We start from the raw sequence: 72,089 nt of genomic DNA, 5'->3' as shown, positions 1-72,089 counted from the left end.
AAATTAAAGTAAATTTTAATCATTATGTTTTAATAATCTTGGACGTGCTTTTAAGATATATTTTGATGTGTTGACTAACCTATTAAAGCACATGTAAAGTACTTAATTATAATTAATGACAGTACAGTGTTATTTGATATTACATTCTATGTTTAAATATACAAAAATGCAACTTCATCATTACAAATGTGTAAATACAAATATATTTCATTTTAATTCAGATTTTACAAAAAGCCCATTAAGTTAATGATATAAAATTCTTTCTAAACCAAAATTGTGTTTTTGTGCTTTCTCCTCAAAATATAAACCCAAGCACAAAATGTATTATTATAAGTGTCACTTTGTTCTTAAACGTTCAAAGGCTGAATTTCAAGATGCTTTTTGTAATGAGAAAAACATTTTGCTTTAATGTTTTTAATGAGTTCTTGCAGGCGGCATTGACAACATACTTAGGACAAGAACACAAAAACCTGACAACATAGACGTGATCAGAGGAGGAATATTTAGCCCTCATTCAGCTTGATAATTGTGCTCATTAGTGAGGAACTTCCTCATACGAGCACGTCTGGCGACCTTGGCCTCTGAAATGTAGAACAGAGCCCTCTTATGAACAACCGGCCTCTCTGTCAGGAAACATGCGCTAGTGCGTATCTCTACGTAAATATGCATACGAGTAGGCTCATCGATACTCCATCTGACGTCAAACCAAACAATTACTAAGTGTCCACCTCAACACTCCCCTAAAAGTGTAAAATCTCAGGTCATCATCGGGCCTGAGCAATCTGACACGCAGCCTGCTGTTTTAAGATCTAAAGTGCTTGAAGTTCAAGTACAGCAGGCATCAAGTCAAATGAAAATGGCAGCGTCCTGACAGCAGCTGCTGTTAAAAAGATTCAGGGTGGCCTGATTCCTCCTCCTGCCGCTGCTGCTGAGATCTCCAGCTGTCTGTGGCTGTCTGTTCATTTGCTTTAGATTACAGGCTTGCCTGACGGACAAAAACAGAGTCGCAACTTTGACCCTTCATTCTGACCTGCCACATAATGTTTTCTAAAATATAATCATTTTTACATTATTATATTATATTCCAAACTCTCTCACCTGCCACTTATGTTTACATAATTATTATTATATGTGATAGTCTGATAGATCTGATAGTCTGTCAATATTATGTTTTGCAACTAAATTTTCATATAAAATGTAATACTTTTTATATTATATTATATTAAATATTATTATATTATAATATATATATATATATATATCTACACACACACACATATATGTATGTATGTATATATATATATATATATATATATATATATATATATATATATATATATATATATAGCATTATATTAGGTATAATATATTATCTGACAGTCTATACATTTTTTGGCAAATGTTTTGCCACTTAATAATAATATATCAAATGTAATATTTTATTTTATTTTATTTTATTTTATTTTATTTTATTTTATTTTATTTTATTTTATTTTATTTTCCTAAGCTCTCTCACCTGCCACTTAGTCATATTTTATAAAATAAAGTAATGTTTACATAATTATTATTATCTGACAGTCTATCAATGTTATATGTTTTGACAATTAATAGTTATATAAAATGTAATACTTTTTAATATTATATTATATTTATTATATTATATTATATTAAAAGATATATATATATATATATATATATATATATATATATTGCATTATATTAGGTACAATATATTATCTGACAGTCTATACATTTTTTGCAAATGTTTTGCCACTTAATAATAATTTGTTAAATGTAATACTTTATATTATATTATATTATATTATATTATATTTTTAATTATATTTAATATTTAAACTATAATTAATTATTTTAATCTATAGTTATTAATTTAGCAGATACTTTTGTCTAATTACAAATGAGGAAATTCTTATGCAATTTAACATAAATAAGCCAACAAAATATTAGCTGTGAAATTATATTAAAAGTAAAATACTATGTAAATTTAAATGCATTAAATGTAATAAAAAAAAGAAAAAAGATGGGCAAGTCAAAATTATTGCTTAAGAAATTTCAAAAACAAAAAAAAAGTTCTATATGAAGATGGCGGTGGATTGCAAAATTGCTTCATAACTTGCATGCCACAGCCTGAGACGCAGCCTCAACAAATCTAAACCCTGTGTTATTTCAATGTAGTTGCATAACAGATCATGAGCCTCTACATGCACATAATGAAGTTATGAACTTTGATACACCCAATATTATGTTTGCAAAACCTTTTGGAAGACATTTGACATCTTAATCATTCTTGAGGCTTGGCCGTTCTGCAGTGTTCTGGTCTTGTGTCCCAAGTGTAATTTGGTAGACATTTTGCCCGGTGACTGAGTATATACAATACTTGAGCAGATGCCAGGGCCTACCTATATTTAAACCTCTTTTCTTTCTTTTGAAATGGCTGTATCTATGTGCTGAAATAGCTTATCCAACAATAGAGGCTCTTGTGAGACACCACTGTACATTTTACAGGTTATATTTAATAATCTACCTCTCTGTTGTCTGTATGGATTCATTCAATACTAGTACTGAGCCATTCTAATGCCATAGTTTTTCTATAGGCTACAATTAAACAATAACCACCTTTAGTGATTTTTACCATGGTAAAGAAGATAAAATCACTGTAATGCATGGGCCCACATGGTGCAATCAGTGCTTGAAAAATACTCATTTGAAAAAAACGTCATTTGAATTCTGCTTAAATAAATTACAGTCAATTGCAAGTCAGATACCAGTTGGAAGTGACTGACAAAATGGCTCAGAAAAGTGAAGCAGCCTACATGCCACTTGGTTTGATATTTTTATGTGTGACATAAGTGTCTGAATATTTTTGTGACCACTGTAAGTGGCGTGCAAACATTTACAGGTAAAAATGAAAGGATCTGCAGTTGACCCTTAAATAGGCACAAATGTAGCCCAGACAGATGTATAGACTCCACACACAAATATAGAAACGTAAAAACAAAACAAGGCACTGGAGATAGAAAATCTTGCCGACAGTCACAAATATCACAAATCACTCACACTACACCCCAAATTTAGATGCTCAGACATCCATAGAAATAACTGCACTCTTTCTTTCACGCTGTCTTTAAATGTCTCTGCCTCATAGGAACACACAACCCTAACCTAAGCCAAGCCACTAATATCCCTGCCACTGTGTACAAGCACTTTTACAGTTCATTTGAGGCTTATAAGCTATTCCACTTAACAAACAAAATGTTCAACGGACAAACCATGCAATGATCTAACTGGAAAACAGCATGTACTTCTCAAATAATAAAGAGATTGCTCGCTTGTAAAACATTGCTAAAGAAGATAGTAAACAAAACTCAGTGTCCTTTAAATCACCCCAAAAAAATCATCATTCATCATTTACTCACTCTCATGTATAAACACAAACAGAGATATTAGGAAGAATGTCCAATGTGCTCTTTTCAGCGAAAGCATATAGTGACCCTTCCAAGCTCCAAAAAAGACACAAAAGATAAATAAGTAAGTATAAAATAAGTAGTCAGTATGTCTTATACACTATATTTGAAGTCTTCTGAAGCCATACAATACATTTCTGTGATAAACAGACTAAAGTCTTTTTCACCAAAGAAGGGTATTGATTTTTATAGCGCCACCATGTGGCTGATTCTCACAAAATGTGGTACAGTGTTTCATCTAGATATTCTGTATGTATTTGCCAGATTTCATAATGATCGGACATTCACAATTTAAGTTATTACCTGATGAAATTTGGGTAACACTTTATTTTGATGGTCCCCTTTAGACATACTGCACTTTGCATCTTCAAGTCAACCAACTCTCGTTAGAGTATTAGTAGAGACTGTCTACTTAATATCTGCTAACACTTTATTTTGATGGTCCCTCAACAGACATTCTACTTAGTATGAGTAACTTTGCAAGTACATGTCAACTTACTCTACTAACACTAACCCCTTATTCTACTAACCCTACCCTTACCCCTAAGAGTCTACTAATACTCAATACTCCGAAAAGAGTTAGCTGACATGTAGGTAACTTTACTTATAGTCAACAGAATGTCTAAAGGAGGCAATCCGATTGGCTGCTGACAGCCATATTTGCTGATTTGTCTGATTGATATTTAAAGGGTATGTAAGCACTTCTACCAAAGTAAATACATGTATTTTTTCATTTTCTTGATCAAATGTTTGCAGAGTTGATGGGTTTTTAGTTGTCACACCCCCTGTGGGCAAAATGTGATGCCATTTGTCATGTGTCCATTGAATGCCTTATAATTAATTGCCTTAATTTGATTAATCAAAATTCTTTTGACAACTTTTTTTGTCATGAGGGTCTCTTGATTCAAAATGGCAGAAACATTTAGATGAAGACTTAAATCTCTTAAATTCATTCCTCTCAAGACCTGATGTCTTACTCTTCTCCACAACTTCTCCTCTACTAATAGCCGAGACTTTTCCAGACAGGACAGCACTGTACAGAATGGAGCAGATGTGACTTTATGACCCCTTGACTCATGGGCCCCATCGGCTGCCAGCTGAGGAGTGACATCATTCAGGGATCTAGGCCCTGTTGATGGAAACCCCCTTTTCCTTGGACACTTTGTCGAGCTTGAGATTTGGGGGAAGGGAAGCTTCATAACTCTTGGCCACTGAAACAGATACATGCCATAAAGACAATCTGTCAAGCCTTGTGATAAATATCTGTCCCAGAATCAGTCCACAACACTTTGAAGCTCTAGCTGTGTGGAAAGTGGAAGGTGGAAGAGGGTAGTGAAAGGGCGGGATATGGGATTAGTTTCGACAGAAGGCTCTTCATCAGCTGATAGCCTTGACTTTGCCCCATCAGACTGCTAAACAATCAGTTGGCTTCAAAGAGCAACAGCACCATTCTTTATGGCCCGTTGTGGAAGTGTAGGCCTTGGACTTCCATCATCCTGATTGCAGGAGGCCTTTGCAGTGCAGTGTAGTGTGGTTTCGATTGTATTGTTTGGGTTCCAGCGAAAAGAGGTTGTGCACAATCCCAGCAAGTTAAGTTACAAAGAAGTTTCTCCCTCCGTTCACATTTTATTGTGCTATTTAGAGTTATTTCATTACAACTCCAAGGAACAAAGACTTGCAAGGGGAGTTCCACTGAAAAATAACATGTGAATTATGATTTGTGTCATTTCCGGTCACACTCAGTTGAACAGGTCGAATTTGGCTTCAGACTACCACATGCAAATCTCTTAAACATAAGAAAGATGAGTGTGTGGTCGAGAAGTGTGAAGGTGTGGTGGTGGGAAAAGAGGTGTGAGGTGCTACAAAACTAGTGTGAGCATAAACATTGCACTTCAACACTTGTTCTGTCGGCGGGAGACCGAGATCGTTTTTTCACAGCAGAGTTGTTACTATTATTAGTGGTGTTTGCTAAGGCTATTTCTAAACTCCTAACTCAAAGTGTTTAAACTCAGCGTGCACAGATTGTGCTGCGGATATGAATGTTACATCAATCTGAAGGACTTGCTTAGGAGATTTTTGACTGAAAGTTCATAAAAAGTCCAATAGGCTTACACTGATGGAAGGACCTGAGCAATATTTAGGAACAAGAATATCATAGAGGTTTGGGAATGAACTCTTTTGAACCACCTAAAACCCCCAAGGACACCCTTGCAACCATATAAACCATTCAATAAATAGATAGCAAGTATGATTCCCTGATCTGTTAGGAGAAAAAATGCGCCCAATTACTTGATTGACCAAAACAGTATCCTCAGTAACAACAACCAAGGAAGCAGCTTCTCTGATCTGAGGTCAGTGTTGTTTTTGGCACATCACTGAAGCTCTCAGATTTCAGTAGGACATCTGCTGCAGTACACACCATTAGAGACCCGTTGACCTCCTGTACAGTAAACCCTCCTGAAGTCTCCTTCTGAGATTAGCTGAAGTTGCCCTGCAACCAGTTTCACACTTTGTTTTAGTATATGTCTGATCATGCAGAGACATCTTGGATATGATCTCTGATAACCACAGATTGTTGAGCTTGTAAAACATGAAAGTGGCCTTTTCAGAAGTAGTTCAAATAATAGCAGAGATTACATCCACCAGGTAAACAGACCGGAACAATCGTAGTATGTTATGAATTCCTTACTTCTTCCTCTTTATGTTGTCAGCTCTTGGCTGCATAGATGGGGACAACAATCAACACTGATGTATATATAACTCAAATAGTAGAGCATAGTTCTAACAATGAAAAGGTCATGGGTTCAAATCCCAGGGAATGCATAAAGTGATACAGAATGAGGTTCTTTCCCAACCCTGTCATCCTCTCTCTCCTCTGCCAATGCTTCATATCTAACCTTGTACTGTCCTATCAAAATACAGGCAAAACAACTAATACAATGTACACCCTGAATGCAATGTTGCTTTAGATAAAAGTGTCTGCAAGTTAACTCAAAGGTAGAGACAGGGAATATCTTTAGTGGTGCTTGCTAAGGATTTAAAACATAACCCTAACGTTAAGTGCTAAACTTCAGAGCATAACTAATCCTACAGCTTATTCACCACACAAATATAAATTATATCTCAGATTGTGCAGCTTATGGGGACCAAGCCATATCCGGAATATCATAGAGGTCTGGAGGGGCTCTTATGACTTGGAAGCACCTAGCAAAGCAATTTTAACCACTCACAACCCCCATTGTAGTAGCACAATGATAAAATACCCAAATCTATTTTTAGTATGCAAAAAACTGAATATAATCAAGTGTCTATCCACTTAGTACCCTGGGTAAGACATAGAGTCTCACACTAGGGTTGTCTATAGTCAGAAGCCTTCCCCCTCTCACTTCACTCCCATGTCAATTAATCAACAGCTTTCCGCTGTAGGCACACACGTACAGGCACAAAAGCTTGCATGCACACACACACACACACACTAATTCCTGGGTTTCTATGAATGGTACACATTGAACCTGCTGTCTTTCCCTCTCTCTTTGAAGTGTTTGTGTTGAACTGAGCAGGTAAGTGGGGCCGGGTAACCCGATCTCCTCTCCTCTCTCTCAGGGGCTTTTTTTACCGCACCCACACACGGCTTCCATTGTTCGACAGCACGGATATTTCCACATCCCACTGTTTCCTGGGCCCCTCCGCTACCTGCCGGCACATTCCTGCATCCTGCCGTCAGCGTTCCCAGGCATCTCAGCATCTGATGAGACCACAAACATGGGACTGCCTCTATTGTTCACTAGCAGACACATATCTAAACATGTTTGGGCAACTTTATTTTAGGAGGCCTTAATAACAATGATATGTTGCGAATGGGACATCAGATTCATCCAAAGCAACTTACATTGCATTGAAGGTATATATTTTAACCAGTTCTTGCACTCCCTGGGAATCAAACCAATGACTTTGGTGTTGCAAGCACAATGCTTTACTGTTTGAGCTAAGGGATTAGGGGCTTCACTAAAGATCTGCTTTTACTAATTATTGGACATGTCTAATGGAAATGAACCAATGTCTAATCATGCAAGTAATTTGGAGTACCATGAAATATTAGCAGCACAATAGTATTAAATGTACCATCTGATACCATAACTGTACCATAGTACTGTTTTTGAATGATCTCTGTTAAAGAGTTAAAGAGTGTGTAAATTTCCTTTTATAAACAGTAAAACCTACCATGGGAACTAATTTGTGCACCTGTAACTACATAGCCCTAGAAGTTATGGCTTTCAGCTGAAGTGGAAGTCTCAGGTAATGGAGATTAACTGGCAGAAAGCATGGAGTGAAATCTGGCAGCTTTATTAGGGCACTTGTCGTGCTGTGAGAAACCCCTTAGAGCATTATATGGCAGGTGATAAAGAGAGATGGTGGACAGCTGAGATTTACACATCTCAATCCATCTCCTTCCTTCCAACAAACACACTCCAAAACACACAGCATAAATGCTAAGCTATGAATATGTAAATCATAAAGTTATGTTGCCACTATTTTTAACACAGTAAAACTAAGATCACATGGTATCCGCCAGCAGCAAGGTTGCCAGTTATTGGCTTTTGGTATGCTCGATTGTACCTGGTCGGAACACAATGCAGTGGCTCTATTTGATTTCCACTTCTAGTAACATTTACTTTCCACTGAATGAATTATAGGTGCTGGATGCTGAAAGTTTAGATCACCCCACTCTGACACACTGAACCTGATCTGCCCACAGTCGGGCCCCTTTGTAAGGGAAGTAGGGACAGATGTCAGCATTTAGAGTCTGACTGCTTCTCCAACAGCACTTCATGAAGCCGGTGAGATCAATTACTCAGTGTAAGCAAGCAGACATCGTGTCAGCCCAAAGTCTTGCTCACATCCACCGCTCCCACAACACTGACAACCCCCTGAAATAGGTCTATTCAGCCATGAGCACTGCACTGCTGATCAAGTCCCTCCTGAGGCTGGAGGAGGGGTGAAGCCCCCAAGGGGTGCTCCCTTAAGCCCGACAGGGTGGTCCTGTTTCGCCTAACCTCTTTGGGGCTTTAAGGTCAAAGGTTTTGGCAGTGCTGTGTGGGAAACGTGCAGCAAAGGTAGTTGTGGGAGGGGAGCTGGCCACTCGACTTCCCTCATGCAACCCTGTAGTATGTTAGATTGAATGATTGCTCGAGTTTTTAGAAGAGACAGACTGAGACGTTCAATGGTTAGTGCTGTGGTTAGTGGTTTGGCAGACCAGCATAAAGATGCTATTCCCCAGCAAAACATAGTTTGTGAAAATGGTAAACTAGCATGGCCTTTTTCAAGAAGGTCATTGGCCAAAGAAGTCTTGCTGGTTAAGGTTTCTGTTTGTCATCTCCTTGGTTGAAATCCAAGGCCTTGAATCATCAGGAAAGTGTTCAAGTCTAGCACTACTTTTTCTGTATAGCTCAAACAGTAGAGCTTTGCATTAGTGACGCCAAAGTCATAGGTTTGATTCCCGGGCACTGCACCAATACATAACTTGAATGCAATGTAAGTTATTTTGGACAAAAGTGTCTGCAAAATTCATAAATTTGAACTAGAGATCCCCAAAAACTACTTGCATTCAAAATAAATGCTAATGACTTTTATTTTTGACCCTATGCATAAAACTTGTGCTTATTACCTGCAACTTTCATTTGAAAAGTTGCAGGTACGATCCACCTTAGAAAAGCATGGTGGTCTTCTGGAACTTAAATTTAGTGATCTTTGACCACTATGCCAGTGTTTCTCAACTCCAGTCCTCGGGACCCACTGCTCTGCACATTTTGTATGTATCCCTTATTTAACACACCTGATTTAGATCATCAGCTCATTAGGAGAGTCTGCATGAACTGAATTGAGTGTGTCATATAAGAGAGACATACAAAATGTGCAGAGCAGTGGGTCCCGAGGACTGGAGTTGAGAACCACTGCACTATGCCACAACACTTGTTTAGTTTGGACAAGTCCTCTGATGCTGGCAGGTGAGGTTGATTTTGCAAAGTATCTTTTGTAACATGTACAGCTGCCAGTAGGGCCCAATTTGAGGCTTGAATAATCAAAGGCCGTGTCCCAAATGCCATAATTGATGTGGACTTGTGGTTTCTGTACTGTGGACTCATTAGCATGTGTCTGTAAAGTCCTCCAAATGCTGGGTGTCCCATTTGCTATCATGAGCAGACACCTTTGCACACTCCAGTGGATTTCTACCCATTAGTTTATGTGGCATTATGTCACATGGTCTCTAGTGTGGACTCAAAAGTTGAAGGAGGGTTTTGGGACTACATAGAGGTCTCAGGTCATCAATGGCCTTTCAAGTGAAAGGGAATCTTCTAATGCTTCAGTGTCGGTCCAGTCTTCTCATTAATGCGTCATCTTACTGGTTTCAGAAAAGTGCTAGATGAAAGTCTTTCCATATGCTTACAGTATGGGGAAAAAATGTCAGAACACAATGTATCTGTGCTTTGAGTGTTGGCAGCCATCAATGTTGTTTTGTTTTGGGTTGGAGGAGACAGAGGAACAGGTGAGTAAGCTCTTTGTTCTTGGGCTGTTAAAAATTTCAGCACATGTTGTAGTACTCCTCTTCTGCCTTTGGCAAGAAGTTTATGTACTGAAAATTAAGGCACAGCAGATGTTTCAATCCTCCCTTGCTCTCCATAGTTTGACTTGATCTGTTTATTTCAAACAAATCTATTGAATTATCCATGTGCTATGTTCCCATCCACCTATTTTTATGCAAACGTCAAGATGCACATACATTCTAAAAATGCGCATAAAAAAGTATGCGCTCAACTGAGTCGGATACATTTTTTTATGCAATACAAAAACATGCATAAACTATGATGGAAACACTTTTACCGAATAAATTCCTTGATATGCATCAAAAAAGTTATGTGACTTTGCAATGGGACAGCGTAGCTGGATCAACCAGTGGACCGATCTCTTTGCACAGCATCTGAAATGCTGTTTTGGTCATTCTGTAATGCCTGAGTACAGTCTGTCGTATAGTGGTTCGGTATGCAGAAGCTTCCATTTTCTTAGTGATATTTAGCGCCAGTTTATCAGGAAGTGCCGATTTTGTTCTCTTTGACTCAATGGATGGAAACAGTTCTTTATTTGCAAACATTTTATGTGATATTCAAAATTTGCATACAAGTTAAACTCGCAGATTTGGATGGAAACATAGCTATTGACAGGACTTTAGAATTTCAGAGCAGGTTTCAAGTAATAACCATAACATGACAGAGCTTTGTTCTTTTGGCATATGGGTGCAAATAAATGGGTCACATTTTATTTTACATTGTCCTTGTTACACATGTACTTACTGTAGTAATATCAGTAACTTATGCATAATTACATGCAACTAACCCTAAAACACTTAAATGTACAATTACGCTGTAACAAGGACACCTTAAAATAAAGTGTAACCAAATAATGTTTCATATTTCTGCTTTTAAATGCTCTAGAATGCCGTGGTCCATGGCTTCCACTGTGTGTGCATCGCATAAAAGAAGTTTTTTGTTTTTTATTTTGAATTATTTTCTGTGGTAAGCAACAGCATGACATGTTGTAGGTGTTATTGATTTGCATTTAATCCAAAAAGTCCTTTAAGAGAGAGTTTCATTCCTCTTCCATATTCCAGTTAAGCCTAGCCAACCTTTCATGGTGGGGCCAATGTAGGCACAAAATGGGGTTTGAGGTATAGGATTTACATGGGTTTGTTCACGTTTTCCATATCAGACCCTATTTGAAGCTTGACAATTCGTCACCAACTTCTTGCATTGTCCAAGTAACCATAATGTTCCAAATGCACCATTGTAGCATTGAGTAAAAATGTTTTTATTATAAAACAATTAAACAGAATAAACTCACAACTTGAGCACACATGTTGGAGTTACAGTTGGGGGGAGAAGAAAGAGTCTCATTTGACTCTGAAAGGATTTGCTTCACTTCCAAATAACTTAAGACCTAGGACAAACAGATTATCCCAAAACACACACAGAGCAACAACAAAAGAGAGGCAATGCATGGCACGTGATGACACGGGAACACGCTTTTATTGCCTTGTTTTCAAGGAAAATTTATTGCTCCCTGTGCAAACAAACTTCCATGACCTCCCACTTTGATCTATATGATGGAAAAAAAGCAGTTTGGCGTAGGACTGAGTTTTCCAGTGCTGATATTTATTTTGTTGCTCACCAGGTGGAGGGGGATGAAGAAGGTACATGATAAAAAAGGGAACATTGTGTGCATGTGATCAATTGTCAGTTGTTTAAATGGGTAAAGTCAAAGAAAGGATAGTTATAAAAAATGAAGATGATTGCTGGGTTAGGCTCTCATGCACACCCTCGGGGTGTGGTGTGTTTCTGTGAATGGAGGAGAATGAAACAGCAAAGCTCAAGTAGAGGAAACTACAAACTGAGAAAAAAACTCAGAACTTCCTCAAAACGACAGCTTGCTCATCTGATAATACCTCATAAACACTTGTAAATTCCAGCTAGCTTTCAACAACGTTCAAGACAACTGCTAGTCAATTTTTGAACTAGTTGAAAACCAGGCTCACCTCATCTTGGAATTTTATATGGCATCTTTGGTGGTCCATCTTTGCCATGTTCCAAACAAAAAAACCTGAAAAATATCCTAGGTGCTGTACTTTCCAAAATATCAAAGTTAGGAATCAGATTTATTACTGTGAAAAAGGGCCTCTATGGCCTGAGGGATAAGCACCATCTGAGATGTATGCATTTAGACATTCCACTGGTAAGACTCAATCTGCTGTGGTCCAGACATGCTGGGGAGGCAACACTTATAACGTGGTGTCAAAATTAATGGATAACTCCATTCAAGTGGGTAGGATACACATGATACACACCACAGAACATGTTGTGCTGAATACAACATGTTCAGTTCAGTTCAGACTTCTGGAGGAAGCAAACTTGTGGAGGTTATATTTGTCTCTTAGCCAGGCTAATGTGTAGCTAATACTTCGGATCGACCTGGCACCTTTGCACCCTTAAGGGGTAGTTATAGTCTAAATACGTCTGTGGTTTAACACATCTAGCAGGATATTTGCACCAAGTCTGAATGTTTAGCTAAAAACATAATTGATACATTTTTAAAATGAAGCAATGAAGCGTCTGTCTGAACTTGTGAAATAGACCTATTTTGTGTTTGCAAACAGCGATGACATTTTTGTGGGCGGAGCCTAATTGGTGGCAGAAAATGACAGTTCTATAGTAGCAGTCTTTGGAAGCCACATAATAAAAGAATATTTTAAGAATATTTCTTTTATACTCATTTCGAGTTTATATCTCACAATTCTTAGAAGGAAAAACAGAATTGTGAAATATACCAAAGACTATAGAATAACACAAGACGTGTCACTCGTATTGTTTTGAATGGGAGAAAGTGTAACGCGCAATATGGCGGAATAAGTCCCGCCTTCTAAATAAGAGCCAAACGCCGACTGGTAAAGTCATCGCGTCACTTCAGCAGCCGTTACAATCACCGGTTTCTATAGAAACAGTCAGACGCGCGCCTCCGAAGAGACGCGCATTTAGGTCTGCACATGCGCATTAGCTTGATCCAGCATGAAAAATAGTTTTTTTGTCATTATTCGAGAGTTTAGAAACTAAATTTATGAGCCGGTTGTTGTTAGATTTCATTGGTGATTTCAAATATGAAATTTAATCGTAAGGTTGGCGAACAGTTTTGGAGAATTTGATGTTTCCCCATTCAAAGACATTGCATGATGCCCAGGATGCCTGAGAGGCGTTTCAAAGATGGCCGCCGAGTGAAATGACTTGTCTTAAAGGGACTTTGAATATACTCATCTTTTTCCCTCAGAATTGCAAATCCAAGAAAAAAGTCAGAATTGTGAGATAAAAATGTTACATGTGTAAAAGTTATCTATGTAAAATGTTATAGGTTTAAATATTATTTCATGCTGAAACTGTATGGCTATGTATGTATATCCCCTATGAACTGCATATGTGAATATTATGTAGACTTATTGTTTACATCAAATTCATGCTTCAATAATAGATTAATCATTGGCGGTTTCATCAGTCCAGTCTGTGACTTGCAACATAAACGTCTGCGTTTAGCCCGGAACACACCAAGCCGACGGCGCCGAACTAGTGGCGACGAAAGAAGATTGCGGGGTTGGCTCACGTCGGCAGCGTCTGGGTCCAAAGTTGCCCTGACACACCAAACCGACGCTCGACAGCCCACGGCCAAGTAGCACGTCCGTTCTGCGCCTGCATAAGATGAAATGCCTTTCTGTACCAGCAGGTGGCAGTAGCTTAACAGCCAATCAGAATGATCAGATGGCCCGACTGACCGACGAGCATGTCGAATCGGCTGAAAAAAGCCATCGAGGACCAACTTCAGCCGACGGTGCGGAAACTTAGTTGGCCGACGAACAAAAACTGCCTGATGGCCGACCGTCAGCTTGGTGTGTTCTGGGCTTTTAGCTTCAAATGGCGTCTTCAACGACGGTATTCTATAAAAATGAAGACTATCTTTTTTGCATTCTAATACTGACATCCAAAGGCACAACAAAACATTTTTCTCTTATTCTGTGGATTTTGCCCATTTTCCTCCACTTGTTGCCGCTATTTTTCTGCAACTGTGATGTTTGCTCCCAAATTGGTCTATATCAACCCAATATCATGAGAACACATAACTATTTTAATTTTATTTTGAGCTGGTAAATGTGTACAATGTGATTTTTAGGGAAATGTATGATTTTTAGGAAAACATGCAAACATTAAGGTCCAGCCCTAAACTCTACAAACTATATTTTGGTCCCAAAACTGCAAACCCATTTATCCAAATCAACTTGTATTACATTTTATCAGCCCTTGCATTCCTTGGGAATCACACACGTGACCTTGGTGTTGTTGACGCCATGTTCCACTGTTTGAGCTCGAGGAACAAAGTAGGCATTGGGACTTGAAAGTAAATTTTTTTTTTTTAAGTTTATTGTTTGCACAGTTATAACTAAGTCCAAAAACTTAGTAAACTAATGGCACCTCTGAATAAGCCATACAATTTGAGGTCTTTGCACAAATTATGTCATCTCTTATAATGAGCAATAGTATTTGCCATAGCAAGCATCATTATTTACGGTTAAATATTTAGTGGAGAAGAGCATAAAGCCATCTGTTGACACTCTGGATGGAGGACCATATGTCAGCAAGGGAGTAATTCATTACACATTTCTTTGCATCATACTGTGGATGTGCCTCTAGGGTCACCGTGAGGGTCCATCATGCTCTGCATGGGGTTATTAGACTCATTTTGTACAGCTATTGTGTCTGGTGTGAATGTGTTACAGACACTAGGAGATACTATATCCAAGTGCGTGAAACAGTCAAGGAACAACTGTGGATGTAGCAAGAAGAATTTGAGCTAGCATGTGTACGCCATCCCAAAGTCTGTTAATTATTTTTCCTACTCTCCCCCTTCCATTAGCCTGTGCTGAGTCACTGTTCATGGAAGTTGTGTAATTACAGTGCAGCCTAATGGGCAACTGAGGCCATTTCTTTCATGCGAACGGACACTAATAGAGATGTTGCACTGGGTCGGGTTTGCATTTTAGAGGGTGTGGACATCCACACCTAGCTTAACCAAGGAGGAACAGGCGGCAACTCAATCCAGCTCGTGTTCCTAATGATAGGCCTTTGCTTTCCATTGTGTCCCTGTCATCGCTGAAGCCCTCAGGGTGGGAAAACTAATCTAATTATGCCCAGGTTTTCAAGGCCTATAGCATTTAGTTTTACTTAATGAATACTTTTGTATTCATTTGTTCAACAATGACTGGAAACTCAAAAGTACTTCAGAGGAGAGAGGGAAATGTTTCAGCTAAAAAGGAAATTAAAATAAAAAAAATTGTTTTGAGATGACAGAGTTATGGCTAATTAACCAGCTGGAAGGAAATTAAAGGATTCAAAGCTTTGGGTGCAATTGTGTTCCTAAGTGAACAATTTTAGAGACACAGTCAATATTTAGTGTTTTTAAAGAGTGTATTGTTAATGTGTCTCAATAATCACAAGTTACACAATACATCTGTTTTCATTTTAAGTGAATCTGACCGGCAGTACAAAATGTCAGTCCCTGTATGCACACATCACTATGTAACACTACACACAATAGAAACATTTACAACCAACTGAGAAAACTGTACCTCAAAAGCGAAGCTCAGAGGAAACTCAGCTCACAATTGACCGGGAGTTTGATTGACAGGTGATCTAACCAGTCATAACACCAAATCTGCCGTTTTGTCCGACAAAGCAGTCAGGGGAGTTAATAGGTTAACATCGGTTGACTTGAACTTGAATAATGGTGTGTATTGACGTCTTTCTGTGGTTGAAACAACATTCCTTCTTATGTTCATTCATGTTTATTTGATGCTATAAATTAACTAGTAGGAAGAGATGATTGGTTCATGAGCCGCTTGAACTGAGGCGCTACAGTGATCTGTCACGACACATTAAAGTGCCACAAAAGGGTATTTGTTGTTTAAATTTCTTAAAAAATTAAAATTTTTTAAATTTGACTCTTTGTTTTATATCAGTAACCTGCTCTGTATTGTCTGTTGACGCATCGTCAGTGTCCTCTTTGCTCTGCAATGGTTTTTCACTGCGTGAGAACATGATGTGTGGCATGAGAGCGACATGGTTTGTCGGATGTAGTCAAGTCAAGTCAAGTCACCTTTATTTATATAGCGCTTTTTACAATGCAGATTGTGTCAAAGCAGCTTTACATTGATAACTGGTACATAATTTGGCTGCACAGCAGCTCTTAAAGAATAGTGTCAATGCAGGCAGATCAAAGCACTGTTGAATAAATGTCAAAAATACTGTTGAATATCAAATGTCAAGTCAAATGTCAAGTGTCCCCAACTAAGCAAGCCAAAGGCGACAGCGGCAAGGAACCCAAACTCCATCAGGTGACATCAGGTGGCAAACAAGTGGCAAATAGGTGTTAAAATGGAGAAAAAAAAAAACTTGGGAGAAACCAGGCTTAGTCGGGGGGCCAGTTCTCCTCTGGCGAACAGTGCTTTGTTACAATCAGGTTGCTATCATAAGTCTGATATAGCAACAGTAACTAAGGAGGCGGGTCTTTGTGAACGGTCAATTGATTCCAAAGAAGTGTTAGCAAGTTGACCTAATGAACTAACAAGCCTATGCACTCTGATAATAATAAAAATACATTTAGACTAAAATCTTTTATTGACCACTTTTCAGAAATATTGAATATAGGCTTAAGTTTATTAATAATGGATATTTGTAATTTTATGCTGCCTCAAGTGTACAAACTCGTAAAAACTCACAAAGTTCGTTAGTTATGACATGTCACGCAACAAACCCAAATAACTATCTTGGGTTTCTATCACTTGGCATCAAAACTAATGTGGTACATAAAGCAAACCGCGAAAGTCAAGTGATCTCACTGGTCTCTATATAGACTATAGATATAATATATATTATATTATCTATATTATAGATCAACGTTTCCACAATGTTTCAATTCAACGTCCCAACTTGACAACTCCTAGAATTCAGAGTTTAAATATATAAGCTCGTAAATATGACTTTGTTCGGTCATTCATGTGCTCAACACTCGTAAATACGATATTTCTAATCGCACGTGAGGGAAACATTAAAATGCTTGTCCGCCATCTTGGATTCTTTAACTGAGCTTGTCATATCTCATTCTGGGATTGGTTTATATGCAAACGACACATACAGTATGTGACTGAGCCAAAAGCATAGTAACTATCTTATCTTTTGGAACAGCGTTTTAGATGCACCTATAATGCCTTAAAATGCTGCCCAGGTCGGTAGCTCAATATATTTTGGGACAAAGGTAATGTATTACAGCTACCAGAAAAAAAGCAGAGGTGGTCAGTTAAAACATAGGTTAAAACATAGGCCTACATGAGGAACACACGCACACAAATTCACAGAAAATAATAGGTCTAGCACAATGACACATCTGCAGTCACTATTATGTCTAATAACAGCAACACCACTGAGGCATAAACACACCAGTCATTGCCCAGAGGAGAAAAGAAGATAAAAAGGAAGATTAGGTGGAAGTGGGATAGGGAGGATCCACAAGGTAGACAATGTTCATGTGTCTTTGAATGGATGAGTGGATGGAGAGAATAAATGCACAATCAGAGTGGTTTGGAAGGGGAAGGGGAACTACAAACACCACTCAGATTAAGAGTAGAGAAACTGTACTGCAGGTGTGCTGCACCTGGTATTATGTCATCAGTATTGTGTAGACTCAGGCCTGAGGACCTGTGTGAGACCTTTGTCACATAAAGCTTTCTTTCATCAGACAGAACCTGAAGGGACAGAAAGAGGTCAATGCTAGACTGTTGCTGCATTATAATGCATGATGCAGGTGTATATGTATTTGTCTAAAGTATCCTACAATAACTATATATGTTATTATTTATCAATTATTTCATTTTATTATTGTATTTTTTTAAAGTGTATTATTTTTAAATGTTTTCACCTAGAGGTCAATGAATGGGAAAACAAAATGATCTCAGATCTTTTGTTTAAATTTAAAATTAATGCATTACTTTAGTTGTTACTTTTAAAAGTAATCTGATTACATAACTCATTAACTTACTTTCATTTTATTATTGTATTTTTTTAAAGTGTGAGACTTTAAAAATTCGAAATATGGGAATATTTTGATTCATGTTCCAAAATATGCTACAAATATGTTTTTTCTTCTGAACATTTTGAACCTTTTTATAAATTGTTTTATTTTTATTTTTTAATTTTTTTTTTAAGTGCGAGACTGAAAACTGGTGTTATGTACAGCAGTGTCAGGGAAAGTTACCTTAAAAAGTAATGCATTACAATATTGTGCTACTCCCTAAAAAAGTAACTGAGTTACTTGGTTACTTTTTATGGAAAGTAGTGCGTTACGCTACTTTTCTGTTATAACCCAAGTCCTGGGTTGACCCTTTTGGGTTATTTTTTAAGTGTTTGGGTAGTTTTTGTGTTACCCATCCTGGGTCAGACATAACAACCCAGGGGTTGAGTTATTTATCGTGGGTTTGTTTTGCGGTCTCTTCAGGAGAGAGCAGTGCAGGTCCGTCAAATTGGTGTCCTTGGTAAAATACAGGTTTGTGTACTATTTTTAATCTATGAATTAATTATTGTGCTGTATATGGTTTAATTTTATAAAAAAAAGCAACATACAGGGCCGTCATGTGAGTCACTTAAACAAGTGTCGCGTCTGTCTTTCCATGTGATGGAAACGCCTGATGCTTGCATAAAATGTTATGATTTTATTCAAAAATATACAGAATATAAATACTTAGGATGTTAAAATATGTTCTCAGAATTGTACTCTGATTAGTTATGAACGGGTTAAGGAGTCAGTCACAGCATTTTTTGGCTACGAGCGAAGTTAGCAGTTCCCCCGCCGAACACGAGCCATCTCCAGCACGAGATCCTCAGGGTGAAGGAAATGCAAATTCACACCTCTACAGTAGAGGTCAATAAATGGGAAAACAAAATAACTTGCATTATTTTATTTTTTTTAAAAAGATATTTTGTTGTAAATTTAAAATTAATGCATTACTTTAGTTGTTACTTTTAAAAGTAATCTGATTACATAACTCAAGTTACTTTTAATGTGTTACCCCCAGCACTGCATCAGAATGTCCTAAAATCTGAAATCACCCACATTGTCAGGGTCAAAGGTGAAGAAATAATAGAATAATAATAAAAAAAAGCATTTCTGTGAGGGTTAATTTTAGGATTAAGAGATAAAATATCATTACCTCAGTATAAAAACAACATAAGTCAAAGGAAAGTCCCACCATTACAGAAACACAAATGTGTGCGTGTGATGTGCATGTGTGTGGAGGTGCAGGTGTGTAATGCCTGTGTGGATTAATGGACATCATTCCTCAAAGTCACTTACATCATCCTGACATCACTGAAGGCTATACTGTTTCCATTTGTCCTAATTCATGCTGGGACAAGCTGCACTGGAGATCCGTGAATGGTGTCTGTGCTGCAGAGTTTAATGCTGAGCAGAAATGACCCAGGTGCACACTAACAAATATAAACTATATACATTACATCTAAGCTTCCTTCCAGCAAGCATTAGCATAAACAAACGATGGTGGTCTGAGTTGATTTGAACTTTTCCTGTATTTTCTGTCAAAAACATCCCTCCACTTCCCCAGTGAACCTTTAGGGTACGTGCAGTTTGTGAGCGTCTGTACACCATGTTGTGCACGTAGCTGTCAGAGCTGTTGAGCAATGTGTTGAAAGATGTCTAACATTAAATTCTACATCACTGTCTATATGAAGACCTGTGACAGATAATAAATGTTTGAAATGAAAGAAGTGCACTTTAAAGTGAACTACCCTGCACCCACATGAATGCTAGTCCTGTTTGCTGTCAACGCTCAGTTTTGATAACTTGCAATACAATCTGTTTCTCGTGTGAATTCCGAACATTTCCCAATGACATCATGCACGGATTCCTCAACATGTTGCATCTAGTCGACTTTTCTTATACCGCCAAAATTTCATATTGCAGAAACTTAACAATTTTGATTGCTGAGATTAATTAGCCTATATAACTGATTTGTGTTGTTTCCAGACACTAAAGTGGACAGTTTCCAGTACTTTGCAATTAATATCTTGAAACCATACTTAAAGGGATAATTCACCCAAAAATGAAAATTACCCCATGATTTACTCACCCTCAAGCCATCCATGGTGTATATGACTATCTTCTTATATGAAATAATGTACTGGTTCATCCAAGCTTTATATTGGCAGTGAATAAGTGTTTAAGTGTTTTGAAAAATGTTGAGACTTGGAAATGAAATTGCTTTGGCATAAATCGCTCAGCTGCCTCATAATTTGCAGTTGTTTTATGGTGTGCTCACGTTCCTCTGGGTATTGTTGACTTGTGGAGCCGGTGACATTGCAGGAGAGGACTGATAAGAGAAACGCACTGTCATCAGTCATATCCCTTCCTTTAGTCATTCTCTTCCTCTTCTTTTGTGTTCTCAAGCGTGGTTTGTTTTCAGAGCTTTTTTGGCACAAAATACAATGGAAGAAAAAGCGTTCCTGTCATTTGCTTTCCTTGGTGCAGGGTGTTTTTAAATAAATATTCTGTCATCATCTACTCACCCTCATATGATTTGTTTAGTTTTGTTTTTGACAGTTGGGATTGGCATTATGTTTCATTGTGTGGTAAAGAGCATCTTGGAAATTGTGTGATTTTTTTTTTTGTTCTGAGTGAATGTTTTGGTTGAGAATCATTTCAACATGACACGAGTTGGAACCAATCAGAGAGTGAAAATAATGCTGCAAAGTTCAAAAAACATTGTATGTGCAAATTAAAGGTACTCAATGTAAAAACAAAACTGCATGCATTTTGCAGAAGAACATTGTTTTGGTTGTACTTTGGCTCTTTGTGACTGTGCGGATGAATATGTTTATCATACTGCTCATAAAACATTCACTATTAGGCTTAAGAGATGCAACTAGTTTAGATGGAAAGGATTTTAAGCTGACTACACTGTAAAAAAATATTTTCATGATTTGTTATCACAACATATTTTCTTTTGTCAGATCAACTTCAATAATTAATGTGGTTCAGATAACATAATATTTTGAGTTTCTGTTGATTAAACCAATCGCCTTCATTGTATTAACTAAAATTTTAATTTCAATGAAGGCAACCAAGTAATTTACTTTTTTAAGTTAAACCAACAATTCTTTTTTACAGTGTAGCTGAAGACGTTATTGTAGCTTTACCAGTTAATAGACATAGTACTTCCTTGAAATAATAATGCCATCTCCGCGTCACTCATTTCTATTCCCTCAGTTTTTTGCCATCTCAGAAAAGCCAAGCCTATGTTGATTCTTGTTTTATTACGAGCTCTGTCGCATTCTCTTTTTGCAAGCAGACGAAAAAAAGGGTGATTCCCTGGAGGTTGGAGATTTAGCGATTTAGTCCTCCATGTCAAACTTTCTCGCTAGTTGTGACAACTAACCTAAGTCCCTCCCACATAATACACACGTCAGGATATAAAGGACACTCACGGGTGAGTGACGTATGCAATTTCATGTGTAAACCATCCTTCTAGGTCTTAAATATAAACACTTATAACAGGCTTACCATAGTGAATCAGTGTAAGCAACCAGATCTCACAGCAATTCGTACATATTTGACAAGGTGGCTAATTCATACGAATTTGTACGCCCTCACTCATGCAAATTCGTAAATTTTTTGTTAAATCGTACGTATTTTACAAGTTGCTAAATTTGTATGAATTCGTATGAATTACCTACTCCTAACCCTGCCCCTAAACCTACCCGTCACTGGGGTTTAGACAAATTAGTTTGAATTCGTGCAAGTGACGCTGTAATAATTCGTACAAATTACCCACCTTGTAAAATATGTACGAATTGGTCATGAGATTATGGAAGAGGATTAGGGCCAAGCAATAATAAAAAAATAAAACCATCTCAGGATTAAAGTTGTTAAATTTCGAGAAAAAAAAACACGTTAAATTTCGAGAAAAAAGTCGAGATAAAATGTTGAGAATAAAGTCATCAAATTACGAGAAAAAAGTCGTTAAATTACAAGAACAAATTTGTTAAATTATGAGAAAAACTTTTTTCTCGAAATTTAACGAGTTTGTTCTCATAATTTAGCGACTTTTTTCTCATAATTTAATGACTTTATTCTCAACATTTTATCTCGACTTTTTTCTCGAAATTTAACGACATTTTTCTCATAATTTAACGAATTTGTTCTCATAATTTAACGACTTTTTTCTCGTAATTTAATGACTTTATTCTCAACATTTTATCTCGACTTTTTTCTTGAAATTTAACGAGTTTTTTCTTGTAATTTAATGAGTTTATTCTCAACATTTTATTTCGACTTTATTCTCGTAATTTAACGAGTTTTTTCTCGAAATTTAACAACTTTAATCTCAAGATGGTTTTATTTTTTTATTGTTGCTTGGCCCTAATCCTCTTCCGTATGAGATAGCATTGGGGTAAGACAAAAACATGTTTTGGAAGAAGGATAGATGGTGTATTCACTCATTATTAAATTTTGTTAATTTTGAACAAAAAAAAAGTTACATAGTGCACCTTTTAATGTCACACTATTTCACCATTAATTTGCATGTATATTTTTTATTATTCACACTACTGTTCGAAAGTGTGAGTAGGGTTTTTTTTTTTTTAAAGAAATTAATACTTTTAATTAATACTATTAAAAGGGTGCCTTATTTGAGGTGAGTTCAGGCCATGTTGTAATTACCATAATTACGAGATTACGGCTTGTAAAAAGCATTCACGTCCTTGTAGAACTCGTAATTACAACTTGTAAACTGGGAATTTTCTGAGCACTCCAACTTATACCATGACAAATATATTTCGCCTATAGGGAATATATATTAAATATATATGAATAAAAATATATATGAAATATATATACAGTATATATGAAATATATTTCAGTGTCTTCACTTAATTATTGTATGTATTCTTCTTCTCTTCACCCTTGACTTCTTTTTCCTTTGTTTACTAAATCAGAAAATCCATGTGAAATAACTCCGAGTGACTTGGCGGCGTGTTTCCAAAGCACTTGAAAAGAGGTAACAAGCAATAGCCAAAACATCTCTCAGGATGTATCTTTATATCCGCTCTTCCACTCTTGCATCCCAAGGCAGTAGAGCATGTCCCGCTGCAGACAGATAGCACAGAGGAGCGTGTGTGTATTTGGGGCTCTTGGGGGGTTACACCGCTTCCAGCCATTAGCTCAATTCTGCTCACAGAAGGTCAGATAAAGATCAGAACCTGGAAGGGGGTCGATGTGCTCTTTCCAGTGGACATGACTCGGCTTGTTGCTCTGCCCTGACCGATCATCCCAGCTCCTTCAGGGCCCAGTTCACCCTTCTTGGCTTCTCCACACATAAACAATACACACAGCATGACGTTTTATCAGCCTGTTTCAGTTTGTAGAAAGCTGGGAGCCCTGAAGCTTGGCCATGGGCGTTTGGACATCTGGAGCAATGTCATTTTCCATTTGAAGCAAATTGGCTTCTTGTCAAAGTGAATCTGTGAGTAGTTAACAGATAACACCCCATCCTTAGACCTAAACAGGCACATTATTCAGGTTTTATTGACTTACAATGGCAGCCAGAGGACACAGGAGAAACATAGCCTCCTCAAACTTTTATTCAAATTTAAATAAATTACTTACAAATACAAATACAAATTGACCCTTTGCTAAGTTTACCAACAACACTTACACAGATAGATAGATAGATAGATAGATAGATAGATAGATAGATAGATAGATAGATAGATAGATAGATAGATAGATAGATAGATAGATAGATAGATAGATAGATAGATAGATAGATCTATTGTTATTGAATGGTCTATTGTATTTCCCTATAAACATTTACACATGCTAACACGGATTAGAAGTGAAGAAAAGGGGGGCAAAACAGACTGAAAAATGGATGGATAAAAACAGAACATGTACGACCCAGTCAGTCAAAGTGACGGAAATTATTTATTTGTATAGTGCAACCTCTGATTTACATAATCATCATCGGAAAATTTCCTCACTGTTGACTGTCAGTTGCTATTTCTCTTGCAAACATGCTCTAAATTAAAAAGTAACTTTCTAATACCAAATATCCTAATTATGATTATGCTCTTGCATCAATTTCTAACCCCATTTTTGTTGAACAACACTGGCAACATATGTTACAATGTGCAGTTTTCTGCTGGTCACTGACAGAGCCACACATTCATTTTCACACTGCTTCAGCTTGCAAAACAAGCAGCTATATTATGAATGTTAAATCATGTTTTTGTGTTTACTTAAGCCCTAAGGCCTGAAAGGCCTCGGTAAGATAAATGCTTTGAATATATTCCAAGTAAATATTGCATTATCTATGGCCTTGTCCTTGAAATACAATAGGTCAAATGCATTGGTGCTATTTTTTGCAAGAGAAAACAATTGAATGAAGTGATTGCGTAAGTCTCCACTGTTGAAATCACTCTTTAAAAAGCATGCTTGTCTCTAAGGATTGTCCAGTCTCAGAAAACACAGATGGGTTAGAAACACACACAAGACCCTGAGGTGAGGGTTTATTTATACTTCTGCACACCATATCTATTTTAACCCTTCTCTTTAGTCTATATTGCACAGTAGAAGAGAAAGTGGGGAGAAAATACATTCATAGATTACTTTTGAATGCCTTTCAGGTCATTTCTCCCTCTTAAAACCCGATTATTTCAGTCTTAGTGAGTTGCTAGCCTGAGGATGACTTATCAATGCTGGTCCGACAATGCAGGGCCCTATAGAGGGAACCACAGCAAAAGCACTCAAGAAAGAAGCAGCGACCATATGTTTCTCTACTATACTATAAATGCAGGGACTAATTATAAATTAGGCCATTTGAGGTTGGGATATCTGTTTGGCCAAACAATGGCAGACGAGAAAGTGTACTCAATTGAAAAGAGTAAATATTTGCAAGTCTCTGTGATTATGCATGTAGCACACTTCAGCTGTAATATCTCCATCCTATTGTGCTCATGTAGAGAGAATTTGCTAAACAAAGAATCAGTGTAACCTGACTCTAGAAGGTGACTCATTATCATGACTTGGGAAAGTTTGGTGTTTTCACAGACTCTAAAATGTAGTGCACTTAAGCACCGAGTCATGGTTTATCATTAAAGAGTTCACTAGTACACTAATGTTTTATTCTCTTCCTTAGAATTACTGAATGCAGGGGGCTTTTCCTTCCTGAAAAGGACATACTGAGAGGTTTATTTTAAAAGGCCCGAACCCTGCCCTCCAATGGCCAATAGTGGATTAACAGCAGATGAGGCTGTGTCAGATAATTTCTGAACTCTGATCTGAAGAGTTCAACCGTGATGTGGAAAACACAGCCTTCAATGGATTTTGAATGGATTTGGCCACACCCACAAAATCCTGAATAATTAGTGTACGTCATGAATCAAGCCAACCATCTACAAAGTGAATCATAACATTACAAACTTTAATTTGAAGCAAAAAAGTATTTGAAAATCAGACAAAAAGGTTCAAGACTGTATAGCTTTAGTGAGGGAAAGAACTACAATCACATGAAGCATTGCGAATGAAAATCAAATTCAAAATAATAAGAATTCATTTAAAGTTGTTGATCATATCTATAGAAACAATACATTTTAAGTTTATTGCAAAATATATATGTTTCCTGCAAGCTTTTTTGGCGTGATTTGCTGATTAGTGTAATTTTCTGTACAGCATCATGGGTAATGTAGTTTTACAACACGAATGCAGCTGTTAAACACTATTATTTTTAAAATAAATTGAAATAATGCAAAATGATGGCTTCAACAAAAGAATATACCATGGATTAACAACCTCTGAACTCACAGGAGGTCTGTCTTTTTTACATTCATAAGTTATTGGTAAAAATCAGTTTCCCTATGGAGAAAAGTTTTCACTTACGGAACTTACGGAAATTGGAATGTGAATTGGAATGACAGAAGGAAGAATGTACTGAAGTGCAATTCAAACAAATGTAAAACAGATACACCAGCGGAATTTAGTTTAAAATAGCTGAAATAATTTTTCACATACTGCATTTCTTTTTCTTAAAAAAAAAAGCTTACATGATGAACACTATTGTCAGTAAAACAAAATAAAATAACTTTTACTCCTTTTCCCGTAAATTACATGGGCATATGATCAATTAAAGGGGTGGTTGATTATGATTTAACTTTTTAAACTTCAGTTAGTGTATAATGTTACTGTTTGAGCATAAGCAACATCTGCAAAGTTATGATCCTCAAAATTAAATGCAAAGGGAGATATTTTCTTTTACAAAAATCGCTGTTTAAGGACTACAACAACCGGCTCGTAGGGACTACAACAAGCTTCTTCCCAGGTTAGTGACATCACAAACCCTACAATTTACATAAACCCCGCCCCCGAGAACACACAACAAAGGCCATGTTGGGCTGCTTTAGAGAAGAGGAAGAGTTGTTTGTTACCATGCCGTCATTTTACACCGGACTGCTTCACAAATGAGGGTCAATTCAATGCTGGATTTGCACAAAAGATTATGATGGCGGCACATGCTAGTCAATGAGTTGAATCAACTCTACAACAACTACATAAATTTATCCACTAACCATTCAGAAACGTTCTAAAAGTTTTAACTTCTTCCTGAGTCTCTCCATCAGTGTCGACTCCGGTTTGAACAATGTAAGGCTGAACACCGTTACTGACAATCCTCATTTTGGCTGCGTGAGATTCTCCAGCTTTGTTGTTGTTGAGCAACCGAAGCACAAGCTGTTAAAGCTCCGCCCTCTTCTGGAAATGGAGTCAGGAGCAGCAGCTCATTTGCATTTAAAGGGACACACACAAAAACGGCGTGTTTTTGCTCACACCCAAATAGGGGCAAATTTGACAAGCTATAATAAATGATCTGTGGGGTATTTTGAGCTGAAACTTCACAGACACATTCTGGGGACAACAGAGACTTATATTACATCTTGTGAAAAGGGCATAATAGGTCCCTTTAATAAAGACTTATTGATGTTACAGTTCTTTGCACAATACTATGTTATCTCTACAAAACACTTTTACCATAGTGCATGATTTTTAAAATAATACATTTTTTCACATTTGCTTCACATAAACAGCTCCATATGTGTGGCTTTTGATGTGGTAGCGAAACACAATATAAAAAAGGTCAAAGACTTCCAGAAGCACTGATACCTACAACAACCAAATTAATAAAATATTATAAGATTCACTTTCACTCTGAAAGTGCCATGAAGCTTGCAACATGATATCACAAGCAACACAATATCATTAAATGATTAGAAATATGTATTTCAGTACTGAAAATATAGCAGCACAAAATGTCCACCACCTAATGCAGACAGATCTTGTGTCTGTGTGCGCCATAAAAATACTGTTGTAATGTTCAGAGACACTCTTCGAATATTGTCAGAATTTTCTGCCCTATCATTCCACCAAGTGATGTTAAAAACATAGGCCTAATTAAAACTGAGAAATCGATTTCACTTATCTGAGAAGCACATTTAGGCTCTGCTTATTGCCGCTTGCAGCTATATGCCTAATTTAGGTCTGCAGGTTTCACCCTCCCGCACATGTCCTGACATGTCTCTTCATTAACACACACAAACGCCAGAACAGGCTGACTGACCTGGTCCTAATCTTGTACTACTAACAGGATTGTCCAAGGTCACAAACATGGAGAACTCATAGTCTAAACAATGAAAGTGTTATGGTGTTACAGCCTAGTACGAGTACGGCAGAGCCTTCGCACCATGAAGCATTGGGGTCTGAAAAAGCACCCCCTTTTTCTGCCTCTTTCATTCAAAGTTTGGACAATATTAAGAAAACATCCGTGATCCATACGGCAGGCTCTCCCTCCTCCCTTTAATCTCCGAGAGAAAAAGACCTTTCAGAAAACATGCTGGGGAATCTGTCATGGGAGAACAAAGGCAGGGAGGAAATCATGTAGATAGTGGCAGAGGGATCTGTAATTTATCACCTGTGGGCCCTGGGCGGTCCGGCATGACAAGGGCTTTGAAGACGTGTGCACCGGGCCCCTCGGAGTGTGCATGAAGGAATGTGTGGACAGAAGAGAAAAGAAGATGACAGTATCTTGCGCTTCAAAAAGAATGTAATCAGTAATGCCAAATACTTGCAACCAACACTTTTATTTTAAGTTTTCAGCAGAGGAAACTCTTAATATAAAAGTGATGCAAGCATATCCTTGCTTGACTTTGGTAATATGCATACATTAAAGTTTGGACTTTGAGCTTTAATCACCTTTTTTTAAATCATTTATGATCACATTTTAGCTTTTGTGCAGTTCCATTAAAAAAGTCTGGTGGTGTGATAAATGAGTTTTTCCACATGCATACATACATGTCAACCTAACCTAACAGTTAGTTAGTTAGAGTTAGTTACTTATAGTTAGTACTAGAATGTCTAAAGTGGACCATCAAAACAGAGTGTTTAACACAGCTTTAAGTAGGGTAGGCTATCAAAGTCACTGCAGAACACTGTGGATCATCCCTACACACAGCAATGCTAGCGTAATTCTGACTGGGGTTTGACTGCCACCGTGTGTTCATACTGTGAACTCTATTTAGGATATATTTTGACTTAAAAATTAGTAGAATCTATTATGTTTTCAGATACAATTATAATATGTATATTTTATATAATGTATCTTTCAAACATGCATTAGCCTATCTGCGTTGATATAATGAAATTATTATTATGAATTATGAAAATGAAATTATTTTAGATTTTTTTTTAAATATTTTTTTCACATAAAAAATTAATATTTAAAGGATTAGTTCACTTTCAAATAAAATTTTCCTGATCATTTACTCACCCCCATGTCATCCAAGATGTTCATGTCTTTCATTCTTCAGTTGAAAAGAAATTAAGGTTTTTGATGAAAACATTCCAGGATTTTTCTCCTTATAGTGGACTTCAGTGGACTCCAAACGGTTGAAGGTCAAAATTACAGTTTCAGTGCAGCTTCAAAGCATTCTAAATGATCCCATACAAGATCATTTAGAATGGGTCTTATCTAGAGAAACCATCGCTAATTTTCTAAAAAAAAAATGTAAAAATTATATACGTTTTAACCCTAAATGCTCATTTTGAACTAGCTTTCTTCTTCTCTATTAGAATTCCAACAGTGTAGACACTGCTAAGAGTATTAGGTCAAAGTTTGAACAAATTTTTATATACTTGCACTAGCATATTGTATATGACAATTTAGTTCAAACTTTGACCTGAGGAGGGCAATAATACACTTAGCATCTATACTGCTGGAATTCAAATAGAGAAGAATAAGAAGAAGAGAGCTAGTTCAAGATGAGCATTTATGGTTAAAATGTATGAGGGGTGTGGAATCGTGCACAGAAATCAGCTACAACAAGAATATTTGTTTTTGTAATGTTGCTCTTTTCTAAATTTACTTAAAGGTACAATTTGTAGTAATTTTGTCCACTAGAGGTCGCTAGAGGCCCATTCAGAACAAAGGCGTAGCTTGATGATGCCAAGTTTGAGCACAGAATCTTGGGACATGTCGACTTCACCTCAACGGACCGTGCAAAAGATAGGGATTGGAGTCGGGAAGAAATCATGTTCATGGATGCGATTATTAATGTTACTGTAGTATGAAGCAGAGCAGGACCGAGTGTTGTGGAGCTGAACGAGGCCGCTGGAGCAACTGCGCAACACACGCCTCACGAGCAGCTGAACTTTTATTATGACACAGTCGCCGGTGCTGCTTCCGCGTTTCCGGTCATGAGTATGAGGTAATGCAGCTCTGTTTATCATATTAGATATATTTGAGAGTGTTGAAAATGATGTTATAACGTTACTCTGTGCGTTCGCTCGGCGGCTGCTGTTACACACTGCAGTAAGATAGATCAATTTTAGAATATCATATTACATGCTGGATGGCTTGTGTTGATAAATGGCATGCAATTAATTTTAAAACATATTGTATGATGGAGAAAATTCTGTATTACTGTTACTAAAAATAAAGCTGCATCTGATTATGCTATGTTAGCTACTTGACAAAATAGTGTTTTTCTCTGAGGCATGGTAAGCATGGTAAGTTACTCGCAAAAAATCAAGAAAAATTATTTAAACAAGAAGACTAAAGGTGTTGAGCTATATAACAATAATTAGTTTTCTGTCTATAAATATATCAAAACAGTTGTTCCCTTGTCACGTTGTATTATATTAAAGCGTCTTTGGTGTTTCCATGGTTTCTACAAAATAAACCCGGAAACCGAGGGTAACGCGGGTATGACGCAATTGACAGGCGACTCCTCACACGTCCCGGAGCCTTGGTTAAAATTGCAATTTGTACAATGTACAAATAGTTGGAAACCTTTGGGATATTTGTAAGTACTCAAATGAACAAAATATATATAACACTGGCCTAGTGATTTTTGGAAAAATATTACATATTGTACCTTTCATTTTTAGTAAATATGTTTTAAAATCATAAGATGTGATTTTGTTTTATTCAGCATTATTATCAGCAAACACTAAAAGGTACATTAGTGTTTGTATTTTAAAGTATTATCTGTCCATACATTGCACTTTAAAAAGAATCTGTTGAGGCTCTTGTTGGTGAATAAAATATATTTTTTGGAATATATTTTTTCTTTGTATCTGTCAAAATAGTACAAGATTTCCTACAATATATGTGACATCAAATAAGGGTTAGCACAAAAGTGATCTAAATTTAATCCAAGAGTAATCAGATTAATGTTACCAAAAATGTGTAATTATGTAGAGATTATATTACTGATTACAAATTTTGTCATGTAATTTGTAATCAGTGTATATATATATATATATATATATATATATATATATATATATATATATATATATATATATATATATAATTTCTTATTTCTTTATCTATTATGTACTGAAACATGACAGGCTTCATATGACAAATTTGCGTCATGACATCACTCCGGTGTCGCGAGCACGTTGTGCACGCGCAGGCTTGTGGTGTAAAACAGGAAACGGTGAGAGGCGTCAGTAGCAGTTAGCCTGTAGGCTACCACCACTACACACAGAAACTACATCCAAGCGTTTATCTGAAGAAGGGAATAAAGTGTATCGTCTGCCCGGTTTATTGGTTTCATCGGTGGGACCGTCATGTCAGAGACGTACGGTAATGACAGTTCCGTTGTGTTGTTGTTGGTGCTTAGAGCTAATGAGTGCTGGCGCGTGCGTGTGAGTGAGCGCGCGTGCTGTATCAACATCATCATGAAGCAGGCGATTTCTGACTCCAAACCTTACTCTTTTTTTTTTTTTTTTACGCAAATATTCACTACTACTTAGTATTATCATAGTATAACCTAAGACTCACAACTGTAGTCCTGGCGTGGTGAGGCTGTGTGTAAATATATGTGTTTATTAGGTTAATTTCCACGCTGTCAGATGGGCCTGTCAGATCAGCAGCACGCTTGACGATGTTGCACTGATGATAGTGATGTTTAAAATAATGTGTACGTAAATGGGTGTGTGTAAGAGCTGATAAATTGATTTAAGGCTGATAAACTGATTAGATAATTGTTGATAATCCCAACAAAACAATATATACATCGCACTATCTATTTGGAAGTGTTGTAAATGATGTTGTTTTTGGAAAACTACACAAATGGTATCCTTACCAACACCTGACAGACTTCTAGAGAAATAACACGTGTCTTTGACAGTCTTAGTAAACAACAGTAAAGGTGAGTGGCGCCGTTTTGTAGCCAACCATAAACGTTCTCTGCCTGTTAATCATTTAAAACATTATAAAATGCTAAAACGGTTTTGTTGCCTGGAATTTTCCATATTTTATCAGTTCTCAAAAAAAAGGACTATTTCATATTTGTTTACTGATTCATTCATTGACTTTATCGGCAAGTTTCAGCGCTATTAGGTGAAGAGTGAAAGGTGAGCTCTTTTGTGTGTCACTGAATCATTCACTCAACTGATTAATTAAAAATACTGAGGAGAATGAAAACAATCTTTTAAGTTAAGCTATATTAGTAATTTCTATTTCCACAAATCTCATAAGCCATTTTGTCAACTGTTTGGCTTGACTTTTATCAAGCTGTTGAGAGTTGTAAGTCACAAATGAAAGAAAAGTTTTAAAAAAATGAATTTCTTGCCTAATTTTTATAGTTTGGAAATTACTAATTTTAAGGTGAGCTGTTTTGTGTGTCATTGAATCATTCACTCAACTGATTCATTAAAAATACTGAGGAGAATGAAAACAATCTTTTAAGTTAAGCTATATTAGAAATTTCTATTTCTACAAATCTCATAAGCCTTTTCCCCCCTCCATTTTGTCCACTGTTTGGCTTGACGTTTATCAAGCTGTTGAGAAACATAAGTCACAAATGAAAGAAAAGTAAAAAATAATAATAATTTCTTGCCTAATTTTTATAGTTTGGAAATTACTAATTTTAAGGTGAGCTGTTTTGTGTGTCACTGAATCATTCACTCAACTGATTCATTAAAAATACTGAGGAGAATGAAAACAATCTTTTAAGTTAAGCTATATTAGAAATTTCTATTTCTACAAATTTCATAAGCCTTTTCCCCCCCTCCATTTTGTCAGCTGTTTGGCTTGACTTTTATCAAGCTGTTGAGAAACATGTCACAAATGAAATAAAAAAAAAAAAAGAATTTCTTGCCTAATTTTTTCACATTTTGAATGCAATTCACTGCCAATTTCATTCAGTCAGTCAGAAGATCCTCATTCATATACAACGTTTTTGTTTGTATCGGTTGTTCATTAACGACATGTTTAGTAGGGATGCACGATATATATCGGCCACCATGTCGGTATTGGCCGATATATGTTCATTTTTAATGTTATCATTATCTGATAAGAAAATTTGGCCAAAATATTAAGAGACGATAAATAATGGATGGATTTCCTTCAGCTGAGACACTTCACATGCGCACTGTCCGACATTATGGTTTTAAATTGCTTGAAATATGATTGAAATCACTTCAAAAAGGAAAATACAGTTAAGTGCAACATGTGCAGCACATGTCTGTCATATAGGCTACATAATATTGTAATGAAAACATAATTGTGTGATTGGGACATGGCTTTTAATGGTGAGAGTTTTGTTTTTATAATCAGGCTCTCAAAAAATAATATATAAACATTTTAATTTAGATTTATCGGCCAATATATCAGCTATCGGTTTTCAAATATAAAGAACTATCGGTTTTCGGTATCGGACAAAATTTTCTTATCGGTGCATCCTTAATGTTTAGTTCATTCATTTTCTTGAACAAGATGTTTTAAGTTCATTCAAAAATGAGTCATTGAATGGTAGTGAACAAGAATGATTTGTTTACTGAAAAGATTTGTTCAGAAATACTAAACACTCAATAATTTTAAATGTCAGGGTTTGCTGACATGCCTTTAAACACTTTATAGATTGTAAATTTTATCTTTAGGAGGTCAGATAGGTTTTTGAAGAGTTAGGTTGAATCGAGTCTGGTGGAAGTTAGCAAAATGGCTGAAATCTCTTGCAGCAGCTTAAACAGAAACTTGTCATCTGTGGTTTAAGGATAGTTGGTTTCATTGCAGTGACTCTGTAAAATGTGACTTCCTTCATCAACATCATGCATCATTGCTCTGCATGAACTGTGTCTAGCTGTGTTTCATTTCTACACACTGATAGAAAATCACTTGGCCTATTCAAACAAGCACCACTTGTCCTTGCTGTGGTTGGCATTGATCCATTGAAAAGGGGAATGTTTACTAGATGTATTTTTCTTCTTTAAATCCTAGAGTGTCACACCACTAAAGCTAATTATTTGATTTTGTACAAATGTTTTGCAGTACTGCTTTATATACTTTCTTAATACACAATCCTGCTCTTATTCTTATAGGGATAGTTCACCCAAAAATGGAAAAATTCTGTCATCATTTACTTAGCCTCATGTTGTCCCAAATCTGTGTGACTTTCTTGCTTCAGTGAAACACAAAAGAAGATATTTTGAGAAATGTTTTGTCCATACAGTGTAAGTCAATGTAACCAATATTATTTGGTTTCCAACATTCTTCAAAATATCATCTTTTATGTCCTACAGAAGAATGTAATTTATAGAGGTTTAGGAACGACAATGTGGGTGAGTAAATTATGACTAAACTATCCTTGAACTATCCTTTTTATGATTTATCAGTGCATGTTCTTCCAAAAGAAAACACATTTTTGTCTTCATAATCAACGGGTAATATCTTTTTCCATTTCTAAACCTTTGCTTTTCGGGGTTTGATGCCTCCAAGCCTGTTGCAACCACCTGTCACAGAAAAAAAAACACTCTTTACGATCCAGTGATCAGTGGATAAACTCAACTGTTGCCTGTTTAGATTTGTTTTGTTTTTCCCATTGTACAGTTTCACTTACAAATGCATAACATAAGCAGGCCTAAAATGTGTTGCAAAAGCAGTTTCACGTTGACTTTTCGGTGCCCTAAACTCTGTTTTGAATAACCGTTATCTTACTATTATCTACAGTATATAAGTCACTACTTTATGCACATTATGCAAATATTCTGTATATGGAATGGTACCAGTATGAAATAGTAGTAGCCTGCTACATTTGCCAAAATATACAATATATGGAGCAAACTGCAAGGAATACTTTATCCCAGAATGCAGTGTGTTCCACATGATTTTCTAATACACCAGAAAACGAAAAAGGATTTGTTCACTTGATGAAAATGAAAATTACTCCAAGCTTTACTCGCCCTCAAGCCATCCTAGGTGTTTATGTCTTTCTTCTTTCTGATAAACACAATCTGAGTTATATTAATAAATATCCTGATGTGTCCAAGCTTTATAATGGCAGTGAACGGGATCAACTAGTATGAAGATGAAAAAAGTGCCTCCTTCCATCATAAATGTTCTCCACATGGCTCCGGGGGGTTAATAAAGGGCTTCTGAAGTGACACGATGCATTTGTGTAAGAAAAATATCCATCTTTAATAAGTTATACAGTAAAATATCTAGCTTCCACCAAATCATCTTGATATTTTACTTTATAACTTGTTAAATATGGATATTTTTCTTACACAAACACATCGCTTCACTTCAGAAGGCCTTTATTAATCCCCTGGAGCCGTGTGGAGTACGTTTATGATGGATGGATGCACTTTCTTCAGCTTCATATTCGTTGGTCCTGTTCACCACCGTTATAAAGCTCGGATGCCTCAGGATATTTATTAATTATCTCCGATTGTGTTCATCAGAAAGAAGAAAATCATATACACCTAGGATGGCTTGAGGGTGAGTAAATCTTGGGGTAATTTTTATTTTAAAGTGAACTATTCCTTTAACATCTTTCTCACCATGTAGATGGGCTTATAGTGTATACTGTGCGGCATGCAATAAGAGATTGTGAAATGCGAATGTAGCCATAAAGCATGTGGCCCCTTTAAATCACTGGTTGAAGACTTCAGTGATGTCTTTTGTCTGATAATCGACTGATGTATTTGTGCTGTAGATGATAAAATATTCATGTAGTTAATGTGGATACTAGTTTCATGTTGCAGAAATCTCCCCCTCACTCTCATCTCTTCTTTCTCTCCTCCAACCCCCCATCAATCCCCTGTGAAACTAAGTCTGCTTCATTGTACTTGGCCTACAAATCACCTTTCCATGCCAATAAAGGATGAGCATCTTGCCCTGGCACTGTAATTGCTCTTCTGTGGCATATTGATATCCTAAGCCAATCTCCAGGGCCACACTTAATGACAATCCATTGCTCACTCAGGATACAATATGCAGAGATCTCTACCAGAATACTAGTGATTTTGCTGTAGCTTTTATCATCAGACCTAGTATGACTTGCTGTCCCACTGTAACCAATCAAGGCCCAAAGCCACTTAGGGTACGTTTACACGACAACGATGTACTAAAAACGGAAACTTTTTTTTTTTTGTACGGATGACAACGTAATCAAAACTATCCCCGTTCACATGTATCCGCGAAAATGAATAAAAACACTCTATTATGCATGCCAGACAAGTAGTTGACGATGCCACTTTGTAAAGAAAAACTACGTGCCTATGCATGCGCATTCTTTTACAGAGCACTCGCATTTCTGGCCACCAAAAAGCTGTTGTCGTGTAAATGAACGGCCAAAACGCATAAAATTTAGCTGGTTTTGCCTTGTTTTTATTTAGTGTCTGACACAATATGTGTTATGCAACAAAAAAACATGCCAAAGATGTAGTATGTTACTCCCTGCTTTGCATGTTTAGTTCAAGGAAGTAGATATTGCTTGGTCACCCTGAAAATGGAAGTTCAAGTTTGGACGATTTTAATTGCAATTTTGATTTTTAAAATCCAGTTTAAAAAAAAAAAAAAAAAAAAAAACATGTTTGCTGTGCTTGTTTGTAGGCTGTACAATATGCTGTGCTTGTATGAATTCAATCGCAGCCATATCATCATTTAGGTTTTATTTGGATTAATTATGCAGCTCTACATTGTGGGGTATGATATTTCATTATTTCAACAAACTCTCTTACAGGAAGTGAAATGAGTCATTTGTTAATCGGATTATCTTCTTTGACGTAGTTTTCTTTGTAGCTGAGTATGGACTTGACAATAGTACCTTGGCCTGGATTTCCTACTAGTGCTGCACTGCATCTAAACTGGCAGTTCATATTTATATTGGTAAACTTGGACCTGCTATTCAGTAATATTTGACATCGCTTTTCGAAACCCTTTCACTTCCCTTACAGTTCATTAAAGGGAACTGATACACCTTTCACGTGTCAGCCATAAACGCCCACGTAATTTCAGCTTAAATATTCAACAGTCAAAAATCTGATGTTTTTTAAGCTGCTTGTATTTGTGCAGACTGGCTTTGAACATTTTGCCACCAATTGCTTTTCCATGAAGACATGCTCAAGGTCATGTTGTCAGAGTACACACACTCACACCAGAAATAGCACCCATTAGCTGACTGTCTCTGTCTGAGTCTGGACCACTTCATTTAATATGATTTATTATGCCTAAATGTCATGTTGGAGTGATTGTGGAAGTCATTTATCCATTAAAGTCCCTGCAGGTTTTACCTTTTTGCATTATGACAAAATATTCATGATAGATCTGTTCCAAAACCTAGCTGTACTATCTAAACTGAATTTTAAGGCATCGTCGATGGGATCGTGTTGCGAAAACTGTGCTTGAAGGTACACGGCAGAATCTTATATTAGATAGGGTACTTTTACACAACAGTTCAAAAGTTTAGGGTCAGACTCGGAAAGATTTTTGTTTTATAATAGTGTTTTTTTTTTTAATAGTATTTTATAATGTTTTTTTTAATAGTGTTTTATAATAGTGTTTTATAATAGTGTTTTTTAATAGTATTTTATAATGTTTTTTTAATAGTGTTTTTTAATAGTATTTTATAATGTTTTTTTAATAGTGTTTGATAATAGTGTTTTATAATAGTGTTTTATAATAATGTTTTATAATAATGTTTTATAATAGTATTTTATAATGTTTTTTTAATAGTGTTTTTTAATAGTATTTTATGTTTTTTTTTAATAGTGTTTTATAATCGTGTTTTATAATAGTGTTTTTTTAATAGTGTTTTAATAGTATTTTATAATGTTTTTTAATAGTGTTTTATAATAGTGTTTTTTAATAGTATTTTATAATGTTTTTTTAATAGTGTTTTATAATAGTGTTTTTTAATAGTATTTTATAATGTTTTTTTAATAGTGTTTTATAATAGTGTTTTTTAATAGTATTTTATAATGTTTTTTAATAGTGTTTTTAATAGTATTTTATAATGTTTTTTTTAATAGTGTTTTATAATAGTGTTTTTTTTAATAGTGTTTTTTAATAGTATTTTATAATGTTTTTTTAATAGTGTTTTATAATAGTGTTTTTTAATAGTGTTTTTTAATAGTATTTTATAATGTTTTTTTAATAATGTTTTTAATAGTGTTTTATAATAGTTTTTTTTAAGTGTTTTTAATAGTATTTTATAATGTTTTTTTAATAGTGTTTTTTAATAGTATTTTAGAATAGTGTTTTTTAATAACGTTTTTTATCAACACTTGAATGGGAATAAGTTTAATAAAATAATTTTTTTTAAAAAGCAACAATTTGAACTAAATCTGAGAAAATTGCATTTTTGTTGACTTGTTTTGATCTGGAGATTCGGTACTCTTTCAGAAGACATATAATTATGAGTTATAATGAAAACATGGATTGCTGGAAAATTCTGTCAATGGCAGGGAAAGAGTTAAATGTACTTTTTTAAAAAAAATTCTTTAAAAAGGGTCTATTTTGCTTCAGATTTGTGTGTTCTTTTAATCTTTAGATGTGTATATTTAATGTATTTTTTTATGTTTTGTTGACTGCAAGCATTTTTGATGCCTGTGACTGTTATGATGCTGCATTTGTCGACAGTTGATATTTGTCCAAAATGCTCTGACACACTTTCAGTGAGAATGTACATGCTGTTCAGTTATGATCATAGACATTTCTATACATCCTCCTCCTGTAACACTGAATCCAGCTGTGTCATACCCACACATGCAAATAGCTCTTTCTCAGTGTCCTCTTCCAACACAAAGAGCTTTTAGGACGGTGCTTGTTTCACAATGATCAGCTGCTAAACCCTGCGGCCCGCTGCGTGGGCCGGGGTCGAGACCCACTCCAACCCCACTGAACTTCTGCACCGTGCACATTCACCATTCATTTAAACCATTCAAAAAATCGATTGAGATTCGACAACCTCTCTGATTGGTGGATCTCACATTGGGTCCTGATGGGTCATAACACACAGTTTTCCCATTATTTAGCACTACAGCATAACAACCTGACACACAAGCGACGATGATGAATTGCAATTTAAAGGTGCTGTATGTAAGTTTTTGACTGTAATAAAGCATAAAAATACCATAATATATTTGCAGATATTTAAGAAACATGCTAAGTTTACATACTCATTTCTCTGAAAACCATTGCTACAGCCAGTTATTTTACTTTGAAATTTGCGTTCCGTGTCGCAATGTCTGTTTTTTAGAGATGTACCGATTGATCGGCCAGGGAACGGAATCGGCCGATTTTCCTCATGATCGGCCCGGATCGGTGATCGGTCGATCAGTCTCACTTCTTACCGATTCCGAGCCGGTCTTTTTTGTTACCAGCGGCACAGGCAATAACGTCAAATGCGCGTTCTTGCTCTCTTCTCTGTCACGGTGAAGTGACACACATCCGCGCGGGCGCCTCCTCTCTCTCACTCGCCTCATTCACTCCGGTTAAATAGTGCTTACTGTGCATAAATTTTAGTCATTCCCGCAGGTTTCGCGCTCACACCGAAAACGCGTTCACCACTGATCTATATAAGTGAAGCGAACAAGCCACGCTCAGTCTCAAACAGAGACAGAAATCAAACAGAGTCACAAGTACCAAAACGAGTAGCAAAATGCGCTTAAACTGTCAAATACATACGAAAGTATGTCAAAACCAGCGGCACAGACAATCTTGGCGAGTATACAGATAAACACAGTCAGTTTTTAATCGTTAAATAGCTAAGAAAGTGAACCCATGTCGTGTGTAACAGTATTGGGTCCGTTGAACACCGTTCATAAACTCTTAAAGGGACAGCAGTCCAATATTCCTGCTGCTGTCTGTTTATATTTTATTACTGACTTTTACTTTTTTATTTTCATTAAAAAAAAAAAAAACTTTGCATTGAAGAAAAGTAGATTTTTGTTTGTATATGTTGTCAATTATAGTTCTTAGAAAGAAAATCGGAATCGGCAAAAATCGGTATCGGCTGATCACTAACAAAAAATCGGAAATCGGTGCATCTCTGCTGTTTTTGCTTTGGTCTGTGCAAGACCACGTGTTGCCAATTTACCCAATAGTATTTCGCCACCCCGGATTGCCAGTTGGCAGAAAACACATGGGTCAGAGATCGCAGATTCTACTCAACCTAAAAAGCCTCAGCATCCATCTAAAAATAACTATGAATGGGAGCATATTAAAATGCGATATCAGCTCAAGAAATCAATAAATCAACTTACAATGTGTAAGTCTCCTCGCCTTCCAACGTCAATTGAGCTCGCTCCTGTTGCGTGTCCTCAAACCAGCAACCCGCGTGAGCATCAAGTCTGAGTAGGAGGGGGCGGGGCAAACAATATTTTGAATTTGGACTGCAGTGCCCATTTCAACTACTAGCTGTCATTCTTACATACCGCACCTTTAAGTAATTAACTCCAAAATCATTAGATATCTCAGCGAGAGAGCGACTCGCTACAACACTAATGGAAAGAATATGTGGTTTTGTTTGGTTTTTACTGTATTTGCAGTCTGCGTTTCTCTTGGTGAGACACTAATAACGTTTGTGTAATGAATTCCTCAAGTGCACAGAGAGAAAGCCAATACTCTTGAAAAACTTACACCAAGTATAATTAATTATTGAGTAATGAACATGTTAAATTGTTTTAAGGGCCATTTGTTGCATATGTGTTTGTGTAACATTGCTTAGCCCATGTTCTCATTTGATCATGTAAACAGAGCTGAATAAAGATGTTTATATTTGGTTGTTCAAGTTTGCACTTGCAGGTTTTCAATTAATAGAAAAATGAAAGAAGTATGTGCGTTTCTCATCACGTGGCTGCGAAACTTAAATTGGCGCCTGCTATGTCATTGTGTCTTCAACAAGGATTTGCATGCATTTCTTTGCAATTTAGTTGACACTATTTTATTGACATTGTATTGTACTAATGAATAGCCTGTAAAAGCCTGGTTATGTAATGTTGGATGTAAATGATATTACAAGAAGTAGAAGTGGTCAACCAATAGTAGTGGTTTAATGGCCGATGTCGATATCTAGAGTGCAATGTCTGATATAATTGCAATACATCTCATATAGGCTAATAATATATCAGATATGAGGTCAGCTGATGTGTATTTATAGAGATGAAGGTGGGTGATTATTTGTGGTAGACCAATAATAATATTCAACAATATTATTGATCTGACTGTACTGGTGCTGTTGTATGAGAACTCAACTGAGCTGGATAAAAACATTTTCTTTCTGCAGAGCTGCTTTATAGGTGAAATGAATTTAATAATTTATGATCTTTACAACAGAACTAAATCAACACTGAACTGACTTCAGCTGAACAACAGCCGAAATGCATCCTTTTCCTGTTATCACCGTAAAGCTGCTTTCAAACAATCTGAATTGTATAAATCGCTATATAAAAAAAGGTGACTTGACTTTACTTGACCAATACATCAGAAAAAATGATTCATCGGCTGATCTTTGGCCATTTTAATATGCCTGTAACAGAAGGCTGAAGAGAGTAAATTTGTTTAAATCCTGCTTTCTAAAGTTTAGACTCGGATGCAGATAATCTCAAGCTGGTCAAACATTGGCCCAAATATACACATTACATTTCAAGATGGGTTTTAAATTTTCTCGAAGAATACATGCTTATTTGGACGGACATAAGAATGAAGGAGATTGAATGTAGGATATCAGGATGGTCCAGCGCTCTGAACGACATCCAAAACAGCCTTTTAAATGTTCTCAGTGCAACGCAATAGTCATATTGATTCTCTTTCTTTTTCTCTCCCTCTTGGTTTCAGATTTCCTGTTTAAGTTCCTGGTGATTGGCAGCGCTGGGACTGGGAAATCATGCCTCCTTCACCAGTTCATAGAGAACAAGTGTAAGCCCATATTAATGTCTCACTCTCACAAAGACTTGAATTAAAACATGACCTTTAATTCTCAAAGCATTCAACAGAGAGAATGGGGCCCTTGAATGTTAATTCTTTGGGAAACCAGAGTAGCTTTACATGCTTTTGAAAACGTGGGTGTGTTAAGTAATGAATGAATGAAAATCATGTTATCAGTAAGCTTTAAAAATCCAATGCCAATCTTAATTTACAGAGAAAATGAAGAACTGAGGCGTAATTGCTGGAAATTATGTCTTTGACATTGAATGAATTATTATTGACCCTGCTTTTTAAGTTGTTTTGCAAGATAGAAACTAGTGAATGTGTTATAATATGAAAATTGAATATGCATTGACTTATAAAAGTGAATGAATATATCCTCTGATTTATTTACACCTGTGAGTTGTATTTAATATCAGTCGAGGGCACAGGATTTTTTTTATACCTGGGGGACGGGGCAAGAATCGATATGAATCAAATCGTGAGATTCCAAAAGATTGCCACCCCGACTATTAATGTGCTTCGATTGAGTCATCAATGCACCCAAGTATTTTTTCACAGATGCACGCAGTAATTTCAGTTGCAAATGCCACTGAAATGGTCGCACTGTATAACCCTGTCATTCTAAAAAATACACAACACCGAATTTATTTTATGACATAATTTCAGTCTATTAACTGTACATGAGAACAGCTTATTTCAGCATGGATTGTTTTGTGAACACAATGTAAAACAGGCTTTTCAAAGAGGCTGTTATTGAAGGATGGGGGCGCTTGACCTATATTTGATCTGACTGCAAACCCACAGCCTGTGAGTAAGAGCAGGAAAGTGCTGTATCTTATTTCACACGCGAAGAGGACATTTACGTTAAAGTCTTAAAGGCACGGCATCAAAAACAATGCATTTCTCTGTGAGAAGATGGTCATGAAAAATGTAACTCTGGTACAAAATGGCATCAAATTGTATGAAATATTCTCTTTAAGCAGTCCGTCAAATCTGCTTCTAACCGAGCATCTTCTGTCACAGTCAAACAGGACTCCAACCACACCATTGGCGTTGAGTTTGGCTCCAGGGTTGTCAACGTTGGCGGCAAAACAGTCAAACTGCAGATCTGGGACACGGCTGGGCAGGAGCGCTTCAGGTACTTGCCTGTGATTGGTTTGTTAGGATATCCTTACTGCTGTATGCTGACTCTGATTGGTGGAGGTCATTCACTGCTTGTGTCTTACAGGTCAGTGACCCGCAGTTACTACCGTGGAGCAGCGGGGGCTCTTCTCGTTTATGACATCACAAGGTAAGGCCGACTCAGTGGGGTCACTCGACCACAAAAACACATTTTGTAGTAGAATTAAATAAATCTTTTTAGATGTAGGAAATGAACTAAAACAGTGCCCTATGATTTCTGCAATGCAGAAAACATGGACAGAATCATGGAATCCAGTCATAAAAATGGAATTTAGAAGTCACAGAATTCTGGGTGAATAAATCAAAAGTAGGGCTGTGCATTTCAATTCACAATATGTGAATATTAAGTCTGCATGTCTCAGTGTGAATGAATGGTGTGGTTTCCTCTATTACACATATTTAAGCAGATGTGATGCTCATGGTGTTTTCAGTGTCTTCCTTCTCACTATATGTGCATGAACTTCATCTTTATCTATTCTATATTAAATCATAAATCCAGAGAAGAAAACGCAACACAGAATTTCAAATTTAATGTTTTATGAATTCAATTGATTACATGTTTTTTGACTAAAAAATTAATGTAAAAAATAATTAAACCATTAAAATGGAATCCAGAAAGTTGAAATGGAAAACACGAAATTTGGGGAAAATAAAGCAGAATTTGAGAAAAAAATCAAATAAATTTGTTAAAGTTTTAAAACTTTGTTTGTTGTTGTTGTTGTTTTTTGTAATAAGCTATCTGAAATATTCTGATATATGTGAGTGAATGTGTTTTGTCATGTTTAAATCTAAACACTTATAATGATCATGTTAGTTGATCTATAATGAGTGATAGGCAGTGCCATATTAGTTTGTGGATCTGTCGAATCTGTGGTTCATGAGAGCATCACCGCTCAAAAGTTTGGGATCGGTAAGATTTTTAATGTTTTTAAAAGAAGTTTCGTCTGCTCACCAAGGGTGCATTTATTTAATTAAAAATACAGTAAAAACAGTAATATTGTGAAATGTTATTACAATTTAAAATGACTGTTTTCTATTTGAAAATATTTTAAAATGTAATTTATTCCTGTGATGCAAAGCTGAATTTTCAGCATCATTACTCCAGTCTTCAGTGTCACATGATCCTTCAGAAATCATTCTAATATGTCAACATTTATTGTTCTACAAAATATTTGTGTACAATATTTTTTTTTTCAGGATTCTTTGATGAATAGAAAGTTCAAAAGAACAGTGTTTATTTGAAATCTAATCTTTTGTAACATTATAAATGTCTTTACTGTCACTTTTGATTGATTTAATGCATCCTTGTTGAATAAAAGTATTCATTTCTTTTCAAAAAAATAAAAATAAAAATTCTTACTGACCCCAAACATTTGAACGGTAGTGTATAATGCTACAGAAGCTTTGTATTTCAGATAAATGCTGTTCTTTAGAACTTAATATTCATCAAGGAATCCTGAGAAAGAAAAAAAAAAAAAAAAAAAGTACACAACTGTTTTCAACATTGATAATAATAACAAATATCTCTTGAGGAACTAATCATCATATTAGAATGATTTCTGAAGGATCATGTGACACTGAAGACTGGAGTAACGATGCTGAAAATTCAGCTTTGCCAACATGAGAATAAATTACTTTGTAAAATATATTCAAATAGAAAACAGTTATTTTAAATTGTAATAATTTTTCACAATACTACTGTTTTTACTGTATTTTTAATGAAGTAAATGCAGCCTTGGTGAGCAGACAAAACTTTTAAAAACATTAAAAACCTTACCGATCCCAAACTTTTGAGCGGTAGTGTATGTGTTGTGTTCAGACTCACGCGTCAACGGACATGCACGAGAGTTCACGAGAGCATCACGACGCATGTGTTTTGTGTTCACATGAGAGCTGACGTCGCGTGAACATGCTTTGAATAATATTATTTTGTAAATAAATTGGTAAATTATTTGTTTTGCGGCGGAAACACAGCACTTGCGTCGCTTCATAAAATTGAGGTTAAACCACTGGAGTCACATGGAGCTCTTTAATGATGTCTTCACTACCTTTCTGGACCTTGAAAGTGGTAGTTGCGTTGGATCTCTGGAGGGACAGAAACCTCTTGGATTTCATTTAAAATATCTTAATTTGTGTTCTGAAGATGAATGAAGGTCTTATTGGTGTGAAACGACACAAGGGTGAATAATTAATGACAGAACTGTCATTTTTGGGTGAACTAACCCTTTAAATATCTGAAACCTAAAATAAACGTGGTTGAAGACACTGAATTGTTGTGCTGTATGACAAGTGTTTAGCCTTTGTGCCAGCCAAAGCTCGAAAGCACTTTTAAGTTTAGCAGTTGATCACGTTATGTGACGCCCTGAATGTTCTTATCAAACCTGTTTGATTGTACATGTCAAAGGGTTAATTTAACCATTAAAACAGAGTCCAGAAACATTAAAAATGGGGAAAAAATTAAATCAGAAAAATTAAAATGGGGGCAGACAGAGGCAGACAGAGAAAGTGACTATGGCGTTGAATTGGATCATCTCCAGGTTGCCAAGCAGCTGTCATAATAATAGAGACAAAGACAATGGAGTAATAAAGACTGACAGCACTGTAATAAAATGTCATCTTCTGGTGAGCGGCAACCCATTTGATGGAGTGTGAGCACAGTGAGAGAGAGAGATGAACACACTGATGGATTGTGTGTTTGATGAGGGTCATCCTTCAGCACTGAACTGCTATCACTGCAGCTGCAGACCAGAGACACTTTCACTGCTTCACACCGAAACACATTTAACACGCTCCCTTTCGCTCGTTGCTGTGGCCACAGACTAATGGTTGCCCTGGAGACCAGTGACTCAAACAAAACTAGATTCCCAGAAAGCGTGACGAACGCACAGTAAAGAAATGTGAAGGGCATCATGAACCGTGTATTGTCTCATCGCTTCTCAAAGCACTCAAAGGTCGTCACAGACATTGACTTCCGAGAAGTGGAGTTAGCAGTAAAGTATGTTAAATGTTCGCTGTTATTCACTGACAAAGGCAGTTTCTGTGGGACTGATTATAAATGGTGGAACACAGGGTAAATATTGGATTAGTAACAGACCTCAGTCAACATAATTCCTGATATCATTCTGCTCAATTTATCTCTGCAGGTTATAAATATTTGCTCATAATTGTTTGATGTAATGTAACTTGCTCAACTCTGAAATCACTTTCCTTTTCATTGGACTAAGCTGCACATGCTATTGGTTAATGTTCATCAATAGATGTTTAAGCATTGTTTTAGGCTACTGTTGGTGCTTTACCACTGCGTGGAACGACTTGGCTCGGTTCGGTTCAGCATGGCTCGCTTTAGTCTGCACCTCGTGTACTGACCATGATGCAGCCATTTCTTTTTTTCAAGTTGCATGCGACGGTCGTTTAAAGCAAGTCGTTTAAAATAAGTTGCGCAAACAAATTATACTGCGGTGGCTGTTACTGACTATTTTTCAATCTAGCGGGTTTGGTGTCTCGTGTTTCAAATCCAATGACTCTGGTAGTGACTATTCTCTCTGACCAATCAGTGATCTGCAGTGTTTACACGTCACATTTAGTATTGGTATGGCACGATTGGAACCTCAACCGAGGTGGTACTATTTAAGCAAGCCGTCCCATGCAGTAGAAAAGCGACAAAAAGTGAGCGAAACCAAGCCTTACCGAACCGTACCATGGAGTGGAAAAGCATCATATATTAGGTAATAGTTAATTTCTGAAATGTTGCCAATGGTTATCAGTCATTTAATGCCTGGAAATGTAATAAGGATTATGGCTATAATAGCAAATAACAACACATTTGAAAGCGTGAATACTCACCAAGGCCGGCATTTTGACATTATTTGTGTGTAATTGACTGTTTAAGTGCAATAAGCAGTGAAAAAGAACTTAATTCTGAGAGGCAGCTTTATGCGCACGCTCTTGTGTGAGCACAAAATCTGTGGGAATGAGTAAAATTATGTGCAATATGCACAATCCCATGCCGAAATCCCAAGCCCTGTAACACTAACAATATTCATCCAGAGCAAATGAAATGAGTGAAGGAAGGCAGGTTTGTTTGTCAACTCACTGTTGGAGAGATGAGTAAGCGCAGCTGGTATTGTGTATCTATTCTGCCCAAAATCAATATTTCAGTATCGATATGTATTGAAAAATTGATATTTTGACAACGCTACATTGCACTTAGTTTATTATTTCAGATGTCTTTTTAAAAGACTACAATTGAAAAATGTAGCCTATATATCGTATATAAAATTCAGTCCGCCAAAGTGGCTGTTGGCAGAATTTGCAACAGCTATGCTGAATAACTTGAACTTGAATTAACAAATTATTAAATAATATGAATCATACAACTACTGTAAGTAAATCCAACCTACCTTACCCGGATATATACAGTACACTCATATAAAACAGTATGTAATATTTACAAAATCAATTGTCAAAAAATAAACCGGTATTGCCAAGAGATGTATTAAAAGTCAGATATTTATAGTACATGCTACTTTACCTGCATACGTACAGTATACTTGCTTATTAGTTCACTTTAAAATGAAAATTACCCCAAGATTTACTCACCCTAAAGACATCCTAGGTGTATATATATACGCATTTTGATGAATGTTGCGTCAGTTGTGTTTTTTTGTAAGTTGAATATGGAAGGCATAGGATGTAGCATAAGCGTTTTTACACTTTAAGTTGAATACGGAAGGCGGTCTGGCGGAAGCTAGATATTTTACTTTATAACTTAAATATGGATATTTTTCTTACACAAATGCATCACTTTGCTTCAGAAGGCCTTTATTAACCCCCCAGAGCCATGTGGAGTACATTTATGATGGATGCACTTTCTTTAGCTTCATACTCATTGGTCGTGTTCACTGCCATTTATAAAGCTTGGACGCATCAGGATATTTATTAAAATAAATTTGTGTTCATCAGAAAGAAGAAGGTCATAAACACCTAGGATGGCTTGAGGGTGACTAAAGCTTGGGGTATTTTTCATTTTAAAGAGAACTAATCTTTTAAAGCTATATATATAGTATATAGCAAATCTCGGCTGTTTATATTGTTGCAAAAATGTAACTCTTTTATCGCCCAACGCTTTGTGTAAAGTTGGATATACAAGTATGTCCAACTTTATCCACATACATACAGTATACTTCATATATCTTTATATAACATATCTCAACTGCCTGATTGCTTGTATCATCGCAAAATCTAAACTATATTATCTCCCTAGCTCTAATCTGCTAAATGCGACTGTAAGGCCTGAAGATATTAAAGGTGCCATCGAATTGAAAATTGAATTTACCTTGGCATAGTTGAATAACAAGAGTTCAGTACATGGAAATGACATACAGTGAGTCTCAAACAGCATTGTTTCCTCCTTCTTATGTAAATCTCATTTGTTTAAAAGACCTCCGAAGAACAGCGAATCTCAACATAACACCGACTGTTACGTAACAGTCGGGATCATTAATATGTATGACCCCAATATTTGCATATGCCAGCTCATGTTCAAGCATTAGGCAGGACGTCTGGATGTGCACAGCTGAATCATCAGACTAGGTAAGCAAGCAAGAACAACAGCGAAAAATGGCAGATGGAGCAATAATAACTGACATGATCCATGATATCATGATATTTTTAGTGGTGTTTGTAAATTGTCTTTCTAAATGTTTCGTTAGCATGTTGCTAATATACTGTTAAATGTGGTTAAAGTTACCATCGTTTCTTACTGTATTCACGGAGACAAGATTGTCGTTATTTTCATTTTTAAACACTTGCAGTCTGTATAATGCATAAACACAACTTCATTCTTTATAAATCTCTCCAACAGTGTGTAATGTTAGCTTTAGCCACGGAGCACTATCAAACTCATTCAGAATCAAATGTAAACATCCAAATAAATACCATACTTGCGCGATTAGACATGCTGCATGACGAACACTTTGTAAAGATCCATTTTGAAGGTTATATTAGCTCGAGAGCTCGGGAGGGGGCGGAGAGCACGAGAATTTAAAGGGGCCGCAGCCTGAATCGGTGCATTTCTAATTATGCCTCAAAATAGTCAGTTAAAAAAAATCTATGGGGTATTTTGAGCTGAAACTTCACAGACACACTCAGGGGACACCTTAGACTTATATTACATCTTGTAAAAAAACGTTTGATGGCATCTTTAAGACATTCTAAACATTAACATCATGATTTTCTGTAAAGCTCCTTTGACAGTGTATCGTGAAAAGCGCTGTATTTTTTGACAAAGTTGACTTTGTCTTTATCTGTCTTCTAGTCGAGAGACCTACAATGCTCTGACTAACTGGCTGACGGACGCACGGACACTGGCCAGCCCCAACATCGTCATCATCCTCTGCGGGAATAAGAAGGATCTGGATGCGGACCGTGAGGTCACCTTCCTAGAGGCGTCTCGTTTTGCCCAGGAGAACGGTTAGAGCTGCTCTTCATGCATACCTGTTTTGTAACTGTGGTCTGAATGTATTAATATTTCTGTGCCTCGCAGTGTGACTCATCAATTTTCACTAGCTTCTGGCACCTGTTTGTCATGTATCTAGAGATCTTTTTGTATTCATAATTGTCCAAACAGATGTGTGCCGCTGCAGAGAGTGCGCTTCTCTGTTGAACAGCAGGATTTTTATGAGCGGCTCATTTACAAGCCCTTATGTATTGGTCACAGGAGTGCTGTAGAGGTGGATAAAGACCATAAGTTTGTTGCTGATGATGCTGTTTACACTAAAGCACCCTCATAAAACTGATGCTCAGCAAGCCTGATAACAGGTGTCCAAATGGACCTTTACAACACTAAAGCTTTTGAAGCATGATCAGATGGTTGATTTTGACGTGTTCGTCTGACTGTGTCCTCCTCCCAGAGCTGATGTTTTTGGAGACGAGTGCTTTAACCGGGGAGAACGTAGAGGAAGCCTTTCTCAAATGTGCTCGCACCATCCTCAACAAGATTGAGTCGGGTAAGACTTAAATGTGCTATTAATTTACTACTTTCTGACAGACGGAGCCTAAATGCTTTTGTAAAGCTTCAGTAAAGTCATAGTGAAAGAAATAGTTTAACTCTGTAAAGCCTGTCATAGTCATAATATTTAAAAAAAAATTGCATGTGTGTTTTTTTTGTTGTTGTTGAGTATCATATTTGATACATCTGGCTTTTATGGCTCATATGGTACAACTATGGCCAAAAATATTGGCAATGACAAATGTGGGTGGTTTTAGAATTATATATAAAGGCCTTAAAAATAGTTTAAGAATCAGATGACATAAGGCATTTAGTAGCTTATGTACAACAGGTTTTTCAACAAAGTTTTGATCATGTTTATAAGTTAGAGTCCTCAGAAATTTGAATATCAAATATGACGCAGTAGGCTTCATAGGGTTAAATGTTGTGTTTGTGCCCATACAGGTGAGTTGGACCCAGAGCGGATGGGTTCAGGGATCCAGTATGGCGACGCGTCCCTGCGGCAGCTCAGACAGCCCCGGGGCTCTGCTGCACAGACCAAGCAGCAGTGTAACTGTTAGGGGCCTGGACACCCTGACCGCTACCTGTCATCAGACCGTACACACACACAACCTCCCCCTCAGGTCAGCTCAGTGCTCAAATGAATATTAGTGTTACTTTTTATGAGAGATTAAAAGGAACCTTCTGGGATTGCCACAAAAAATAATTTTGACATGTTGTGACAGAGAATAATCATATGTACAGCAATGCGCTTACAATAGAAGTCAATAGAGCAATACATCACACCAGGATTAATGTTAAAATACACACTGTTTATGAAAGTAATATTACAAGATTTAAACATTATACGTGTATGTTCAAGTTCATCCTACGAAAGAGGATTCGGGCCAAGCAATAATAAAAAAATAAAACCAATCGAGATTAAAGTTGTTAAATTTCGAAAAAAAACTCATTAAATTTCAAAAAAAAAGTTGAAAAAAAAATGTTGAGAATCCATCATAAAGTCATTAAATTACGAGAAAAAAGTCGTTAAATTATGAGAACGAATTCGTAATTTAACGAATTTGTTCTCGTAATTTAACGACATTTTTCTCATAATTTAATGACTTTATTCTCAACATTTTATCTCGACTTTTTTCTCGAAATTTAACGACATTTTTCTCATAATTTAACGAATTTGTTCTCCTAATTTAACGACTTTTTTCTCGTAATTTAATGACTTTATTCTCAACATTTTATCTCGACTTTTTTCTCGAAATTTAACAAGTTTTTTCTCATAATTTAACGAGTTTATTCTCAACATTTTATCGACTTTTTTCTCAAAATTTAGCGAGTTTTTTCTTGAAATTTAACGAGTTTATTCTCAACATTTTATCTCGACTTTTTCCTCGAAATTTAACGAGTTTTTTCTCGAAATTTAACGAGTTTATTCTCAACATTTTATCTCGACTTTTTCCTCGAAATTTAACGAGTTTTTTCTCGTAATTTAACGAGTTTATTCTCAACATTTTATCTCAACTTTTTTCTCGTAATTTAACGAGTTTATTCTCAACATTTTATCTAAACTTTTTTCTCGAAATTTAACGAATTTATTCTCAACATTTTATCTCAACTTTTTTCTCAAAATTTAGCGAGTTTTTTCTTGAAATTTAACGAGTTTATTCTCAACATTTTATCTCGACATTTTCCTCGAAATTTAACGAGTTTTTTCTCGTAATTTAACGAGTTTATTCTCAACATTTTATCTCAACTTTTTTCTCGTAATTTAACGAGTTTATTCTTAACATTTTATCTCGACTTTTTTCTCAAAATTTAGCGAGTTTTTTCTTGAAATTTAACGAGTTTATTCTCAACATTTTATCTCAACTTTTTTCTCGAAATTTAACAACTTTAATCTCTCGATGGGTTTTATTTTTTTATTATTGCTTGACCCTAATCCTCTTTCGTATCATCCACCTTAGACAGCTGACTTGCAGTTAAAAATGACTATATAATATAATATAATATAATATAATATAATATAATAAATTAATATAATATAACTACTGTATTTATTATAATACTACGGACGCTATAATACGCTACCGTTCAAATGTTTGGGGTCGGTATAACGTTTTTTGAAAGTCACTTTTTTTTCACCAAGGCTGCATTTATTTAATAAAAAAAACAGTAATATTGTGAAATATCATTACAATTTGATAGCTTCCTATGGCATCATTTTCTGACATTTTAAATTTTCCAAAACTTTTTCGAAGTGCTCCTAGGCCATTGCTTAATCATCTTCATGAGATCATCCAGATCATCTTCAGACCATGCCGACAAAAGTTACAGAATTCGTCTGTGCTGATAGCCTAGTGGTTAGTGCGCTGACATATGGCGCAAATGCGTTCATGGCGATTGAAGTTCGATTCCCATTTCGAGGTCTGCCGATCCCGCCCCCCTCTCTGCCCAGTGCTTTCCTGTCTGCTTTCTACTGTCCTCTCCAAATAAAGGCACAAAAAGCCCGTAAATATAACTTTAAAAAAAAAAAAAGTTACGGAATCCATGCTTTATCGTATTCAGACCAAACTTTGTACAGGCTACATGCAACGCAGCGCCTCCTACTGGTCCGGAGATATGAAAAATGGCTATTTTTGCTTCTCACTTCTGAACGGTTTGCCCTAAAATTATATATAAATCAAAATCTGTCTTGTTAGATTCGGGGCGGCATGCAGAGTCTGATGAATGAAATCAAACTTTTCCATATCAGCCAAGTAAAATAGTGAATTTTATGAACGCATTAGCGTATCGTTGCGAAACTCAGTATGGCTCATCGGCACGATGCCCTGAAGGAGCCTGAGAAGGACCAGTGCCACCTAGTGGTAAAAAATTATTTCCATGCTTATAAGTTTGGATGTGGTTGATTTATTAACGATACTAAACATGTTTTGTAATTTTATAAATTTATTTACTATATTTGATCAATTTAATGTGCCCTTGCTAAAAAAAAAAGTATTAATTTCTTTTAAAAAAATAAATATAATATTCAAGTTATAGACTAGAGTAATTGACCATACATCACTAGAGTTTACGTTCTGTTAAAATATAATAATAAGTGTGGATTGTACTGTTTTAAAACATTGATTAACTCTTTCTTTCAGCTCCGGGTGTCTCTGGGTATGTACGCCCCCCTCTCCCAAACGTGACCCTTCCACACCCAGACACATCTGGATCATTTCTTATTAAGTCCATCTGCAACCTTTGACCTCTGACCTCAGAAAGCTCTTCACCTAGGACAGATCTCCCTGGCTGCTTTGCTGGGAGACCCCTAGCGAGGGCCACGGGCAGTAGAGGTGAATCCGACCTGACTGAGAGACTGTGCGTGTGTGTGTGTGTGTGTTTAACTTCTCCTGTGATTCTTACACACACACTTCCTTCTTGTAAACTCAACAGCCATCATCTAGACTTCACTAGACTGGGATAAACAATTCAACAACAGCAGTAACATTCCTAGGTCTTAAACTAGATATTGTTGAATCATTTTATACATTGTGACATATCAGACCTTTGTTGGATTGGTTAAATTGAATGTCCCCTTTTTGATTTTGTTTCAAAGTTACCAAAAATGACCATATGATTGGTCCATGCATGTTAGCTGGTCTGTTAGCACAGGCTGCATTTTTACCTGTTCACAAATGAAGATTTCTATAATCATTTACAGCCAAATATTGGTCTTCTGAAAGAAAGTGAAGCTCATTAAACCCTTTATGCACTCTGTTGCATTGGCCATGTGTTTAAAGAGCTCTGAAAGCACAAAGAAGGTGAGACAGGAAAAGAAACATCTGTTCAGATCTTGTAATTCGCTATCTGCCGCATATCAGATGTTTACCGCCACCCCGCCCTGGCTTGGGTTGGAGGTTATCATCTAAACTTAACCTCATTGGTCATTTGCACGGGCCGCTAATGGCTAAATCATTTATTGAAATTTAGGACAACTCCTCAATCCGGGGTTTAACATTTCTTTAAAAGCGTATTGTCCAGAAATCAATCATTAAATTGAAGCTTTTGGAGTCTGTATGGGTGAATCTCTCAAAAACTCAAGAACATGTTTGTCATATTTCACCCTGAAACCAAAAGAGAGAAAAAAAAAGAGAAATTTTATGTTTCCTAAAGAAACATTTTGGAATTTTGGTTTAATTACTATAATGTGAAAAATATGTATTATTAAATTATAAAATAAATTATGCAGATTTTTTTTAAACCTGAAAAAAGTTTATTACTGGATTATAGTAATGTGAATATGATTTTTTTAATGCTTAATTTTCAGATAAAAATGTCACAATGCCTATTAAAAAAAAATCATAATGGCAAAATCTAATTTCTTATTTTTTTCCTTGTGATTTTTGGGGTGAAACTGCACCCAGACATTTCTTTGTGAGATTCAACCCTTTTATTGTTCTGTGTAAAAACTGAAACAAGGTATATTGTTAGACTGCAACATAATTCATCTTAGTGTACATATTTTGGGTTCGCTGTTTGCTCTGGTTACCCATGACGGGGAGATCTAGAGGTGACGACCGGCACGGTGCCCCGTTCCCTCAGTGACATTATCATTATGCACCATAGACAGACCTGTTTTGATCTGTGTTTTAAAAACTGTCTATGTGATATGTGTTTTTTCTTTCTGTTTTTTTTTCCTCTGCAAGTGCACTTTTTTTGACTGTTTATATACTGTACCTAATAGAATTGTAAAATTTATAGTAATTTAATGATATTAAATGAGAGAATATTGTTTGAGGAGTGATCATTCCTTACTAAAGAACAACTGAGGCAAATCCGGCACCATTTCAGCAGGAAGTGGTCACCTTGCTGTGGACAAGAACATGCTGTTAGTCGTAAATGTGTGGTGGGTCATCGCCACATGTCTTCTAGTACAAGCACAGCCTTAACTGACTAACCACATGATTGTTCTACATGATTCAAGAGGCGCGTTTGATCATGGCTGCCTCAAGCTCTCATTATCAAGCTCTTTAAAATGCACTTATACTGTTACGTCCATTTTTTATTTTGGTCGACTGTGATCACTTTTACCAAATGTTTTGTCTTTAAACAAAGAGTTACAGAAATTTACTTCGATTCAGTACTTCCACTAAAAAGTGGAAGTTTATGCATTTACGATGGAAGTCCTTTTTTTTTTTTCCCCCTCTAAATTATTTTCTGCGATAATCAAAAGCATGTCATCGATGCTGTCCATTGAGCTCAAAGTATTTAACCTGGAATATTCCTTTTAATATGGCGCTGATATTAGTGAGTTCCTTAAATTTGCATGCTTTGTATGGTCCCATTGAAATGTAGTACATGGTATTAAGCAGGGGCGATCACAATTACTTATTTTGCGGGCAAAATCCAGCCATGCAATCTGGAGATTCCTTATGTAGGTTTCGCTCATGTTCAAGCTTGCTGCATTGACCAACAGAAAGCTGCTTGTTTTGCTTGATTTTTGAAGCACAGCTCACTTCTGTAAATAAAACACTGTGACCGAGCATTCGTGAAGGGTTCGCCTAAAATAAGAACAATAATCGAGAGCCGTCTGAACTCTTCTCGACTTCATTAAGCATCACACATGTGAGAGGACAAGGCCGAAAAACCCGCGACACTCCAGTACAAAAGTGCGCATGACGAGGGGAAAATGCATTGCGCGCACACATATAACAAGCGCCAGTACATCCAGAATTAATGCATCATAACAGAATCAAAGTTTTCTGTTACAACGCCATCTGCGGAAACGACCGATTACGATTAGTCACGTGGGTTTAATGTTCGCTACGTCAAAATTTATTCTGCAAATGCGTTTCCATCTCCAATTATTCGCATCGACTCTTTCGCACAAGTCAAAAAACACCAAGCGAGCGTACATTTTTCTTTTTTTTTTTTTTGCAGATTTTTATTCCATATTTGGTTTTCTATCACTCATTTCTAATGTACGGAAGTGGATTAGGCCCAAGCAATAATTAAAAAAATAAAACCATCTCGAGATTAAAGTTGTTAAATTTCAAGAAAAAACTCGTTAAAAATTTCGAGAAAAAAGTCGAGAGAAAATGTTGAGAATAAAGTCATTAAATTACGAGAAAAAAGTTGTTAAATTACGAGAACAAATTCGTTAAATTATGAGAAAAATGTCGTTAAATTTCGAGAAAAAAGTCGAGATAAAATGTTGAGAATAAAGTTGTTAAATTACGAGAAAAACGCGTAAAAAATTTTGAGAAAAAGGTCGAGATAAAATGTTGAGAATAAAGTCATTAAATTACGAGAAAAAAGTTGTTAAATTACGAGAACAAATTCGTTAAATTGAGAAAAATGTTGTTAAATTTCGAGAAAAAAGTCGAGATAAAATGTTGAGAATAAAGTTGTTAAATTACGAGAAAAAACTCGTTAAAAATTTCGAGAAAAAGGTCGAGATAAAATGTTGAGAATAAAGTCATTAAATTACGAGAAAAAAGTTGTTAAATTACGAGAACAAATTCGTTAAATTATGAGAAAAATGTCGTTAAATTTTGAGAAAAAAGTCGAAATAAAATGTTGAGAATAAAGTCGTTAAATTGAGAAAAAAGTCGTTAAATTATGAGAAAAATGTCATTAAATTTTGAGAAAAATGTCGAAATAAAATGTTGAAAATAAAGTCATTAAATTATGAGAAAAAAGTTGTTAAATTACGAGAACAAATTCGTTAAATTATGAGAAAAATGTTGTTAAATTTCGAGAAAAAAGTCGAGATAAAATGTTGAGAATAAAGTTGTTAAATTAAGAGAAAAAACTCGTTAAAAATTTCGAGAAAAAGGTCGAGATAAAATGTTGAGAATAAAGTCATTAAATTACGAGAAAAAAGTTGTTAAATTACGAGAACAAATTCGTTAAATTATGAGAAAAATGTCGTTAAATTTTGAGAAAAAAGTCGAAATAAAATGTTGAGAATAAAGTCGTTAAATTGAGAAAAAAGTCGTTAAATTATGAGAAAAATGTCATTAAATTTTGAGAAAAATGTCGAAATAAAATGTTGAAAATAAAGTCATTAAATTATGAGAAAAAAGTCGTTAAATTTCGAGAACAAATTCGTTAAATTTTCTCATAATTTAATGACTTTATTCTCAACATTTTATCTCTACTTTTTTTCTCGAAATTTTACGAGTTTTTTCTCGTAATTTAATGAGTTTATTCTCAACATTTTTTCTTGACTTTTTTCTTGGAATTTAACGAGTTTTTTCTTGAAATTTAACAACTTTAATTTCGAGATGGTTTTATTTTTTTATTAGTGCTTGGCCCTAATCCTCTTCCGTACTAATGTGATACTTCAAAATGTGCATTAAAAACAAGGGTGATGGAAACAGTCTGTTCACAATTTCGCAATTTGTTCAAATGATCGTGCAAAATTTTGCTTATGTGACGCACCTTTAAGCAGCTTTCTGTGGATCAATGTGGCAAATTTGTTTGACCAAACTGAATGAGCGAAATCTGCGTGGCAAACTTTTTCGCCCTCGCACAAATAGATTTTGCCATGCGACAGGGAATTTTATGTCAGGGTGAGATATCTCCACATATTTCACAACGGGTTCAAATCGCCTTATTGACCAACAGAATGCTGCTTGGTTTGAAAGACAGTGGACCTATTTTTAAAGCTGCAGTTCGTAACTTTTTTTTTGTGTGTGTTCAAAATTTACATACTTAGTACATCATGAATCGTACATCATTAGACCGGTCAGGTCGGCACCGTTGCGGAGTTGCACAGTACCTGCGCGACTCGTCATAGACATAAACAGAGAGAAGTTGCTCCGGCTACAATGTTCTTCCGCAAGATGCATGCAGTTGTTCATTAACCGCTAGAGCGCCAAAAGTTACAGACTGCAGCTTTAACTGCAAAATTGTGAAGCACCTTTTAAGCAGCTTCCTGTGGGTCAATGCGGCAATTATTGTTTGGCAAATTTTTGCATGCAAAATCCAATCATTTCAATAGAAATCCACGCGATAGGGAATTTTGTGTAGGGGCGTTAGATTTCCCCATGCTCAAATTGATCATGTGAATTCGCCTTGTTGAACAACAGAACGCTGCTTGGTTTGAAAGTGACTTCTGTGTGAGCTGTGCTTCATACATCGCTACACTATTCGCAATTTCGCAACATTTTCAAATCGATCTTGGTTTGAAAGACAATGGACCTATTTTTAACTGCAAAATGTTGCTAATGTGATGCACCTTTAAGCATCTTTCTGTTGGTCAAATTTGTTTGACAAAATTGAACGAGCAAAATCTGTGCGGCAAACTTTTCCGCCCTCACACGAAACCCCTGATAGTGCGGATTCCTATTAAAATGACAGAGAAATTTCGCCAAGCTAAATCCAGTTATTTCAATTTTGGTGCAGATTTTGCAACAGGTTGAAGTCGATCATGTGAATTCGTCTTCATACATCGCTAGACAAAGGACTTTTTTGCCCGCAAAATTTCGCTGATGTGATGCGCCTGTAGAACAACACTGAGCCAGGTAATATTCGATGGCTTATGTAGTGGAATTTGGTAGCATTTCATATCCAAATATCATTATGGAGTGCATTTGAAGAGTAGTTCAAAAAAGTACTGCATACCAGTTGTTGCTTAGTAACCAGTGTGATTTGTTCATTCATAAATACTGTATATCTGGATCATCTATGCTGTAAATAAGATTGAATTTGTCTATCAGAGTGTTTGGGGGGAGGGCTGCTTGTTGGTTTTAAAGATTATAATTAAAGTCTGCTTGTTTTTTATGTTTTTTTCTGTTGTCTCTGTTTTGTGTGGGAGTGACAGTAAGCAAGTTGCATTTTTGTTCAAAATGTTTATTCAAAATAGAAACCAGTTATCTCTATTTCTAAGGTGACAGATGCATAAAACATGACATTCATAGGGAAATAAAATACTTCAAACCTGATCTTTGTAAGAAAATGCAACCATTTTATGAGGTGGGTATTTTGTTTGAATTCATACAATGCGACTAGTACGACTACTAACCGTCAGTAACACAAAAACGGGTGATATGAATGACATTGTACAAATTCATATGAAATAACCACCATTCCGAATTGTCATAAGAGTGCACTCTTAGAAGAAAAGGTTCTATATAGAACCTTCAAGGGTTATTTCAGGTGCTTCATACAGTATATAGAACCTTTTAGGGGTTCTCATCATGGGACAATTTTAATTCATTTTTTTATTTAATTGTAATAAAATTACGAATTAAGCAGCTTGTAAACATTATCACTGAAAATCTGAATCTGAAATAACCCATTAAACTTGAAAGTGTTATGCAATCATTTAAGACAATTCACCTTATATACAAACCTTTTGGAATAAAAGGTTATTTGAGAATTGTTAGGATTCTATATAGAACCACACTGAACCTTCTTCTCTAAGAGTGTTGAATACTCTGGTTCAACAGAATCTGGTTTAGAGCATAAAGGTCTGGTCTGCCATCTACTTCATCTACTATATTTTTGAGAAATGTTTGAGTAAGCTGAAAAATGACAATCTTTAGAGGTTCACATTTTTTTTTTTTTTTTTACTTTTATGACCTTAATTTTTTTATTGAGCTCCCCAATATTATATGTAATAAGTATGTATTAGTATAGTATATATATTATTGAAATTTTTCTATATAATTTAAATTAGTATATATTTTGTATTTTACATTTCCAAGTCAGTAGCCCTATTGAAATAATCAATTTTCTTATGATTATTTTATTATTCTTGATTTATTTTTTAAATGTTCCCATTATTAATTCCACAATTGCATATTAAATGTACAGTTCCCCCATTCTAAGGTGCATTTGTTTCCTCTTTTAAGGAATGAAGATGATTAAATAACAATTTGATTACAGTAATTGCAAAAAGTCCCATGATCTTGTGCATGAATCTTTCATTATAGAAATCACACAGAACTAAATTAAACACGTAACTGTATTAAATGTCAAAACATTTTAAGTTAACACATTATTTAAAATTTGTCATTGTTTTCAATCTCACAAACCACCTGTATTTTATGGAGTGACATTTAAAAAAAGATTAAGAAATAAGCATTATTTGCTTAAAATGCATTATTTTAACACAAATGATAACATATAAGTTAAAATGAATGCAAGTATATTAATCATCAGCCTACTAATTTTATAACTATAGTATTATTCATCTTTTACATTATAATTCATATAAAATCTTGTATATCATTTAATTCATATTCTAGTTTTTTGGGGGGTTTTTTGGAATGGAATTGCTCTGTTTTTCTTTGCCCATCTCATTAAAAATACATTTGGTAACACAATTTGCTTCCATCTTTATCATTTATTGTATTGTATCTATATAACTGGCACATATTCATGAATATATTTGCATAATCGTCAGTATTCGATAGATGGCAGTAGAGTACATGGGGAAAAAAAGTCAGTCACTGATCGGAAGCTCTCAACATGTAACACGCATCTATTTGAAGTAGTTTTCAGTTGCTTTATTTCACCTTCATGGATATATACACTGACAGAAACACATACGTGACAGTAACAGCACTTCTATCAATCTCACAGGGACAAATAGGCAGATCTAGAATACTTTGGACTAAGGCAGAAGGGACAATAAAAGAAAGACGATATAAAACACACGTACAAAATAAAGACGATTCTCGAACTGTAATGGAACGTTTCAAGGCTGAGCAGCTACCGTAGAGCTCTTGGCGCGAGGGACCAGCGCCACAAAAGGGGAAATTAAAAGTAAGACCATCTTTTGTCGTTTCCCCCGAGCTCCATTCTTCCACCCAGCCTTGTTCTCTAAACCTCTCGCTAATCGCTGGCTCCAGTTCCCACAAAGCAATGCAATTACAAAGAGCAGCAACTGAGACTTTAGATGCTTGGAATGACGGGTTAGATCATACAATTACACTTAAAATAGATGCATTTATAATGTATATATGTACACAATACAAACAACCTTCACAGATTTTGATTTGACATACTGAACATTAATGTTTGGAGAGGAATTGTTTGATAAAATCAAGTTTTATCACTGCTATAAAGTAGTGCAGCCCATTATTTTCCAATTATAGAAGCGACGGCAGTTTTTTGCCAACGTGATTAATTGCGTTAGTGTTAATGAACGGGCTTGGAGAGGTTGCCAGTCGGACACACTGAAGTCTTCTGTTCTAAAAAATTGCTGAAGTATTCAATTCTGACTATGCCAAAGAATAATTAGGTCAATAACCAGGAAGGTTTTTACAAATGCATAGCTGCTTTAAAAATTACGATCAAGTTAAAGAACAGAACGGCAACATCCTTCATCGTATATATGTGAGATTTAAAGAAATGGTGAAATGTTTGTGGATGTATTTGAGCAAGACGACACCCATATGTACAAATAATATGGCTTGGCTGCAGCTGGGGTGGGCGGAGCCTGCTGCAATGGTGCTTGATTGAGTGACAGGTTGGACACCAGTAGGCTCTTTTACTCCAGAGACTGCAGCATGAGCAGCTGCTTCAGCACCTTCGTCTGGCTCGTCTCTCTGATCTCTCCTGCCAGAAACATCTCGTCCACCACCGTATAGACCTGAAACACAACAGCAGCATTTAGTCTCGTTCAAAAATGTAACTAACACTCTAGGCCGGGTGTCCACCAAAGCATTTTTTCCGAGGCTAGCATATTTTTCCGGCGCCGCGTTTTTAAAACGCCAGGAGTGCGACGAGGTGCTGAGCGTCTATTTCAACGAAACAAAATAATTTAAAACGAGCTAGAACAAATACTTTGCATTGCATTGTATATCGACATTTTCTTATATAGAAACTGTACAGAAACAAACTATGTGTAATGAGATACTAGTAGCCTAAGGGGCTGTTCACACAGAAAGCGTTTTTCTATTGCTACTTTTCCATTGTTTTTCTATGTAAATGCGCTAGACGGACGAGCAAAACCGCGCTCGCTTCTTGCGTCTTTTGCAGCATCTTGCGCGTGACATGGCGTTCTAAAAACGTGACGCTCAAGTTAAAATCAGTTCAACTTTTAAAAAAACACATCTCGAGATTTTGCGATTTTTTTCCATTCCACTGCCCGCGTTTCGCGTTTTTCAAAGCATGACATAACGGTCATGCACATTCTAGCGCGTTTACATGCAATGTAAACAATGGAAAAATAGGGCCCTATAAAATCCGTATTATTATTTCCCAAATTACATTTTTTCCCAAATTCCGTTTTTTCCATTTTAATTTTTCTGGATTCCGTTTTTTTTCCGTTTTATTTATTTTTTGACTCCATTTTAATGGTTAAATTAAATTTTAGTAATCAAAAAGCATGTCTAATTTATTGAAATAATGAATCTTGTCCAATTTACCAACAATTTAATAAAAGTTTAACAAAAAAATTACACTTTTTTTTTTTTTTTTTAGGGCCCTAGGTTTTATTCTTTCCCCTCAAATTAGATTTTTTACTAAATTCTGTTTTCTGGATTCCATTTTAATGGTTTAATTCCATTTTAATAATCAAAAAGCATGTCTAATTAATTTAATTCTTAAAAACAACAATATTAATTAATTTAAAAAATATATTTTTATGAATTTTTTTGCAGAAGTTCTGTTATGTATTTACATTTTTCTGGCAATCAAATGAACGCATACCATTTAATTAATCTTTTAATCATGAAATTAAACTTTTTTGTTAAACAATGTGCTGCACAACAGAGCTTTACTGTTAAAATTAAAACATGGAAGAAACACTGAGATTGTTTAAAATATATTTTAATAATGTATTATTAAATTAAATTATCTAAATTCTACTGTACAACAGTAATATGTTTCTGTCAAGTTAAATCGAACTTTTATTTTGACGGTTTGCCTAGAGCTTTGAGTTTCTCTGTGTTTATGACGGTAGTTTTCTCAAACGAAGCGGTTAAATGCTGAATGAAGTGACTTTCAGAGCAGCTCTGGAGATGAATTCGTGCGTTCATATAGTGAGGCGACAGAGGACGAAAACACCGCGAGCGTCACATGTGCTTCAGCGTGCGTGCGCCCCCGCGCGAGTGTGTGTGAGGCGGTGTGAGGTAAATGAAACTGCGCTTCCGCATCATTCATTTCAGAGGCACACAGGCATGCAGGATTCATGTTTAAATAGTCTTTTTGCGGTTTAATATTCAGTCACTAGTCTATATCGCGATTTAATTTATGTGTACTGACCTGCTTTTAATTCATTCATCAAAAATTTGACAAATTCCGTGACATTCCGAGTTATATTATAGTAAATTCCGTTTTTATGACTGGATTCCGCGATTCCGTGATTGCGGAAATTATAGGGCCCTAGAAAAGTAGCACTGGAATAGAAAAACACATTCTTCTATTTCAATGCTACTTTTCGCCACGTTTCACCACGTTTTTAAGACGCCATGTCAAGTTAAAAGAATTTCAACTTTTACATGCAGCGCCACTCATCAATGTGAGTTACAAAACCAATCACGAACTCTGGAGGTGTTTGGGCCTCTGAATAAAACTGAGGTGTTTTTTGAGCTCCATACTCTCCTATATTATACTATATGAACCATAAAAGCCTGATGTATTAAAGGTCCCGTTCTTCGTGATCCCATGTTTCAAACTTTAGTTAGTGTGTAATGTTGTTGTTAGAGTATAAATAAAATCTGTAAAATTTTAAAGCTCAAAGTTCAATGCCAAGCGAGATATTTTATTTAACAGAAGTCGCCTACATCGAACGGCCAGTTTGGACTACATCCCTCTACTTCCTTCTTTAATGACGTCACTAAAACAGTTTTTTGACTAACCTCCGCCCACAGGAATACACAAGAGTTGCGTTTGTAGAGTGTGTTTGTCGCCATGTCGTCGAAACGCTGTTATTTTCATCCCGCAGTCCAATCACCGGGTCTGATTCCGGCTCAGATTGATAGGGTAAAATTAAAGACATGTTTACAATAACACTGAGCGCGTGCATCTCCACGTTATGGTAAGAGGCGTGACCTTTCCGGGCACGGTGCGCTCAGAGCTGTCGAATCACAACACAGGAACCGCTGGCACAATCAGAACTCGTTACGTATTTCTGAAGGAGGGACTTCATAGAACAAGGAAGTCATCAGCCCGTTTTTATGACAGTGGAAACAGCGGTATACAGATAAGTAAATTATGTGAAAAATACTGTGTTTTTTTTACACGCGAAACATGAACACAGGTTATATTGCACACTATAAACACAATCAAAGCTTCAAAAAACCACGAAAAACGGGACCTTTAAATATAATACTCAAAGAATATACACATATTCAATAAATTGTTCCATTTTTAAAATAATTATATTTCTAACAATTATTACATATGTCATATGCTTTACATGGTTAAAAAGAAAAAAAAAAAATCTCATGAGCATGCTTTTGGTGTGGGCCAAACTGTTCATGCAGTGGGTGGAATTAAAAATACATCAGATAATTAGCTCAGCAGAAATCAAATGCAATTATCCAAGGTAACTTTATAATTACTTCTACTCATTCTGAATGGATGTGGATGTTCTTAATTGTATGACTCTTGCAATTATGCATCAAATAACTGTTGCCATGGAGCTGCATTGCTGCTGAAACAGAGAGCTAATTACATATTTTTCTCATACTAGTTTTCCCCCCCTGCTTTGGATGTTTTTCTGTCAGTGAAGCTTCTCTAAATGTTCCTCTTAAAGAAACACTTCATGGGTAGATGTAACCAGGCATTTACCTTAACAATAAGGCCTCTGATTGGTTAAGGCAAGTCATGCTGCATCACATCAAACAAATGTTTTTGAAAGAAATTAATACTTTTATTCACCAAGGGTGCATTGAATTGATCAAAAGTGACAGTAAAGACATTTATATAATGTGTCATCTGTCACGATCTATAAAAGTGTCATGATTTCCACAAAAATATGAAGCAGTTTTCAACATTGATAATAATCAGAAATGTTTCTTGAGCAGCAATTCAGCATATTAGAATGATTTCAGAAGGATCATGTGACACTGAAGACTGGAGTAATAATGCTGAAAATTTGTTTCCTCCTTCTTATGTAAATCTCATTGGTTTAAAAGACCTCCGAAAAACAGGCGAATCTCAACATAACACCGACTGTTACGTAACAGTCGGGATCATTAATATGTACGCCCCCAATATTTGCAAATGCCAGCCCATGTTCAAGGCATTAGACAAGAGCAGCCAGTATTAACGTCTGGATCTGTGCACAGCTGAATCATCAGACTAGGTAAGCAAGCAAGAACAATAGCGAAAAATGGCAGATGGAGCAATAATAACTGACATGATCCATGATATTTTTAGTGATATTTGTAAACTGTCTTTCTAAATGTTTCGTTAGCATGTTGCTAATGTACTGTTAAATGTGGTTAAAGTTACCATCGTTTCTTACTGTCTCACGGAGACAAGAGCCGTCGTTATTTTCATTATTAAACACTTGCAGTCTGTATAATTCATAAACACAACTTCATTCTTTGTAAATCTCTCCAAAAGTGTGTAATGTTAGCTTTAGCCACGGAGCACTATCAAACTCATTCAGAATCAAATGTAAACAAATAAATACCATACTTACGCGATTAGACATGCTGCATGACGAACACTTTGTAAAGATCCATTTTGAGGGTTATATTAGCTGTGAGAACTTTGTTTATGCAATGATAGAGTCAAGAGCTCGGGAGGGGCGCGAGCAATTAAAGGGGCCGCAGCCTGAATCGGCGCATTTTTAATGATGCCCCAAAATAGGCAGTTAAAAAAAATTAATAAAAAAAAAAATCTATGGGGTATTTTGAGCTGAAACTTCACAGACACATTCAGGGGACACCTTAGACTTATATTACATCTTGTAAAAAAACGTTCAATGGCACCTTTAAAAAAAGTAGTGTATATATATATATATATATATATATATATATATATATATATATATAGATGCATTGTTTACAAAGTTTATTAAAGTTTATTTATTTTTTCTTCATTTTTAGCTATAATAATAATTTAGTCCTAATATACACTTACCTTGTAGAAATTGAAGACCAGGTCTAATTCACACACATTGTGGAAATACTCATTCAAAACCTGTGGAGGAAGAGAAATACAGATCAGGTCCAATTCATTCATCTACTCGTTTTTGTTTCAAAACGCTCTCAGTCCACACTAGCGTTTTCAAGTGATTTCCAAAAGTTTCTCACCCACACTGAAACGCGAGAAAACGCTAAAATCACCTCAGTGTGTATGCGTAAAACTTCATAAAAGCTCACTGAGATGATACAGACATAATAAAGTTCTCATGCTACTTTTCTGGCAGGATCATTTTATTTAGCCAAATATCTCCCCATTGAGTAACATTATTTTGCTTTTTCACAGAACTAAGATACAAACACTTGCTTGTATTTACTCTTGTATACTGTATGTTCACTATTTGTTCTTCCTTGTTTGTTTGCTTTATTTTTCGTGAAACATTAATTTGCTTCGCTTTAGCAATGATAAAATGACATCCACCCTTGCATTGCGTGTTTGTTTTAGGGGTGGAGCAATGAAGGGAGGGGTGTGTTTGTTTGTTTGTTTGGGTTGATTTGAGATATCACTTACTGCACCTTTAATCACATCAGTCTATCGTTCACCTCAATAAGTAGCAGCAAAACCAGTGCAGAGTAGCTGTTGACTGTTTTCGGTTGGTGACCCAGGCGTTTGTTTGTTCTTAATCCAGTGTTATTCAGCAAAGTGGGCTGGTTTGGGCAGAAATGAAGTGGGGATATGTTGGGGGAGTTGTTTACAGTGAGGGTCAGAGGAAGTCCTAGAATTCCATGTCACAATGTTCTTGAACTCCTGGCCGCTGGTTTCCCTCACGGACACATTCCATTTGTCTCTCAGACATGGAAAATTACACCCACAGAAGTGCTGCTCCAGCTCCTTTATTTACCTGGTGAGAGGTCTCGCTAAAGCTCATTTTATAATTCTTTGTGTTACATTAAATTGTATTTAGATTGGAAATGTATACGGTAAGCGTTAATGGATAGACTTACAATATATTCAATATTATTTTGTTGACTATATAAAATTACATAATAACAATGATTTTAATGTGCTTTTTAAAAGGTGCAGTATGTAATATTGACAGCTAGTGGTTGAAATGTGTACTGCAGACCAAATTCAAAATATTGGAGAGAGTCGTTTCACCCACCCTCTCCTCCTCGGACTTAAGCCCTGTCCAAATACCCACACTTACGGTCTATGCACTTGACCACTTGCCTACTTATATGACGTATTTCCTGTATTTGGCTCAAGTGTTCAAGTGGGCGTGAAGACTGCAAGTGTATGTAGAACTTTTGATTGCCCGATGGGACACACTCATAGTCTTGCAGAAAAAATGCAAGTGTTTACAGAGCTTTTTTTTTTTTTTAATTATTATTTTCAGTGCTTTGCATTTTAAAATACACTTCTAAATGTCTGTTCAGTGGTCGCTATGTAACTAACAGAAGACACAATATTAAAATTGTGGTGCTTCTTTAAGTGATAAAAAGCAGTTGCAAATGACGTACAAAATACACACAGCCTACCCATCTTTACCTCAATAAAATGTGCAACACTTATTTTACTACTAAATTATATGTAATAGCCTATATAATTAATTTAACTTACAGTCGAATGTTTTCCTTGACATCTCGCGATTTCGGGGCATGCGAGTTCCCGAACATAATGCATGATGGGATACACTTAGCCTCGAATAGCGCTCCGAAGCGGTATTCAAGATAGTGTGGGTTTAGTGTGAGTTAAGGGCACTGCACTTGGGCATTTTTAAGACATGGGACAGTCTTGCGCACTTACTTCCTGTCGCGTGCACGCGCTCTCAAGTGTGGGTATTTGGACAGGGCTTCAGCCTCAGCCTCAGACTTCACGCACATGGACCGCTGGCTGAACGTCTGATGCATATGGCACACTTAAAAGGTTAGTTCACCCAAAAATAAAAATAATGTCATTTATTACTCACCCTCATGTCGTTCTACACCCGTAAGACCTTCGTTCATCTTCAGAACACAAATTAAGATATTTTTGGTGAAATCCGATGGCTCAGTGAGACCTGCATAGACAGCAATGACATTTCCTCTCTCAAGATCCATTAAGGTACTAAAAACATATCTAAATCAGTTCATGTGAGTACAGTGGTTCAATATTAATATTATAAAGCGACGAGAATATTTTTGTGCACCAAAAAATAAAAAAAATAAATAACGACTTATATAATGATGGCCAATTTCAAAACACTGCTTCATGAAGTTTCGGAGCATAATGAATCAGTGTATCGAATCAGTGTATCAAATCAGCGGTTCGGAGCTCCAAAGTCACGTGATTTCAACAGTTTGGCGATTTGACACGTGATCCGAATCATGATTCGACACAAAAGATTCATAACACTCCGAAGCTTCCTGAAGCAGTGTTTTGAAATCGGCCATCATTATATAAGTCGTTATTTTGGGGGTTTTTGGCGCACCAAAAATATTCTCGTGGCTTTATAATATTAATATTGAACCACTGTACTCACATGAACTGATTTAAATATGTTTTTAGTACCTTTATGGATCTTGAGAGAGGAAATGTCATTGCTGGCTATGCAGGCCTCACTGAACCATCAGATTTCAACAAAAATATCTCAATTTGTGTTTCGAAGATGAACTTACAGGTGTAGAACAACATGAGGGTGAGTAATAAATGACATTATTTTAATTTTTGGGTGAACTAACCCTTTAACTGGAAACACTTCAGGAGAATCGAAGTCGTCACCTGGTTGGTTGAATTCTACAGGATGTCCTCTTGGGCGGTTTTTGTCTAATGAAAGCTGCGATAGAGTCCAGACCTTCTGCCGTCAGTCTGAAGGTCTGGCTACGCGAGACTACCTCAGACTCAACACTCACACAGGTTGCCAGATTGAGGAGACACAACAGAAACGAGCATAATTGACAATGGAAAGCGAAGAGCCTTACACGGTACGTTGATCAGCTAATGTATAGGTTTGCAATGTTTATTGCCAAGGCTTTTTAGGTCAGGTAGAATCTGTGATCTCTGACCCAGTTCGTTTGCTGGCTTCCATGGCTACAATACGCTGTTTTCTCCGCCAAACTGGCAACCCGGGGTGTCGAAATACTACTGGGTAAATTGGCAGTGGGCGGGATCACACAGACCAAAACAAAAACAGACATTCCGACACGGAAAACACTTGTTCACTGCTTAACATTTGAAATGCTTTGAAATCTTTGTAAAAAATAATTCCACTTCTGTATTTATGATTTGGGCACATAGAAAAAATTATTTTCCCATGTTTCCAATTAGTAAAAAAAAAAAAACTGAAAAACATGCTTGATTAGTTTTAACTCAATTCATTGTTCTGCTTGTTATTAAACATTTAGAATCGGTTTGTCGGTTTGTGGCTGTTTGGTCAAAATGATGATTCTTCTGATTTGGGGGTTAAATTACCCTTAAAGCCATTTCAGATCAAAAACGTTCATAAACATCAAGATTTTTTTTAGCTATATTGCTTTGAATGAAGTATTTCTTTAAAAGACTAGAAGCTTGATTATACTGGTATTTGTGGTAGAACAAGCACGCAATCACATTTAAACATTAATGAAAAGCACATTAATCATGCTGCACATTAAGAACCTTCATTAAAGTTAATCTCCTGACATTTTAAAGCTAGAAACCTGAACTTCCTGCATATCTCATTTTGATTTATGCTTCATAAAAGTGCATATAAGAGAGATTTTTAATTATGGATTCTGTGCAGCATAATCAATTTAATGATCAGGAAGCATGCTGATTACACCATTTAGCTGCTCGATTGAACGCATAACACATAGATAATGATTTTATATTTAATTTAGTGGGAGCCGAAAAGGATCAGTGTATACAGCAGTGGCCCAAAAAAAAACATTCAAGGAGATATTTGTTTTTAATGACCCTACAAGTTTGATTAAACCAAATTATGAGAAATATTTTATATTTTTAAAATATTTTAAATATGAGGGAAGAACAAGACACTAAACTTGGTTAAGGTGTTTAACTACAGCTACAGGCTTTATTTTACTAAGCTAGAAAATGCATAGGAAACCAAAAAGCTCACAGGAAAAAGCCTACATTGACTACAACATAATCAGTTATTAATATTTCATTGGTTCTCTCTTGTTTTTGCATTTCTTTGCATGATTGACAGGCTGGCCAAAAAATTATGTCCGTACAATTTGGCATGTCTCATTGCGTTATCACTAATAAAACAATCGACTCCAAGCACAACTATGCAATTTGCTTACAAAATCTTTAATAATGTTTGAATAAAGGGGGCAGATGTCAATTTTCCTAGGACAGACATCACTTTTGGCCACTCCTGTATATATAAAACTTTATAAACCTAGCTTCAGTATGATTTACCTCAACAAAGTTGTGAATAGCTTCCAGATAAGCCAGGTTATTGTCTGTCACATCCACACAGATGCAGAAGTACAGGCCGGCGTACCGCCTGTAAATGATCTTGAAGTTTCTGAACTGCAGAGGAAAACAATATATAACATCTAAGACCAATATATAAACACCTTTTTTACAAATCATTTTTGAAACTGAATACTTTTTGATGCCTCCAAAAATTATGATCCTCTTGTGAGGAACTTCCTTTCTAAAGCATAAAGGCAACTATATATACGAATGTAAAAACCTAGTAAGCATGATATTATAAAGACATTATTTAGTAAACCAAATAGTTGGCTTTTATTCTGTAATTTTACCAAATCAAAGATTAAAGAAATAACGTTTCTACCTGAAGGGAAACATCTTAATTTATTTACAGATCTTTTCACAATAAATATTGTTCCCAAGTCATTCTGAAAACCCCTGGATTAGATCTCCGTTCCTTGTGCATTACACTAATTATCTAACAGTGATGGACAGTAACGTCTCTGAACCACAGCTAGTGTAAAACGTTTAAAGTAAGTGTCTTACCTCTACAAAGTTGGTGTGTTTGGCATCACGGACTGTCACTACGGCGTGAACCTCTTCAATCAGCTTCTGCTTCTCATCATCATCAAACTGCATGTACCACTTGGCCAGCCTGGTCTTCCCTGCTCGATTCTGGATGAGGATAAAGCGGATCTGAGGAGGAAGAACAGGAGAAAAGTTTAGACCTAATCATTCAAGTCATGAATTTGACATAATCCGTGTTAGTATGTTTGTAGGCATAATGACAGTGCATTTTATTAGCATTTGAATAGCTCAAGATGCATAAGCCGCCATTATAAACGTATAATGCATTATATTATGTATATGAGAAGACATTATTCATTAGATACTAGACAGGTTATACATAGTTTGCGTCTAGGCATGAGCATTTAGCTTCATTCATTCAGCGTTATTCCTATTCTGACCCGAATTAGAGTAATGAAAGGCTGATTATTTTGTTCTCTTTGATATTATAGTCAATACATTATGTCTATATAATATGAATTATGACCTTGGTCGTGTTGTTATAATCGACATATATAACGTTACTAGCATGTTAGCCGAGAAGAACAGACACTCAAACTACCCAACATAACGATCCGAACAAGCAAAAATAGGCATCTGCACTTACCATTTTGCTCTGTATTTATCGTTTAATGTGTCCTGAGGTATTTTAATCAATGTTTAATTGATTTAATTACGAAATAAAGCAGCCTCGGCTTGGGTTAGGTTCTGTAGCCGCCCGCTATCTTCACCCGACAGGATGCGAGAAGAGGGCCGTTGGTGCTAGGAATGATGGGTAATGTAGTTTTGTCAGTTAGCTGTAAACATACATCGATATCAAGAGAATGCGCCTTTCCATACTACAATTACAATAGTACACCGCGGTTGAACTGTCGATGATAGCACATGACTTAAAGGTAACATTAAAACATTATAACTTAGATGTTTAATATGGCTTTTGCTTGGGATTAGTTACTAAATAGAGCCCAAGGCG

General features: G+C 36.0%; 2 protein-coding genes across 2 annotated transcripts; one reads left to right on the top strand and one right to left on the bottom strand.

Annotated features, from left to right (window-relative positions):
* Positions 1–31,137: 31,137 nt before the first annotated feature.
* rab4b (RAB4B, member RAS oncogene family) lies at positions 31,138–54,863 on the top strand. Its single transcript, XM_048160434.1, has 8 exons — positions 31,138–31,329; positions 41,809–41,889; positions 42,925–43,039; positions 43,130–43,192; positions 49,400–49,554; positions 49,995–50,090; positions 50,537–50,715; positions 53,233–54,863. The coding sequence occupies exons 1-7, from the start codon at positions 31,314–31,316 to the stop codon at positions 50,650–50,652; spliced, it is 642 nt and encodes a 213-aa protein (XP_048016391.1). The 5' UTR covers positions 31,138–31,313; the 3' UTR covers positions 50,653–50,715; positions 53,233–54,863.
* A 5,713-nt stretch (positions 54,864–60,576) lies between these two features.
* On the bottom strand, positions 60,577–71,888 carry ap2s1 (adaptor related protein complex 2 subunit sigma 1). The gene is made up of 5 exons (XM_048160435.1): positions 71,724–71,888; positions 71,096–71,245; positions 70,532–70,645; positions 66,128–66,187; positions 60,577–61,679 (listed from the first exon to the last, which is right to left on the bottom strand). The coding sequence occupies exons 1-5, from the start codon at positions 71,724–71,726 to the stop codon at positions 61,578–61,580; spliced, it is 429 nt and encodes a 142-aa protein (XP_048016392.1). The 5' UTR covers positions 71,727–71,888; the 3' UTR covers positions 60,577–61,577.
* Positions 71,889–72,089: the final 201 nt, after the last annotated feature.

This window comes from Megalobrama amblycephala, linkage group LG16 (assembly GCF_018812025.1).
Source record: "Megalobrama amblycephala isolate DHTTF-2021 linkage group LG16, ASM1881202v1, whole genome shotgun sequence".
Taxonomy (NCBI): domain Eukaryota; kingdom Metazoa; phylum Chordata; class Actinopteri; order Cypriniformes; family Xenocyprididae; genus Megalobrama; species Megalobrama amblycephala.
The sequence above is the reverse complement of the archived record's forward strand: the minus strand, read 5'-3'. Positions and strand labels throughout refer to the sequence as shown.

Coding starts and splice junctions, on each gene's coding strand:
- ap2s1 (XM_048160435.1), bottom strand. Junction 70,646..71,095: donor AACACACCAACTTTGTAGAG/GTAAGACACTTA, acceptor TTTCCTCTGCAG/TTCAGAAACTTCAAGATCAT. Junction 61,680..66,127: donor TGGTCTTCAATTTCTACAAG/GTAAGTGTATAT, acceptor GTTGTGTTTCAG/GTCTATACGGTGGTGGACGA.
- rab4b (XM_048160434.1), top strand. Junction 43,040..43,129: donor GCTGGGCAGGAGCGCTTCAG/GTACTTGCCTGT, acceptor TGTGTCTTACAG/GTCAGTGACCCGCAGTTACT. Junction 50,091..50,536: donor CCTCAACAAGATTGAGTCGG/GTAAGACTTAAA, acceptor GTGCCCATACAG/GTGAGTTGGACCCAGAGCGG.